The following is a 70,609-nucleotide window of genomic DNA, read 5'->3' as shown; positions in this document are numbered from 1 at the left end:
AATTAATTAACATTATTAATAATAATTTGCAATGGCGTGTCATACTTAACAAGCAATTTTAAAGGAAAGGAGGAAACATAGATAAGAATCAAATCAAACGTTATCAAGTTGTACAAAATTATTCAAAGTAATCAAAACAAATTTATTCATAAATCGCTTTTGCCAGCAACACACCCATTATTTATGTGCTTTATTAGAACACAACTTCGCTGTTCTTCAAATCAAATTTCTCAAAGTTACTTTAAATTTTTTCGAATAATTAAATAAATCAACGAGAATAAGTATCCAAAAAGCACTTTCCATGATCCAAAAACTTAAAAGTGGTGCCAACGGATAGAATGCCTGTGGAATTAATTAATTAATAAAATTTAAAAGATTAATTACAACCGAATTCTTATAGCTATCTACTTAATCAAATTGAGGTGCTGAAATTGAAACATCTGGAGAACAATTAATAAGTGAATAAAAAAATTAACTATTAATTTAATATTCAAAAAATTTAATCGTTATTCGTTAATAAAAAAATTTAAAAACTATTATCAACAAAATAATTTTTAAATAATTTAAAAATATAATAAAAATAATTAATAATAATTATTTTTTTTAAAATGACAAAAAAATATATTTAACAAATAATTTATCTATTTAATCTGAATTTTGTAATAATATTTGAATAAATATTTAAAAAATACACACTAAAATTCAGAATGCAATTTAATCTCTAAAATTTATTTTATTTTTTAAAAATCGTGATAATTCACAATAAAAAACTTTTAAAAAAATTCACTTAACATAAAATTATTAATTTTTAAAGATATATTTTTTTAAATAATAATTGATCCGACCGTTACTAGGTCGATGTCATAACTCGGTATAAAGCGTTACATTTCAACTCAATGAACTGCCTTCTAAAAGTGAAACGTCCAACCTAACATTACCACCCACTAAATTCTAATAACTGCTCTTTAATACTGACGACCAACCAAACTATAACCGACCTACTTTGCTTCACTTACAAAGGTACGCCCAAGGATATAGATTGAATTATGAATACTAACTTAAGTTTCGGAGTGTCTTTGTAGGTACACTCCTCCCTTTTTGTTCATACTCTGCACGATTGGACATCTTTCTAGATGAAAAGCTCGGACTGTCCCAAAGTTTATAGATCAGCATTGAAGATAACAACTCGGGGCCGATCCCTCCAAGTATCCATACAAAAACAATAATTATAAAAATTTGCATCAAATTCTTATTTTTAAAATATATTTTTAATCTCATTTTTTTTTGTTACGTTTCTAAATCTTTCACGATAGTTTTTTTATTGTTAACATCTCCGATCCTGAAGGGATGTAAACTTTTCTGGCACTATTCTATTAGTTTAGTAGTGAACAAAAAAATATGTCAAGTTTGTAAGCAGTTGTTGATGAGAATAAAGTTAACTGCTAAACTTTTGAATAAAGTTAACTGTTAAACTTTGCCTACGATCCTACAGCTTCAACATATGAGTAAATTATCAAATTCACCCTTAAAAGATCACGCAAATTTCAAATTAGTTCTCGAAAGATAGATCTAGAGGTAGCAAACGATCTAAAGCTGGGCAGAGGTGGCTAGCAAGCTTGATGCGGTGCTGATTGGCCAATGTGGGATTCAATCACGGATTCGAGGAGGACTAAAGAGGCGACGCAGGACTGACCTCAGTAAGCGAGAGAACTGGTGTTTTCCTTGCCATCATAGAATGCATTTTCAGCAAAACGCTTGGCATCCTCTAGTGTGACTCCAGCGACTTCAACAACAACAACATCACTCGAACTCCTGCACATTCTTACACACATAATCATACATACAATTACCACATACAAGCCAAAGAAGAGATAGAGCATCGAAGATTTTGCTGCTAATGTGAAGAGACTTGAGCATTAGACTGAAGGCAAAATCCATCACCTGAAAACAGAACACAATGAAGTTAGTGGTTATGAAGTTTCAGGTTGGATTTTTGGGGTGGGTGGAACTCGGTAGGTCGAGTTTAAATATTTGTTGGGCTAGTTCATGAAAAAAATGGTATTGTTTTATATGTTAGAAATGTAATTTCACATCTATTAACATCGTCAATAAAAAAATTAACAGAAAAATTAATGTGATTAACTAAAATTTTTTTAGGACAGATTTAATTAAAAAATATTTTAAAAAATTAGTTTAAAAATTGTATAATTTTTTATAAACAAATTTGACTATTTACTATTCAACATACCTTTCACAAATGGGCAAAGGATTTCAGTTATTAATGAGAAACTATGCCAGGCTATGCTAACGGTAAAAGATCTGAACATCATTTAAGAGTTTGTCGCTGGCCAATGGGTTGCTGCATGTATAAGGCGAGATTCAAACCCCTAACACTTACTTAAGCGAATGAGTGAACTGACCACTCGACCAACCCAAATTGATTAATTAGAATCTACTTTTAGTCATGTTTATTTTGCTAATTACAGTCTCACAGACACTTCCTTTTTTCACTATTTTCTTTTGGGATTGGAAATATATCTAAATTTTGTTTGTTTTATTTCATTTTTTTTAAGCAAAGATATTATTGTTTTCCTCCTTCCATTGATTAAGATAATCAATGTTTTTTCCATAAAAACTGAGACACACACATTACCAAACGCTTTTATTATTTTAAAACAAACATCCAACTGCACTATGGCACCTACTAATAATAATAATAATAATAATAATAATAATAATAATAATAATTCCGAATTTTGACATAACACATTTACTATTTAAAAAAAAAAAGAGAAAAATAGTTCAATTATTGAAGGTATTGAGCAAGATGTGTAAGTAATCCAACATTATTATATATATTACTATTCATATTCTTACTGTAAAATATTGTTCATATAAACCCTGCATCTTTAACTTCTTGGTGTAGAGCTTATGACCAATGCTATATTCACCATGCATGATACTGGAGGAGTGGAGGGTAAAGATAAAGGAGCTTTCTCTGCGTTTGAGTAATTTATTTATGATCACACAAACTATCAAATAAGTATTTTAACAGAATCAATAAGCAATTTTTCTTTTTAAAAATTATAAGCAATATCTGAGTGATGTCATTGTAGTTGGTTATACCTTTGTTTTCATGATTAAATGTGCATTGTGCCGCTATCATCATTAGATACACTATTTGAATTTGAATAATAAAAAACAAAAAAACTCATACTAGTGTCTTGCATTAACAAGTTGCAATTAATTCAAGCAATAAGCAATAAACTAGAACAACCGTTGAATGATCCAGGGAGCTAGGGACACAGGGAGCCAAATAGAAATTAGAATTGCTACTTGCTCCTTCGATCGTCCACTCTTCCCTATTTTTCATATCTTCGAAGGATTTTATTTAAATACACTATTGCAATTAAGACTAATATTTCCAATCTATTATTTAATGTTTTAATTGGTAATAATATACTTTAATCTTTGCGTTGTCAACACATATTAATTAAACCGAAACCCTATTTACAAACCAAGTTTATTTCAGACAGGTGATAGATGACCTAGCTTTAATTAATTAATTACTGTAAACAAGAAAAATTCCAAGTCATAATTTTGAATTGATTTGATTAATCACATGAATGAATGATTACCAATTGGTTTGTCCTTATCCTTTAGGGTGTGTTTGGATTTACGCTGGAGAAGAGAAAAGCTCGTTTGAGCTCCTTGAACGTTTCATCTTCATGTTTGGCAATGATTTTATTCTGTAAATATAGAAGTGATTTTTGTCTTCAACCCACGTTTACCAAAAGCTAAAAATTCTAACTTTTCCGTTCAGCTTTTCACGTTGGATTAAACTTTATGTTCTATGTACCAATTATACCCTTTATTATTCATATATTTATTATTTTCTTTTTTATAATATATCTTTTTAATACTTTCTTATGCATATTATTTTTTATAAAACTTCTTTTTTTTATATGAATTCTTTTACTGTTATTGTTATTTCTTTTTTGTATAGAATATTTTTTTTACTTTGTATTATGATTCTATTAATTCTATTAGAGTACTAAAAAATACTGAGAATACTAAAAAAATATTAAAATTTATTTAAATATTTAAAATAAAATTATAAGATAACATAAAATAATTATTTAAACTCATGTCTTTTTTTATAATTTTCTATCTAAAAGTGATTTTGAATAATGTAATCCAAACAATATTTAGTTTACTATAATCCATTTTAAATAAAAATTACCAAACATAAACCACGTTAATACTAACTCACTTTTGATCAAAATCACTTTTACAAAATCAATTTTATACAAACTTCCGTTTGCAAACGGTAATCCAAACACACACTTAGTAGTAGGGCAAGAGCTAAGGACGATGAACAGATGTTCATAATATGGAAGGAAAGCAGAATAAAAATAAGAATGATGTGGGCTTATTGTGAAGTAGTAACGCTGTGCACGCAACTTGCTTAACGTCCCTAGCCAGCCAACAGCCCAACCTGCCGCATTGTAAAAAAGGTTGGTTTATGGTGGTCATTGGTCAAATCCTTAGTAAATTACTAAAAATATTTTTTTTTAAAAAGACAAAAAAATAAAAAATTGGACAAAAAGAATAACTCATTGTTAAATATATTTTTTGTTGTCAGAAAATAGTAATATAAAAAATGTAAATGATTAAATATTTGTACGATGCTAAAATTATTTGATAATTAGTATTTTTATATTTTTATAATTTTAAATACTTTTAATATTTTATTTTATTTATATATATTTTTTTAAATTTACTTCTCAAATAATTTTTTCACATTATTCCTAATTTAATAAATCAAAAATTATGTTATTGGCAAGGTTAATTATTCATTAATGATGAATATTCATCAAGAATATAATGTGATAAGTTTAGCCTACTTTATCGGAAGAGTGATCAAAGGTCATAAAAATAATAACTCAAGAGATTAGGACTTAGGAGGACTTGTTTGGAGTCATTTTAAAAAAAAGATATTTTTAAATGATATTTTTTAAAAGATTTTTTACAAAAATAAAAGTAATTTTATATTTAGATATATTATGTAAAAATATATTTTTATATATGAATTATATTTAGATAAAATAAAATAAAAGTATTTTATTTATTTATTTATTATGTAAAAAATACATTTAAAAAAATCTTTAAAAAAATGTAAATTGTAATTTTTTAAACAAGATATTTTTTTAGTGTTTTTAGTTTTAGTATTAAAAATTTATCATACATATTAAAAAATAAAAAATATCTTTTTTCATTAAAAAAAATATTTTTTTATCGATTTAATGACGTCCAAACAAGCACTAAAACATGAAATTAAAGTCAGAAAATTGATATACGATAGCATCTCTAAACTTTATAAAGAAAAAAGACAACACCAAAAAGATACATATACTATTAATTATTACTTGAGAAGTTTTACTCATTTAGATATTGAAGTATCTTGCAAGTTATTTTTTAAATTTGATTTCAATGTGATTTGGATTGAGATCCTATCAACTCTTAATTCGGAACCACTGCTATTAGTCTGAAATTATTTGTTGTGGATCAAAATTTCATTTAAGAGTTTATTATTTACTAATAAATTATTATATGCACAAAATAATATTCAAATTCAATACTTATTTAACTGAACATTTGAACTAATAACCAATCAATTCAAATTAATTTATTCATCAAATAAATTATTCAAAAATACTATTTACATATCAAAATTAACTATTAAAATTAATTATTATATATTTATATATAAATATTAAATATATGTATAATTTATTTTATTTTTAATATATATTTTATATTTTAATTTATATTTTATATTAATAATTAATTTTAATATACACATGATATAATAGTATAATTGTAACTTATAAACTAATAAGATCATATTTTGTATTTATTTTTTTAGGTAATGATAAAATTTTAATGTAATATTTAATTATTAAAATTTTTAATATATTTTAAAATTTTGGAGACGAAATATTATTTCTACGTATTGACAATACGTTTTTTTATGTATTATATATTTTAAACTCTCAAATTTTAAAAAAATCATAAAATTTAATAATTAAATGTTATACCAAAATTTGTTCCGTATAAAATAAATAAGCCCATATTTTGTCCAAATAATTTTAGTGACACAAATCTAAAAAGTGAAAGTGAAAGTGAAAGAAAGAGTGAAAGTGCACATTCTTGGGATACAGAGCCCAAGCGGCCAACCCCAATCTCGAAATGCCTTGGCGGAACAGGCTGTCATGGGATCCCAATGTTGACATTATCGTTACATAATGCAAATGAAACACCAAAAAACAGACCCTAGCCGGCAACAAGAGACGACATTATTATATTTCAGGAAAAAAAGAAGTGTTTATCGGTGCCTGTCTCTCTGTCAAAACAAAACAAAAAGGAGGCCTTTCTTGTCTTTTCGTAGGTTGGATGGCTACCTGGTCCCACAGACTTCATTCATAAATCATACTTATTGGTTATTCCTTCTCTTTCTTCTTCTTCTTCTTCTTCCAAGCAAGCCAAACCTGCTGGCTCCTTCTTCTTCGCTGTCTCAACTGAATTTCAATGGATAATATTATTTGAAAATTTTTAAATTTATTAGTATATCGCTATTTTAATAAATTTTAACCGTTAATTTTAATTATATATTTTTATAATTAAAATTAACTATTAAAAATTATTAAAAAATTAATATATGAATACACTTAAAATTTTTTTAATATTATTATAAAGAAAAATTTTGGAAGTCAGTAATTTTTTAAAAAATTAGACGGTATTTAATTATAAAAAATTTGAATAATTCTACATCATTAAATTTAATTTTATATTATTAAAAATATTATTAATGGCCAATTAATAATTACAAAACACAAATATTACTGACCCTAACATTCCTCTAATTACACACTTCCTCTACTATTTGTTTTTCTTATTTTAGGTGAAACGACTATGAAAATAACATTTTCTATTTTTTAATCCACGCACTGAGGTTACGTGCCAGGGACTAAATATTTCTAGAGTGCTTTCAATTTTCAAACAAGCTATTTCATGTTGGACTTTATAAGCGTCCAATTGGTCACGCCTAGTTGTATTGTTTTAGTAGAACCATAAATAGATGGGCAATGCTACTGTGCTGAAGAGGAAATCTTTCAACAGGTAAAGAAATGCGTTGGTAATTGTAGTTGGTGGACACGTGTTGATGTTGGCACTGCACGCGCTGATCGTATATGATGTTTTGCAGTGATTACAGACAGTACTCCACCAAATAATGTTTGTGTAATTCCATATTAACAATGATTATTGGGGTTATAGATTTTTAATTATTATAACAACTGGGTTGATTTTATTGTTGGAATTGGGCTTTTTTATATGTAGATGGATTGGGCTGATTGGAAGTCATTGGATTGAAATTATCCAATAATAATACAATAAAATTTCTCTTTTTTTTCCTAATTTTGTTTTTTTTTTCTTTATGGACTGATGTCCCTATAGAGTACCAAAAATAAAATAAAAACTTTATCAAAAATAATAACAATAATAACAATTTTTTGTTTTTTTTTCCTTCTTGTTTTTATTTTTTAATTAAATAATAATAAAAACAAATCTTTAGAACATGAAGTACCTTTTTAAACATAAAATTACACTCGCATAAAAATTTAGTATAAATATATTATGTTGTCTCCTTCATTTCAAAAACATACGATCATGATTCGAATTGTGTCGCTGTAATAAATTAATTTTTTATAGTCAAATTGCATGTCTCAGAGTACTTTAACATTATGTTTGGTTTAAAAGAAAATAAAAAATTAAAAAAATGAGTGAAAATTTTTATTTTTTTTGTTTGAATACTAAAGAAAATAAGAAAAAATTGATATGAGTCTCACTAATTTTTTTTATTACAAGCAAAAAAACAAGAAAAATAATATTATCTTATATGTATTTACAATATTATTCATAATTCTATTATTATTAATAATTATCAATATAAATTTAGTTTTAATAGTTTTAATATATTATTATAATAGAGTTCATATTTAAACATTATATATGTATTAGATAAATAATTTAAATTAAATATATAAAATTATAATATTTTATAATATTCATAGAATGCAATAAAACATAAATAAATAAAAATACTTATATTTTATTTTATTATAAGAGTATTAACGTAATTTTATCTTATGTGTATATAATATTTTATACTATGACAACATTTGTGTCAACCTACAATGGCAGCATTTTGTGTTTGCAGTTCTCCATGCGAGTCAGAAGAACAAAGCCATGCGTTACTGCTTGGTATACACACTTCACCATTTATATGTATGGATGTTTTCTCAATCCACACCATAGAATTTTTTTTTTAAATACACATCACAAAATATCTGCGTTTATTAGGTTTTGTTTGGATATAGGAAAGAAAATAAAAGAAAAATAAGAGAAGAAAAAATAAAAAAAATAAAAAAAATTATAATAATATAAAATTATATCAATACTTTTATAATAAAATAAAATATAAATATTTTTATTTATTGATATTTTATTGCATTCTATAAATATTATAAAATATTATAATTTTATATATTTAATTTAAATTATTTATCTAATACATATATAATGTTTAAATATGAACTCTATTATAATAATATATTAAAACTATTAAAACTAAATTTATATTGATAATTATTAATAATAATAGAATTATGAATAATATTGTAAATACATATAAGATAATATTATTTTTCTTGTTTTTTTGCTTGTAATAAAAAAAATTAGTGAGACTCATATCAATTTTTTCTTATTTTCTTTAGTATTCAAACAAAAAAAATAAAAATTTTCACTCATTTTTTTAATTTTTTATTTTCTTTTAAACCAAACATAATGTTAAAGTACTCTGAGACATGCAATTTGACTATAAAAAATTAATTTATTACAGCGACACAATTCGAATCATGATCGTATGTTTTTGAAATGAAGGAGACAACATAATATATTTATACTAAATTTTTATGCGAGTGTAATTTTATGTTTAAAAAGGTACTTCATGTTCTAAAGATTTGTTTTTATTATTATTTAATTAAAAAAATAAAAACAAGAAGGAAAAAAAATAAAAAGTTGTTATTATTGTTATTATTTTTTATAAAATTTTTATTTTATTTTTTGGTACTTTATAGGGACATCAGTGTATAAAGAAAAAAGAAACAAAATTAGGAAAAAGAAGAAGTTTTATTGTCAAATTAATTGATTATTTTTGAATAATTTCAATCCAATGACTTCCAATCAGCCCAATCTTTTTACCTATAAAAAAGCCCAATTCCAACAATAAAATCAACTCAGTTGTTATAATAATTAAAAATTTATAATCCAAATAATCATTGTTAATATGGGATTACGGATTACACAAACATTATTAGGTGGAGCACTGTTTGCAACCACTGCAAAACATCATATACAGTCAGTGCGTACAGTGTCAACACTAACACGCGTTCACCAACTATAATCGCCAACGCATTTCTTTACCTACTGAAAGATTTCTTCTTCAGCACAGTAGCATTGCCCTAAATAGATATGGAATTAATTAGTCATGTTAAAGAGTGATTCAATAAAATAAAACAGCATTCGATGTTCATTGTCTTTATTTATTGCTAGGCTGCTTCTCTCTTGTTTTATATGCCCCGAATGTTTCTTCCTTTCTTAACTTGATTCTTAAATTTCTTGATTGAATTACTGTGACAGTTGGTGTACCTGCTTTTCCCCATGGTTTGACTCGTGTGCAACTGGCTTCAAATTGTTTTTGGAATTTACAATTTTATTCTGAAGAGTGTAAATTTCTTTTTTTGTTAAATTGAAGAGTGTAAATTTAATTCTTACCCTCAACGTGATAGAAACCGATTTTTTTTTTCAATATTGGTCCCGTGTTGGTGTCTCTTCTAGAAATAGCCCAATTGCTGCGTAATCTATGGGAAAAAAATTCTGAAGGCGAAATGGTCGGATTCAGTCAATAAGCCCAAATGATATGGGGGTGAATTGGTAGTTTGCACAAAAAATAGTGCAACATTGGAATTGGAAGGAGAAATTAAGATAATGGAAATTTTCGTCTAGCGTGGCAATGGATAGGATAGGGTAGGGTTTGGATCCAACTCTAATCCTATCTACGTGTTGAGATTTTTATATAAACTCAAATCTACCTTACTTGTGAATCTCAACCCTAATCCTACTCATTCTTAACTTGCGAGTACTCAATCCTACCTGCATGTTACAAAAAAGATTTTTATATAACTTGATGGACTTTTATGTAAAAAAAAAAACGTATTAAATTATCAATTAATGATCTTTTCTTAGTGACTATGGAACGTTTTCATTTAGTAAGAGATTTTTACTTCAACATCTACTTGAAACATATATATATATATATATATATATATATATATATATATATATATATATATATATAGGGTGAGAGTTGGTCAGGTAGGGTTGAGTCTCAACCAGCACCCTACCCAATCCGCACGAGAATCCTATCCATACCCTATCCTACTCTACCCGTTGCGGATCGGATTGGCAACTTTATCCGATCGGGTTGGCTCGAGTTGTATACCTGTGAGTATGGTGCATGTTGCCACCCCTATTTTCGTTCAATCATGAACAAAGCGCTGGGAATGCATTGACATGCGCACAGGGTGAATTGTGGGGTGCATACCATGTGTTGAACATGTAACTGTGAGTATGACATATTCTTCGAAGAGGACTTCCATGTTTACATAACAAACGTGCTCTTTGGGGTTGGGGAGGGAGAGCTCGTAATGCTCCTCTGTAGTGCCCCCACCATAGATTGTGCCGGCATCACGAAGCTCCTGTAAATCTTCCTCCACAAGACGCGAAAGGGTCCCCACTACATTAGTATTGCACTAGAAATACGTTTGGGAAATTCCTCCAACCGAAAAAATAAGCTCCCATTGAGGTTCGGCTCTCTTCCATACCATACTTACAAATTGGGGGCAGCACCACCAATGTAAGCCTACGAGCTACAGAAAAAGGTCAAAATACAAGAAAAACTCAAGAAAAAGCTATCCTAGGCCCTAAACAAAGAGGCTGTGGCACTCCCTCTAAAACCTCTTAAAACCACCTTCATGGTGGAGCAACATAATCCACTGCATCGCCATAATAGTAAACAAAAATACAAAAAATGAAGATGGGGAAGAATCTTAGTTGATTGGGCAATAACTAAAAAATGAATAACAAAGTGCAGGAAAATGCCTCCAAACAAGAACAATCCCAGAAGCAGTTAAAGCAACTCCTCCAGTGGAAAATCAGAGGAAAAAGGGCAAAGAGGAAGCTCGCACGGAAGTGATGGGAAGGAAGTTAGAAATTAAAGTTACAAATGTAACTGAAGCAGTTTTCAAATAAAGGCATTTCAAAAAGCGCGATTACAAAAAGTCAGGAGGGTAAAAAAGTAAAATCAAAGTGCAGCAGCAATTAGTGATCCCCTTCACATCAATTGATGTGATGCCTCGAGAACCGCACGCACGGTCTCTAAGATCAAAGACTCTCCAGAGACCGTTTAATTCCAACCGACTTGCCAGGAGTCAACTCTAACCCGAGTCCATGAAAACGTGGCATCCCAGCCAGGGTTTGACACGCCACGTTTAGGGACACTATTGCAGACTCGGGTTTCAGCCTTAGCTGCCCAACAACGAATACCGCTGTCAAACCCAATTCGGCCTCCTCGGCCCAAGAATCTAGAAACTTCCAAATCACCTCAACTCGTTCGTCGTGATTCATGCTTAGATATGAATCTAATCTTTCCCAATTTAGAAGATTTCTAGGATCGGAAAAGCGCCCATATAAGGGGAGTCACGGATTCCCCCTAGGTATGACACATAAACCCTAAAACCCCACCTCTTATATCTATTATGACTTGAGTGTCGGAGTGTCTTTGCATGTCTTCCTCTTCCTTACACACCACCGAACTGGACATCGTGAAGCTCATCACCCTGTTGGATCGTGGATTCCATTATTCAAGGTAACTTGCGAACATACTTCAAAATAACAATCATGCAAATAATAAAAAAATACTTCAATTATGTTCGTCTAACAATTTTAAATACTAAAATTATTCCCAAAACAACAAATATGCCACATTCGATCGAGTTGAACTCAGATAATTAATCTACTAAAATACTACAATCAAAAGTCGTCTAATAATATCTACTTAAATAGAAACAAACGACATACTCTTTCACATAGAACAAACAATGGGGGGCTGCCACATTTTCATCCCTACCCTCTTGGTCGTGATCATCATCAACCAATTGACTATTTATGGCCACCTTGTATGGGTCCATGGCGGAAAAGTCCATAATTGGTGCAATAAACCTTGCTGCTCCAAAGTTCTATCAAACCCAGAGATAAACATCTCCAATTTTTGGTTATCCTTGCCAGTCTCCAAATTCTTCTTCTCTATACCCAACTCCATCACCCTTGTCTACAAATCGACTTTATCTTCCAGCTTTTTCTCTATTTCCTCTAATAGTAACACCTTCTCCTTCAAACCTTTTATTTCCTCATCTTTTAACATTATCTGCTCCAAATCAACCCAAAATTTCTTTTCTTTCTTTAAATTCTTACGCATAAGTTGTTCCATACTCTCGTTGTCAAAAGCATCTCTTGCATATCTCAATTTTTGAGTTTGACCAATAGACAACAATCGAGCTCCCATAACCTACAAAGAAAAATCAACTACTTTTACAGTCTCATTATAACATAATAAACAACTCAATACATTCCGCCTCTTCCTCTACCTTCATATTCCTGGCAAATCCTTTTCTTTCTTTCACAACAAAGCAAAACTCATACCGACTTATGAATAAACTTATCTACTATCACACATCAAACAATACACCAAACTGAATACCTATTTAATAGATCCATACGTCTAATACGAACAATTGCAATTCCGAGATATTTACAACTGATCTATTTTATTCTAACACATATCAAAAGTCGAAACTTCAAATGCATTTTTTCAATTTATTTCGGAAAGAATCAACTGATTATTCAATACGAACATAACAATCAAACATACCCATCCAAACAACCAAATCATGCGAACCTACTTAACTTATGTTCATTCAAATACTTTGCGAATTGAAATTGTTCCCAACACACGAAGACCTCATACTTGACTGAGTTGTACTCAGGTTATCAATTACCAAACTCTTACAATTAAAGTTATCAAAACAACTCCTGTCCAAATAAAAACAAAAGGCAATTTTTCTTAAATAAAAAGCAGGTGTCATAGTGCAACTTGTAAGAATCTGATTTTTTGTAAACAGACTTTTATGACTATTTTAAAATTTATTTTACAAAATTTTGAACCACGGCTCAATAAGAAATAGTGAGACTGGCCCAATGGTAAAAAAAGAAAAAAAATAAAAAAAGAAAAAAGAAAAAGACCATTAATATGGTGAAAATTGACTTTATGAGGGTAATTAATCCCCTAAGTCAAGTTTGACTAGTAAATAATAAATATTAGCTTATCATTGGTTTATTTTCCTCACTAAAGACTTTTTGAGCCAGAATTCAGTTTTACTGACGGTTTTGCATGCGTCGAGAAAAACTCTAGTAACCGAAAATTTCGGAATCAGTGGTCAAAATAATTTCTACCCAACTAAATGTGCCTCAAGATTTATATTAGCCATCAATTCATGATTTACTCTTTTAAGAATACATATTAGCCATTAATTATTTTACCGCACGGTAAAAGTTATTCGAACTAAATTTTCGACTAGTATTCCGCAAACGACTCCTAGTGACCCCAAATCTTCTTATTTGGAATCCAAGTAACTTGTATTTCCTTCTTAGCCTTTGGATGAGACTATCTCAGCCTTTAACCCTTTTCTACTCTGTTTTTGATCTCGAGGAACTAACTGCGGTTAACTGTGGATAAGCTCGACACGCAAGTGTTGACCAAGCTTCCTCATTTTCATGCCCCTTCTTCATTAAATCCCAGCCCTTGACCACAAAAATTCCAGCCCCTTTTACCTTCATAAATTCAGCAAGACTTTTATTTTTATTTAAAGAAGTATTTGCCACAAAACTCACAAAACACATTACACATTTTTACACTCTTTTGACCGAATTCTCGAGAGATAAAGAGAGATAATTCTTGCACTTGTTATCTGCGTCCCAGCCCATATTTCAACTCTTCTTCCATTTTTTCATGTGTTCTTCAAGGACTCAAACCATACAAGCACAAACTATTTCCCGTTTTCGCTAATCCTTGCGTTTATATCAAAATTTCGGCTAGGTAAACTCTTGTTCTTTCTCCTTTTCTTTTTTTTTTAAAAACAGTAGCATGATGAATTCTTACTTTTCTCTATATATAGAGAACTCTTCTTGAAGCACTCATGGATCACGCCAAAGGAGTTAGAGAGATTTGAGTTTAAAGCGGTTGAATTTTGACGTTTTTGCGATACTTTAGGCCAAAAACAAAACTCATCACCACCAGCTATATTTCTGCCCTTGTGTGCACATTTTCTAGTGTGTGAAAGGTTTGCTAATTGAATTACATAAGAGGTAAAGTTTAGGATTAGTTAGAGTATGGTTGTGCTTGTTTTCGGTGCTTATATGAGCCACTTTGTGGTGAATTTGTGCTTATTTTGAATTTCTAAAAATTTTGTGATGTTAGCATTGTTTTGGATTGCTAAATATGTGTAATATACTGTTATATTGTCTATGAATTTTGTGTGAAAGCAGCCAGAAATATGAAAGCACTTGGGGTTTAAGTTTCAAGTTTTAAACGTCACAAAAAGTATAGAAAAATATAAAATTGTACCTCTGAAATTTTCAGTCACTAAGAGCACAAAAATTATGATAGAAAGGAGTTAAAAAGTATTTATAAAAATAGTTTTAATTCTATGGAACAAAGTGGAAAAGTAAAAAGGGTGTTATGGTCATTTTTAGGTAAAAAGAGGGTTAAAGATGTAATTTAAACAAAAAATAAGTAAAATTCTGAATTTAGTGTCATTAAGAGTAAAATAGTAATTATATAAATTAATTCGGTCATAATTATAATTACAATAAAGTGTTAGGCCGAAATAAAATTTTTAGTAAAAATTAGAAGTAAAACAGCAAAAAGCAATAACAAGAAAAGTAAATAAATTAATAAAGGATAAAATGATCTTTTAGGTCCTTAAAGGTAAAATTGGCATTAACTAAAAATATAATGGATAATTAGTCATAAAAAATATTAGGATTAACCTGGTAACATTTTGATGAATAAATCAGGTTAAACGGTAAAATTAGAGTACTCACGGACATATTAGTAATTTCAGGCATAAAGTCAAATTAAAAATGAATAATTAACTTAATCAAGGAGAAAAAGTATATTAGGAAAAATATGAAGATACAATGGTAAAATAATATCAGGGGTGAAAGCGTCACTAAAAGGCTAAAGAAAACGGTAAAAAGAAAAGTTAAATAAAAGGAGAAAAAATGATAAATTGTGACAATGTTGAGATATTTTAAGAAAAATTCGGGCACAAGTTTTTACAAAGGAAGGGAGGATAAGTCCCTTAGAAATAAATTCTGTTGAGATGTGCCATAAAAGAAGAAACTGTAAACCCCAAGGTGCTAAGAAGAACCTGGCAGAGCGGACTTCCATCCCGCCTGGCCAGAGACTATATGCACGTGGAGACGCCCGCCATATGGACTGTTACTCACCGAGAGCACCTTGTATTTTTGGACCATTGTTTATTAGTGCCGCGATTGTATTTCGGGCACCGATGCGCAACCGACCAAGTGGAGTAGCCATATCCGGACTTGGGCCAGGTAACGTCGGGCTGCAAGTAGCCAACCGACACATGAGCTCATGGTCTGTATAGAACCAGGCATGCATCATACTTGGTTGCTAGATTCTCTATGTTTGTGATTGCTTACTTGTACGTGTGATTTTATTTTGTTTCTGCTTCTTGTATTCCGTGCTTGGTTACTATTTTGCTATATTTTTGTTCTTGTACTTCTTTTTGTGAGTTACCGACCTAACTGTGTAAAGTCTTAGACTTAGGCTACGGAACCCCTTAGGATTTCTGTGCAGTACCTTGCTGGGAACCTTAGGTTCTCACCCCTTACTTTCCTATTCCGCAGATGCAAACTGGCGAGATCTTCTTTAAGTTTTCAATCTTGGGACTAGCAAGCAGCAGTAGCATTACCAGAGGATCAGAGCAACTTTTCTTACTTCCACACATTACTTCCGTGTTTCTTTAACTGCCAGGGTTTGATTACCAGCAGTAGTTATAATAGTAGCAGTAGTAGTAGTTATTTTTTCCCTCGCTTTGTATAGATTTTTAGAGGGTTAGGTGCTTTTGTAAATACATATATAAACAAGTTAGAATGGGTCCCAAACTAGAGTGACTCTTGTGAGTCGAGGCCTGTTAATATAAATATAGAGTTTGTAAATATTTTCATGAATAAGCAACGGCGTAACCCCATATGAATTATGATGTACCAAATGAGCTTTCGGGCATATATGTATGGGATTGCTATGTTTTCTATGCTTTATGTATATATTATCTATTATTCTATCACCTATTTCGTTATATCTATATATCTGACACGCGATCTCAATTAGCGCTATAGGCTCATATGTATATATATAATATAAGGTCTAGAGTCTCTAGAAAAAGCCATGTAGTAGTGCCTGGTGGCTAGCATTGATCATGACGTGCTAGAAGTTGGGTTATTACACAACGATGTTGTCATCCTCACCCTCTTAATCTGGTTATCATAAAAAAGTTCTCCATTCACAATCACTTTGTAGGGGTCCAGAGCAGAAATATTAATGTCTGGCGCCCTAAACTTGATTTGCTCTACGGTTCTCTCGAACCCAGTAGCAAACTCCCCAGCAATAAGACCAACTTCAAGCAAGCGTCTCACAAAAGTTAAAACATGAACGACTAAGATGAGCAACCATTCCACTTCTTAATAGCTCATTACCATCGATCCTTCCCACTAACATGTCATCTGTTGATCATATTCCTCAAAATCCAACTCTTGATAAATGGTCTTGATGACCTTGGTAAACTAAAAAGTAACCGCAGGTCATAATTATCTTTATCATCTCATTTATTACTTATTTTAAATATTATTTTTTTATTTTATTGAAGGCATTTCACTAGGGGTGAACGCGGATCAGATCGGATATGGCCAAAATTTTGATCTGATCCGCACTAAAATCATCAGATCGGATCGGATCTAATATCCGCAGTTTTAAAATTGTGCGGATCGGATCAAATCAGATATCGGATATATTCGCAAAACACAAAAATAATTTTAAAAGGTTATTTTTATTAAAAAACTATCAATAAAATTCATTTTTTTTATTTTTTAAATATGTTTACTCTTAAAATAATATTAAACATACTTTTTTTAAATAATAAATTAAAATAATACAACATATATGATAATTATTAGTTGAAATAAAACATAAAAAAATATTTACTTATTTATTTCTTTATTTTTGCGAATACACGGATATGCGGATACTTACACAAAATTCGCAATTCGATCCTATTAATGTACGGATTGAATCGGATCGGATCCGACAGCCTTATAGATCAGATCCATATCCGCAATTTTCGGATCGGATCCGAATAAACACCGCAGATATATAAATCGGATCCGATCCATGAACACCCTACACTTCACATTCTTTTTTATTTAATTTATTTTACACAAATTAATTATTCTTTCCTTTACTTCATCAAAATTTTTTCATATACTTCCATCAGGTAAGAAAACGGGAGTTAATCATTATCTCATTATTTAATCATTATTCATAATCACTTTCAATTTTTTTTACTTTATTATTTACCTCAAATTATTCCCAAACATGACTATTATTATTCAAAGTACAATAAATTGAGCTTGGGGCTACTACTATTATTATTACTATCATGATGTATAGGTCTACAAAAAGTCAAAAGCTCAACTTGTTGGATTGAAAAATACCACAAAACAAGTTTGGAAGCTGTGATTCTGGCCCAATTATGCCTAAATCGAAATTCAAATACAATAATAAACGTGACTCATTTTCAGTTAGAGAGAATTTCTTCCTTGACAATCCACTTAGAAACAAACTAAGGTGGTTACCAAAAGATCAGATAAATATCTTAATCTCTTTTAAGAGGTAATACTCTATAAATACAAAACCCTAATTACGTAAAAGGTATGCTATTCACTCTGAATTGCATTATACTCATTTTCTACTTTTATTATCTTGAGTGTTGAAGTGCCTTTCTAAGTGCCTGTTGCCGCCATTCCTCTTAAAGTTGAAGTATACCTTATCGGTCTTTAACAAAGGCAAGCTCAATTTTGAATAGGATAAATTATACACCATCCGAGACTTACCACCCAAAAACACATAGTAGGAAGAATAGCTCAACAACGACAACAACCAAATGCCTGCAAATTACAAGGCGCTACATCTCAACTAAGGATCGAATATCTAATCTCTGTAAGTTCTATTGTGAACTCAGCATATATCCTATAGCTTATAATTTCGTGTATATGATATCTGCTACTTTGTAAGGTTCTATATCTATAGAACTATATATTATATGTTTGTAATACTTACCGACTTGAAATATCTTTTGCAAATATAGTTTCACACTTTCACCTATTTTTTGTGCAACTCCAACTATAGTTAAGGAAGAGTTTTCTACAAATAATACTCCCAACCGAATTATAGTTTGGAGTTACCACCTCCATTTTAACTACGAGTTCTACTAGAAAAGCTTAGACAGTGAAGCACATCCTTAATGAGTTATATGCCAAAAAGATTTCCACCCAAAACAATAATATAGTTTAACAATATTCAAGACGCATCAAACAATAATATTCTCAACTACAATAATTTTTCATTTGTTAATATATATGATCTTCATGAAATTTAATCGAATTGCAATTTGCTTTTACATGTCTATGGTTTGTGCAGCTGAACATACAATTTAATGATGAAGTCTCCTGTAAATCTCACTTGAGCTTCAAGTGTGGGTCTATTCTCACCCTCCTCTTACTAACTTCGGTAAAATTTATAGTTCGTGGCATAGGGGTTTGGTAAACCTTGGTTGCCTGAGTAGCAGAATAAGCATTAATCCTTGCAGAACGACAAAAATATATATGAAGTGGGTTATCCTCGAGAAATTCCTTTGTGATTATAAATGTAGGATTTTGCAAAGCAAATGAAGAGACTGAATCCGATGACACTAAGGGCAGCAAGTAGCCAGTAGAAGTAATCAAGATGCGCCTTATTCAGATTATTAGCAAACCAACTTTCATGTCCATCTCTGCCTGTCACTCCTTCGATAACTGAAATCAGAAAGCCACTTAGAAAGCTTCCCACACCAAAGATGCTCAAGTACAGAGCAAGTCCCATGCTTCGCAGTTCGTTCGGGACCTGATCATAGAAAAATTCCTGCAGACCAACCATGGTGAAGACTTGTGCAGCTCCAAGCAAGAAGTACTGGGGAATCAACCACCACATGCTCATGGGAATGGTTACATCCGGTTCATCAACAAGTCCAAACTCTAGTGCTGTTTGCAGTCTTTTCATCTCAACAAGGGCCGCAATTATGACAGTAAATATCGATATAAAAATCCCAATCCCAATTCTTTGCAGCATTGTGATGCCGGAGGGTCGCCCAGTGATTCCTCTTGCTATTGGCACAAATATGCGGTCATAGATGGGACTGATGACAATAATGGCAAGTGTGATAAGGGTTTGCAGAGAAGCTGCAGGTATGTCAAAGCCTGGAAATATGTTGCGGTCCAGTGTAAATCCTTGCTTCGTGAAGAAGGTAGGGGCTTGAGCAAACACAATAGCAAACGGCAGAGTTGTTGCCCAAATAGGAACCAGCCTTAGTACAGCCTTTGCTTCTTCCACCTCCACGACACTACATGTGATCTCCCCTTCTTTGGTGGAACAGTCTGGTGCTATTAATGCCTTGTTGAGGAAGCTGCCAATGTTAAAAAAGAGTAACAACTTCATCAATGGAATTATAATATTTCATATCCAAAGAAATGAGGCTCTATATGTAGTAAAATAGCAAAGTTGGAAAAACAAAGATTTGTTCAAATAATGTTACTCTATGTACAGTTACACTACGACAGATTCAGGCATCTTCAGATGGCATATTGTCAAAGCTAGAAGCAAATTAATCCTTCGGACATGAGCAAGATGGTCTTAATGCATGTATTTCATGGCAGTAGCAGTAGTGGCTGGTTCAAGAAAACCTATGAGTATTGTAATAAGGACTTAAAAATTGGTATGTTTAAATCCTTACTTGAACTGTTGGGAACTTTTTGGAGGGAGTGTTCCCCCAGTTTCCTCTTGGATGGCTGTTGCTTGGCGATTTCTTGCGGCTGTAATAAAGACACGACCAATTCTGAGAAAGGGGCTCTTGCCATGGCCCTTGATGTTAAACCTGTAGGTCCATGTTCCCAGATAGAAAACAAGCAATGCAATGATCATCACAGCACAAGGGATTCCAAATCCAACGACCCAACTAAGGTTGTCCTGTATATAGTTCAAAATCCAGAGAGTTCCCATGCAACCTGCACACATTGTGAAATACCACCAGTTAAAGAATGTGCTTCTATCCTTGAGCTCCTTCGGATGCTGTTCATCAAATTGGTCTGCTCCGAATGCCTGAACACAGGGCTTATGTCCACCTTGCCCAATGGCCACCAGATAAAGTGAGATGAAGAACAAGATTACTTGAGATTCCGTAGAGCATGATCCCAATTTGCTGCCAACCTGGCACTCCGAATTGATGAGAGAAGGAAGCAACGCTGATAGTGTTAACAATCCTAGCCCCTGTCATTCATATTAGATAATCATGATAATCATTAGCATAAAAACTTGCATGATTAACCCAAAATTGATCCTTCTCTTTCAGGTTTTCTTAAGTCATTTTTCCGGTTCCGACTATGTGAAATTAAACTGTTGCGGGTATATTATTTTTGCCAAAATTACTTTGTATACAAAAAATACTTTATATTTTGGGTAAAAAGCTGAAATGAGCCAAGGAGAGCTCAAATTTACCTAAATCAGCCAAATGAAAAATCAATACATGAATCAACCAGGACGAATTTCTATATAATTCGAATCAATATGATTCGATTTTGATTTGAACGTAATTCGAATTGATATGATTCGAATTACTAGGAACGCCCAAAATCAATGAAGTTCGAAACAACTTGTTTCGAATTACAACTATAGAATTCGAATTAAGTTAATTCGAATTACTAGGAGAAGCCCATGTTAGAGGAGTTCGAATCAATTGGATTCGAATTAGGTGAAAACGGGCTTGCATAGTAATTCGAATCAAGTTGATTCGAATTACTAGGGAATCGGCTATAAAAGGAGTTCGTGCCAAGTTCATTCGAATCACTTTCTCATTCTCCAACCCCACCAAATCCCAGAGAAAAAGACCAACGTTCAGTACGAGCTTGACCAGAGCGGCTGTTTCTGTCGATGGGGGACGATCCGGGAAGGCTTTATCGTCTGGATGGAGTAGCTCATATCGCCGGTGTTATCAACGACGAGGTTAGTGGTTTATGAAAGCGGTTTATGATAATGGTATTTGTTAATGGTTTTTTAGAATGGTTTATGTTACTGTTAGTGGTTTAGCATAGTGGTTTAGGAAAGTAGTGTCGGGTAATGGTTTTTGTGGATGGTTTTTGTCAATGGTTTTTGTTAATGGTTTTGTTTTAGCGGTTTATTGTAAATGGTTTTTGGATAGTGGTTTAGGAAATTAGTGTAGGGTAGTGGTATTTGTTGATGGTTTTTGTTAATGATTTTGTTTTAGCGGTTTATTGTTGATGGTTTTTGTTAATGGTATTTGGTAATGGTTTATTGTTGATGGTTTTTGTTAATGGTTTTTGTGAATGGTTTTGTTTTAGCGGTTTATTGTTAATGGTTTTAGTTGATGGTTTTTGTTAATGGTTTAGATTAATAGTTTTTGTTAATGGTTTATTGTTGATGGTTTTTGTTAATGGTTTTTGTGAATGGTTTTCTTTTAGCGGTTTATTGTTAATGGTTTTTGTTAATGGTTTTTCTTAACGGTTTATTGTTGATGTTCTTTGTTTATTGTTTTGTGTTAATGGTTTTGTTTTAGCGGTTTATTGTTAACGGTTTTTGTTAATGGTTTTTCTTATGTTAGTGGTTTGTGCATCTGTTCTAATTATGCGTTTTATGTAATGGGCAGCCTCGTCGTTGCATATCCAGTGTCAGGCGGCAACAGGGGATGCGTCTTGATGAGAGGTATGTCCCGTACTTGCAGATGGCGGGACTTTACCATCTTGCGAGACTCAACGACAGATGGTTCCGACTAGACGAGCCCCTAGTCAGCGCATTCGTCGAGAGGTGGCGGCCTGAGACGCACACCTTCCACATGCCGTTCGGAGAGTGCACTATCATGCTTCAGGACGTCGCATACCAGCTGGGGTTGCCAGTCGACGGAGATTATGTTAGTGGTTGCCTTACGGACTTCCACATTTACATTGAGGGTGGGAGACCTGCTTGGCAGTGGTTCCACGAGTTGCTCGGTGTTTTACCGCCGGAGAACCAGGTGCAGAAATTCGCAGTCAACTGCACCTGGTTTCAGGAGACATTCGGGGAGTGTCCAGATGGGGCAGATGAGGAGACGGTTAGGCGATTTGCCCGGGCGTACATCATGATGTTACTGGGTACGCAGCTGTTTGCCGACAAGTCCGGCAATCGTATACACATCAGATGGCTACCATATGTTGCTCGGCTTGAGGAGATGGGTCGCTATAGTTGGGCGTCGGCGGCACTAGCATGGCTGTACAGGTGCATGTGCCGAGTCGCCAACAGACATGTGGTTAAGTTAGCTGGCCTGTTACGGTTATTACAGTCGTGGATTTTCTGGCGGTTTCCTACACTTAGACCATCTGGGTATGATGAGATCAGCTGGCCCCTTGCATCGAGGTACCGTTATGTTTTGTAGTAGATATTCTTCTTGTTATTATTTTGTAATTATGCCCTATATTCTTCTGTTTTCTTGTACGCAGATGGTCTGGTTACAACCCTGGGATTAGCAACAAGGGACCTCGGGTACAGATGGCTCGCATGCAGATCGACTTGCTACAGCCTCGGCAGGTACGTAAGCAGAACTTCTGCGTATATAAAGTCAGTGTTTCACTTTATATCACTTAACTGAAAGTATGAATGATTTGATTTTGATTTTTGCAGTTCGTATGGATGCCGTATAGCGGAGTGGACGTCATCCAGGTTGTTCATCCTGAGGTGTTGGAGCCTCGGCATACGATGTTGTGGCGATGCAGGACGGCCCTAATTTATTTTGCGGTTGTCGAGTGGCATCAGGTTGACAGAGTTTTACCTCAGTTTGGCGGCGTTCAGCCCATACCGTCTCCCGCCCTGAACATCGACTTCCTGATGTCGTAAACAGTCACCGTGAAATGCCGGGCTGTTCTCAGGTTGGCCTCGATACACTTTCCTAGGTATTGACTGAATTGTTGTCCAGTACCCATCTGAGCCTCGGCCTCCCTCCCCTTACGGACAAATAGCTCAGCAAGCCTTCCGTATGTGGCCTTCACCAGGGAGCATACAGGGAGGTTTCTAACCCCCTTCAGGATTGAGTTGACACACTCCGAAATATTGGTCGTCATGTGCCCGAATCTCCGACCCTCATCACAGTGCTGTGTCCACAACGAATACTCGATTCGGTTCGCCCAGTCACACATTGCCGGATTCTCAGAGCGCAGAATGTCAAACCAGTAGTCGAACTCCACCTCGGTCTTGGCATATGCGGCGTTAACAAGAAGCCTCCGGGCATCTTTTCCCTTGAACGTCAAGGCAAAATTCGCTGCAACGTGTCGAATGCAGAAAGCCCGGTACGCAGCAGGCGGAAGCCATCCCCCATCCGGAGCCTCGAGGGCTGCCTTTATGCCGTTGTGCCTATCTGAAATAACTAACAGACCCGGCTGAGGTGTCACGTGCTCACGGAGGTGGGAAAGAAAGAAAGACCATGACTCAGCATTCTCACCCTCAACTAGTGCAAATGCCACGGGTAGGATGTTCGAGTTTCCGTCTTGTGCAATGGCGACTAGCAGTGTTCCCCCATACTTCCCATATAAATGGGTGCCATCAATACTCACCAAAGGCTTGCAATGACGGAATGCCTGGATACAAGGGGGGAAAGTCCAGAACAGCCTATGAAAATAAACCTGAGAATCGTCAACCTGTCCCCCAACTCGAACAGGGCAAGTCCTGAGGACGGCTACAGTGCCAGGCATCGTCAGCTGCACTCCTAAAACCCACCTAGGGAGCTCATTGTACGACTCCTCCCAGTCCCCATATATCACGGCAACGGCCTTCTGCTTCGCCATCCATACCCTCCTGTACGTAGGCCTGAACCCAAAGTGTGCGGCGGTGGCATTTTGGAGCACCTTGATGTTCACACCTGCATCAGCCCTAACCATCGGCATAACGAAGGTGGATATGACATGGTAGTCCAGACTCCTATGGTCGCTGGAGATGGAGCTGGCAAGACATGTATGCGGTCCGTTGTATCGCTTCACTTCCCAGATACCCTTCCGCTGTCGGAGACTCAACCGAATTAGCCATGTGCACCCATTCCCAAACTCAGAACACTTTCCCACATACCTGCGATAGTCAGACTCAACGACCTTGTACTGGACCCCTCGACGGATACTGTACGTCTTCACACTCAACAGCGCCTCATCTTTATCTTGAAATTGTTGGCCAACCTGGAACTCGTTCATACCGGCAGACCCCTCGGTATCTCTAGCACCAAATCCTGAGGCCTGCAGATCATTGTCGTCTTGCCGCATGGCATCCAGGTCCAATGAGGAAAAATGGGGTGGATACTGCTGTGTGCCAGAACTAGATCCACCTATAGCCCTTGTCGGAACAGTATCTCCAACATCATCGCCGCTTTCATCACCGATGAAATCCGGCTCCACGTCATCGTCATCTGGATCATCAAACAAACCGTCACCAACACCAGCCGGTGTGGGATAATGTACCTCGGTGGGAATATGTTCCCCATACCGAACCTCATCTCCAACATTGCCGCTCAGATCAACAGCAAACGAAGGGGACGCAACAGGATGCATCGGTGGCTCATACACAGGAGCAGAGGATGAAGCAACAGCAGGTCTCGAGCTCGAGCCGGCAACCGCGGCTATAGTAGTGGCATTCCGGTTCGAACCACCCGAGCTAGATACCACATCAACCAACTTAGCCAACAGCTCCGGTGTCCTTACCTCGGGAAACTGCCTACGAGAAAGAAACATAACCTGCAAGTCCTCGTCACTACCGATTGTGAAACAATCAAACTTCACGGTGTCATGGAGCACCGCTGTAGGAATGCGGTAGAAAAACTTCTTCACCCTTTTAACGCCTTCAAGACCCAGCTTCTCCAGCACAGAGCTAACAAGTGCATCGTAGGTGGTTGTCGGCGTCACGATAATACATAGGGGATCCTTATCAGTGAACTTAACGCCGGACCGAGTTTTTCTCTTAATGGACCCTCTGTAATGTACCAGAGCTAGGAAACTCTCCTCACTAGCCATCTCCCCTCTTTGTTGAGAGCAACATGAGTTCACACCTTATATATATAGCCCTGGCCCGCACTATATATATATAATTCGAATCTATATGTTTCGAATTATCTAATGTCACAACCTAACCTAGTAATTCGAATCAACTTGATTCGAATTACTAAACAATGTGCCTTCATAGTAATTCGAATTAACTTAATTCGAATTCTATAGTTGTAATTCGAAACAAGTTGTTTCGAACTTCATTGATTTTGGGCGTTCCTAGTAATTCGAATCATATCAATTCGAATTACGTTCAAATCAAAATCGAATCATATTGATTCGAATTATATAGAAATTCGTCCTGGTTGATTCATGTATTGATTTTTCATTTGGCTGATTTAGGTAAATTTGAGCTCTCCTTGGCTCATTTCAGTTTTTTACCCTTATATTTTCATATGTATTCTATTTAAATAGTTAAACTTTTTAAATAGTTATAACATAATTGATTTTTTACACATTAACCCTTGATCTGGAAAACATGTTTAAGGGTGTGTGGTCGAAAGAATTATAAATAATTCCAAAGAATTTTAAGATGGAAATATCATATTCCCATGTTTGGTTCAAAGTTTGAAAAGTTATTTTTAAGTAAGTTCGATTCCAGAAAATTTAACATATTAATATTTACATATTTTTAAAAATTTATTTATTCTGTATTCTAAAAACGTATATTAAAATTATAAATTAAAATATAAAAAATTAAATTTTTAATATATTATTTTATATTTATTGAATAAAAAAAATTTAAGATCAAACTTATCACTGTTTGAAGACACATATTAGTTATATCTTATTTTAAAAATAGCTTAATTTAGGGACGAAAGATTTGATATATGGACACCTATATATTTTTTTATTTTATGAACATGAATAAAATTATGTGACTTTGAAAAAAAAAAAAAAAAAGGGACGAAGGGATTGATAAATAAAGATTAATGTATGTAGATAGTCAAATAGAGTATTTAGGTTAGAGGAGGGGAGAAAGGGGGCCAGGTTAGCGATGAGAACTGACCAAAATATAGATGATGGAGGCGAGAATGATAGTGCGGTAACGTCCAAGGTAGGAATCGGCGATGAATGCTCCAAAGAGGGGAAGCAGGGAGGATGCTCCCGACCATATGTTGACATTTTCGGCTGCGGCCGCCGTGCTCTGCTTCAGCGGGCCCGTAAGATACGATATCAGGTTCGCCTCAATTCCATAGAACGCCACCCTCTCTGCCACTTCCACACCTGAAGAACAATTAATTGAACTGAATCGGTAACTTTTAGGAACGAGAATTCAAGAGAGAGGAAGAAGGAGAATACGTAGATACATACCTATGATAAAGCGAGCAGATCTCCACGAGCCAGATTTGGATCTGATGGAAGGTCGTCCCTTGTTGTCAACGGCGCCGTTCACGGTATTATCAGTGTCAGCAACCAGAGGAGCTTCCAATTCTGAGGAAACCTCCCCGGATATGGCCATCGATGGTTTGGAATGGAGGACTGAAGCTGAAGAATTAATTGGTGCCGGTGTGTTGTACTCTCATCATCATGGCATACTAAAAATCGTTGAGTCACAGTTAGAATAAAAGGTTAGGAAAGTCAGACAAAGGCATAGTTGCTGGAGTAATACAGTCAAAGTTTGCTTTCCAATTCTTTTGCAAATCATGTATCATACAGTTCTTTATTTCTTATTTTTAGAAACTGGAAACGACAACTCTAAGACCAAGTAGGAGTAGGGACTAGGGAGTCTAGTCGCTAACGGTTTTATTATTATTATTTTTTATTTAAAAAACCAGTTATCTACAAATTAGAAAACATCACCTTTTTAAAAAGCATATTTATTACGTTTAAATTTGCATTGTAAAAATTAGTAAGTATAAAAGTCCCATATAAAGTATTCTAAAACCTATGCACATTGGGACATAACTTTGTTTTTCCCTTTTATTTTATCCCCTTCCTTTATTATATGGTTGCTTGAAAAGTTGAAATACACCATGATTAATTTTAATGTGAAATACAAAAATATTTTATTATTTTAGTGTTTTATATAGTTATGGTGGTAGCACAAAACGTCATTGACGTTTTGTAGTAAAAAAATTTTTTTAATTATAAAAAAACAAAACGTTACTGACGTTTTGTAATAAAAAATATTATTTTAATTATTAAAACACAAAATGTCACTGACGTTTTGTTAAAAATATATTATTTTAATTGAAGAAACACAAAACGTCACTGACGTTTTGTAAATGGCCATAGTTGTGTTTAACACACAATTTAGTTCATGATAAAGGATTTCACCTCTAATAATACAATATTAAAAAAAAAAAGTTCCCACGTCCACATGATAAGCCTTTCTATGAAATTGTCCCTTTCAACTTTAATAAATATCGGCAATATATGTAGGTCCCATGCCTAATTATTTGGGTTAATTTTGTACTGACGGATGTCCAATGCCATACGCATGTGGAAATTGGATACATGGACAATGAATCCAAATTTAATCTAATTGCAATTTACTTTTACATAAAATGTCTATCGTTTGTGCAGTGAACATACAGTTCAACCATGAAGTCTCCTGTAAATCTCACTCGAGTTTGAAATGTGTTTATTCTCCTCTCCTCTTACTACCTTTGGCAAAAATTATAGTTGGTGGTATAGGGGATTAGGGGTTGGGTAAACCTTAGTCGCTTCAGTAGTAGAAATAATTATTCCTCCTAGCAAAACGAGAAAAAAAGTAAAAAAAAAAAAAAAACAATAAGTGGGTTATCCTCGAGAAATCCGTTTGTGATTATAAACGTAGGATTTTGCAAAGCAAATGAAGAGAGTAAATCCGATGACACTAAGGGCAGCAAGTAGCCAGTAGAAGCAATCAAGATGCACCTTATTCAGATTATCAGCAAACCAACTGTCATGTCCATCTCTGCCTGTCACTCCTTCAATAACCGAAATCAGAAAGCCGCTTAGAAAGTTTCCCACACCAAAGATGCTCAAGTACAGAGCAAGACACATGCTTCGTAGTTCATCGGGAACCTGATCATAGAAAAACTCCTGCAGACCAACCATGGTGAAAACTTCTGCAGCTCCAAGCAAGAGGTACTGGGGAATCAACCACCACATACTCATGGGAATGGTTGCATCCGGTTCATCAACAAGACCAAACTCTTGTGCTGTTTGCAGTCTTTTCATCTCAACAAGAGCCGCAAATATTACAGTAAATATCGATATAAAAATCCCAATCCCAATTCTTTGTAGCATTGTGATGCCGGAGGGTTTGCCTGGTGATGGCTCTAGCTATTGGCACAAATGTCATAGATGGGACTGATGACAACAATGGCAAGTGCAATAAGCGTTTGAAGAGAAGCAGCAGGTATGTCAAAGCCCGGAAATATGGTGCGATCCAACGTAAATCCTTGCTTCGTGAAGAAGGTAGGGGCTTGAGCAAACACAATAGCAAACGGCAGAGTTGTTGCCCAAATAGGAACCAGCCTTAGTACTGCCTTTGCTTCTTCCACCTCCACGACACTACACGTGACGTTCCCTTCTTTGATGGAACAGTCTGGTGCTAAAAATGCTTTGTTGAGGAAGCTGCCAGTGTTGAAAAATTCATCAATGGAGTTATGATATTTCATATCCAAAGAAATGAGGCTATATATGTAGTGAAATATCAGAGTAGGAAAAACAAAGATTTGTTCTAATAATGTTACTCTATGTACACAATTACACTAGGATAGATTCAGGCAGCTTCAGATGGCATGGCATATAGTTAAAACTAGAAGCAAATAAAACATTCGGATATGAGCAAGATGACGGTTCAATAACAATTTAATGCTCCAAGCCTCCAACGCTTAATGTAGAAGCAAAACTCAAGTATTTCATTGTGGTGGTAGACTGGTAGTTGCTGCTTCAAGACTACTTAAAATTTTTAATAAAATAAAGGACTACGAAATTAGCATGCTTTAATCCTTACTTGAACTGTTGGGAAATTTGAGGAGGGAGTGTTCCACTAGTTTCCTCTTGGATGGTTTCTGCTTGCCGATTTCTCGCAGCTGTAACAAAGACACGACCAATTCTGAGAAAAGGGCTCTTGCCATGGCCCTTGCCTGTTGGTCCATGTTCCAAGAATGAAAACAAGCAATGCAATGATCATCAGCGCACAAGGGATTCCAAATCCAACGACCCAACTAAGGTTGTCCTGTATATAGTTCAAAATCCAAGGAGTTCCCATACTACCTGCACACATTGTGAAATACCACCAGTTAAAGAACGAGCTTCTATCCTTGAGCTCCTTTGGATGCTGTTCATCAAATTGATCGGCTCCAAATGCCTGAACACAGGGCTTATGTCCACCTTGTGCAATGGCCACCAGATAAAGTGAGATAAAGAACAATATTACTTGAGTTTCAGTTGCGCATGATCCCAGTTTGCTGCCAACTTGGCACTCCGGATTGTTGAGAGAAGGAAGCATAGCTGATATTGTTAACGATCCTATCCCCTGTCATTTATATTTGATAATTATTATAAAGAAAATCATCCTAAGCGCACTACTGACTGCCCTCCCGGACTGATGTCCACACAGCTCACGTCAGGTCCCCGAAAACTCATCAGCTCGTAACCTTCCATAGGTACGAACACATTTTGAGAAGCAATGAAAATGTATTAGATGACAACAAGTTAACAACACAATAGTGACATGCATGGATAGATTAAAAGCTTGAAGACAGGGGCATACTACAAATTACTAAAGGTGCACTCACAGCATTTGCTAATCGCTTAATTACTTACTAATTGTGATTAGTGTATGTAGATGGAGTATTTTAGGTCAGAGGAGGGGAGAAAGGAGAATAGCGGTGAGACTGACCAAATGTAGACGAGGGAGGCGAGAATGATAGTGCGGTAGCGTCCAAGATAGGAATCGGCGACGATTGCTCCAAAGAGGGGAAGCAGGGAGGATGCTCCCGACCATATGTTTACATTTTCGGCTGCCGTGCTCTGCTGCAGCGGCCCTGTAAGATACGATATCAGGTTCCCCTGAATTCCATAGAATCCCACCCTCTCTGCCACTTCCACACCTGAAGAACAATTAATTGAACTGAATCGTTAACTTGTAGGAACGAGAATTCAAGAGAGAGGAAGAAGGAAAATACGTAGATACATACCTATGATAAAGCGAGCAGATCTCCAAGAGCCAGATTTGGATCTGATGGAAGGTCGTCCCTTGTAGTCAACGGCGCCGTTTACGGTATCATCAGTGTCAGCAAGCAGAGGAGCTTCCAATGCTGAGGAAGCCTCCTCGGATATGGCCATCGATAGTTTGGAATGGAGGACTGAAACGTACTGTTCTCATTCATTATCAAGGCAATTAGTCACGTCGGAATAAAACATAGGAAAGTCAGACATACGCATACTTGCCGGAGTAATACAGTCAAGGTTTGCTTTCCAATTATTTTGCAAATCACGTGCACAACAATCCTCTTAAAAGGATTACTAAACTTATCACTAAGCCAATTCAAGATAGCTAAGTTTTTTATTTAAATAAATAAAAAATTAATTGATTTTCAAAAAAAAAATATCTATGGTCTAAAAGAAGGTCCAAAATGAGCCAATTGCTATTTCAGGCCCTCTTATTACTTTGCATGTTGCGCCTGCAAAATGTCTCAAATCATCGAATTGGTTCATCATGCGTTCTAGTCCACGATGCAATAATGCTGAACATGTTGGAATTAATCCCAAAATTTTTAGATTCAAAACTGGGAGAAAAACGCAAGTCTCAACTTACTCCCAAACCAAAGGTGATGTTATTAATTTAGAGACTAATAATTATATATATTATATAAAGTTTGGCCCAATTTGATAATTTGACTCATGTATATTTTGATAATTAATTTTGTTAGATAAAGATTTAGTCAACAACAAATTAATAAATATTTTTGAATTATATTTTATATTAATTAGTTATTATTAATTAATAATTATTTAAATTTTATTTTTTTAAAATATAAAATTAATAATTATTAATTATAGTTGTTTAAAATTGGCTAGATCACTATTGGTTATCTAACGAAATTGTTAATTAAATTAAAAGAAGAGTGCTAGGAGACCAATAATTTTTGTATTTTATAACCATCAATTGACCATCTATAGTATTTTTAATAGTGTGAGACTATATCCCATAATAAGAGATCATTCACTTTTTTTTTAATGGTTAAGTACTGACCATAAAATATAAAAATTGCTGCCCTGAAACTTCTTCAAATTAAAATAATCATCTTTGAACCACTCTATCATAAATAGTATCAAATGTCTGTTGGCTTGCGGATCCAGGTTTGTCTATTAATAAAGAAGTTTTGCCCCAAGAATAAAAACGAAGGGGTAGGTGGTCATGGAAGGAATTGCAGAAAATGACAACAATATTGCAATTTGCAAGCAGCCATATTTCCAATACATGAAAACAAAACAATACAACTAGTTAGTAGGTAGCGTTTATTTGGCTAATAAATTAAGGTAATAGAGGTTTATAAAGATGCATAATAAGCAGCAAACTCTTTTCAGTACATGCACCTAAGCGGGCAGAGACAAGCGTGAAACGAAGGCGCGTGAGAGATAGTGAGCGAGTAGAAGAGAGAATGCCCCATCCTATCCTTTCCTTCACAAGTTGCAGTGTATAACTTTGCGGCTGTTGGACCCTACATACTGCATCCACCACCGTTCATCATGCAAATATGCCACACATTAGATGGTCCATAAATGGAAATGAAGAACATGAAGAGACCAGGCAAGATTAAAGCGAACAGTGTAGCACTCTAGCGTCCGCTTTTGCGTAACATCACCGAACACAGATTAAACAAAAACCTAGAGTTCCTGTTTGTATTCATTCTAATCTCATTTTTATTGTAATAAAAATTTATGTTGCATGCTTAATGTGTGTGGATTTACCGATTTAGTGTTAAAAAGGGCTAAAATTAGTAGGTGCAGAATATATGTTGAAAACAAAAAGGCCACCACCCTCTTCAATTTCAATTCCGTTACTCCAACCTCAGGGAACACCACCAACAACAACACATCATTAACTTAAAACCTAGAATCCTTCCTTATTCATTAACTTACCAGCAACACAGCAACTCCTGAGGCTAAAGTTGAGGATTGAGGCTCTGACGATGCAGCCCAGTAGTAGTGGCAGTGGCGGTAGCAGCGGTGGTGTTGCCAGGTTCCGTTCAACTCCAGCGAGCTGGTTAGAATCAATTTTTGTCAAGGAAGAAGTGGAAGGAGAAGGAGAAGAAGAAGCTGATCCTCCGGCGTTGAATAGCAGCAGCAGCAGCATCCACCAGCAGGGATTCATTCAGCTTCTTTCCGGTGACACAAGCGGGGTTTTCCGCCACAATAGTTCTCCCGCCGATTTTGTATTCGACTACTCTCAACAATACGTATCCTCCAACTACGACTACGACTACGCCTACGCTTCTCCGGATAACAGCAGCGCGAATAATCCAATCCCGCAGGTTCAAATAAGTTATTACTCTTTCTTTTTATTACTTACTTATTTCATGCTATTAACTTGATGTCTTTTAACTTATCTCAAATATTTTGGTGATGTACTAGGAAATTAAGCAGAGAGGGGTGAAAGTGGAGAAAAAGATTATGAAGGATTCTGTGCCTTGGAAAGTTCGAGCAAAGCGTGGCTGTGCTACTCATCCTAGGAGTATTGCTGAAAGGGTAAGTCCAATCTTGCCATACATGTGCAGTTGCAGCATCACATTTATCAAATTCTCTTTCTAAAGAGGCCTTTACTTAGAATTCACGTTCTTGTTGCTTCTTTTTCGGACTCTCATGGTGCAGGTTCGGAGGACTCGTATCAGTGATCGTATCAGGAAGCTGCAGGAACTTGTGCCAAACATGGATAAGGTTAGTGTACTTTTCATCTTAAACTACTCTTCTTGCTTAGTAATTTACTTCCACCGCTGTTAACTTCAGATTTTATGCTTTTGCGACTGCCATGATTATATTGAGATTAGTCATAGGTGGAGACTAAAACTATTCTTTTGGAATGTCAAACAAAATGCATGACTTCACTTCATTTTCAAGTGAATTCTCGTGTGCAGTTTATTTGGAACAATATTACTTTATGAATTTGTAATCATTTCATTTCAATTATATAATTGGAAGGGAAGATTTTTTCTAGTGGTATTTATTACATCACCATATGTGATTAATAATGTTGCAGAGTATGTTCGAATAGAATTTAGTAAATATTATTGTTTGTACATGGAATAATGAAATGCAGAGAAGATTTCAGTCAAATAAATGTATAAAATAGAATGACAAGTTAGGATTTGAAAAAAAAAATTGCATGTGAACCAACTTTTTACAACAAACAATCTGTTAATATTTTTCGGTACATACAATAATAAATAAAATATTTAACTCTTACTCATTTACTGATTCGATTCAATCTGGTAATTAAAAAAAATTCCAAGCAAAATTGTGCTTTTGGTGTACAAAAAAAGATAAGGATAATGTATGGAATGGGGTACAAAGGATTTTTTATGGATACAAATGGCTCTATATTTATGTGTCAGCCACTTACTTTTTTACATTGTGAAATGGCTTGCGAATTCTGGAACAAAGAAACTTGTTCTATAAAGACTAGAAATTTTGTTAGAGTACTATGCTACTAAATTCTTGAAACATCAGCTCCAACAAATATACATTCCTGTTATAGGTCTCATTGTTGTTTTGTATTTGTTTTTCTTTGCTCTGTTTTTCTTTGGAGTTTCTGTCTATTATTGTCTTTTAACTCCCATTCTGCCGTTTAGTTAATTTTCCTTTATTCAAATATAAACAAGAGTTCACAGGTATATATGTAAATTTATGTTGTAAAATATTATTTAGATTATTTTTCATTAGTAACAATTTTTGACTCAATTGAATTAATTTTATATTAGGACTACATAAGTAGTATATAAGGTGTAACCACTTTAACAAATTATTTTTTGATGATTACATTTTATATACTCCTTATGTACTCATACTACAAAATTAATTGTAATTGAGTCTACATTATTACTAATGAAAAATAATCTAAATAACATTAAAGATAAGTTATATAATATAAATCTTGGACTTTTGGGTTTACTTGTAGATGATATGTGATAATCTTTGGTTATATTAATTTGATGATGGCTTGGTTCTTGTAGCAAACTAATACTGCAGACATGTTAGATGAGGCAGTAGCTTATGTCAAGTCTCTCCAAAAGCAAATTGAGGTACATCTTATTTTATTTTTTATTAAATCTTTTATCCTTGTGAGTAGAGTAGTGATTTTACATTGATGAACTTGTAATATATATTGCAGGAACTATCGGAGCAGCAACGGAGATGTAATTGTGTGGTTCAAAAGAGTAGGGAGATATAATTGTGTGGTTCAAAGGAGTAGATAGATACAAGTAGATTGCTTTGTGTTTGCATTTGCATACAATGAGAATCAACAGATTAGATATAAGATCATGTTGAGTGGTTCTTAATTCTTTTAAGACCTGAAAATACCTTGCAAGTTTTTTACATTTGACTGCCCCAACGAGTTCTTGATGAATTAACTTCAGTAGAGAAGTCCCTTTCGTTGCTCAGTGTAGTTTTGCGTCATTTGCATATTTTCATCCGACCAAAATTGTGACACTTACTTAGCCATCAAAGGCGAATTAATTCTGAAAGCAGCATATAATTTCTCTGTTTACCATTTAATTAATTTCAAACAAATAGATGTAGGAACAGTGAAGAAAGTGCAAACCAAATGGGTCACTTCCGAGTTCCGACCAAGGATTGAAGGTAATGTAACCGTCACTTTATTCAAAGCATGATCGATCCATACTATGAAAACTCATTGATATAACACATTAATTATGAGGAAAAAAAACATTATAACGTACTTCGTAAACATAAACATACTATAAACTATGAACTATGAAAGATATAAATCTACGGATTTACTACACTAGTCATCACAAACATAAAGCACACATTTACAAACATGTATCTTCATAGGAACATTACTGCTAAATTTTTTTAGCTCAACATGGGCCGTGATGAACACGCTGAGCCAAATAGATGAGATGCCAAGTAAGAAACATGAGAGTGAGGATGTTTAAGATGGAGGAGTATGAATTCAACTTCTTCAGCTTCTCGTTAAGCTTGAGAATTTTCGATCTGAATGCATCTTGCTCTGCACCTCGTGTGGGTGTTGCTGCTCCTGAGGCCGTTGCTGCTCCTGAGGCCGAGGCTGGGGTGCCGGTTTCATTAGGATCAGCAGTACTGTGCTGATGTTGATGCTCTTCTGTTCTGCTATGTTCACCAGTCATATCCTCTCTTCCCCTTCCTTCTTCTTTCTCCAGTTTCATCCTTTCGAACATCAGCTAATCATTAAAAAGAAAAATTGAATCAATATCATATCTTAAAAAGCTTCCCTGATATACCATTATAATCTCAACGAGGTAAATCTTGATATGTATATGAAAAATAAGCAGACACATGATTCCACATTCTCTTTTATGATTTACTTTAACACCATATAAACCTTAAATTGTTTGTGTATTTAAAATGTTTTTAACGGCTTTCAATACCAAAAGACGAAGGTGGAAAATATCAATCCTAAAGTGCTCATATGAAATCATTAATTGTCATTGATATTTCCAAGAAAGAGAGTTGGTTTTAAGTGTCAACAGAGAACTAGTCTGTAATCTAAATGAAGGAAGGAAGGAAGTATGGTTATATACCTTAGTAGCGCGAGGTTCCAAGTAAACAGAATTGGCAAAAACAGTGAAAACCGCAGCAAGAAGGTTATAAGCTTGAAATATCTCAGCTTTACGAGAGAGCACCTTGGTCCTATGGCCAAAGACATGGCCCACCAAAGCCATCCCAATACTATAAGCCATAGCTTTAAAATATACAGGGTATATCTTACTTTGTACCACCGCAAATTGTTGTCTCGGCATAACCCTCGACAGCACGTAGCTTGAGAAGAAAGTAACCCAAATACACAGTCCATAAGCAGTTGCAAACCCCATCAAATCTGCCACACCCATCAATGAATCCAAATAGTCCATGGATCCCAAATATTCAGCAGCAACTCGCCTCATGGCTACCCGAACCCCCAAAAGCATATCATTTCCTTCCGTGATGTTCATAACCACATGATCCGTGGCGGTTTGCCCGTGTTCCTTTACCTTTTCCACAGCTTCTTTTGTATACTCCTTCGCATCATGAGCTTTATCGTAAATGGTTTCTTTGGCCTTCTCAACTGCACCACGCGCCGCCTCTTTCTTCCTCGCCAACGACTCTCTCTCTAGGTCGATAACGTCATGGGCTTTGTCCTTGGCTTTCTCCACGGCACTGGCTATCTTATGCTTGCACTTTCCATAGGCATCACAAATGAGGTCCTTGGAAGCGTGGAGGAAGGCGGCATCATGTGCTTGGGAGGATAATCCTTGTCCAACGTTAGGGAGAACGGATGCCGCCTCCTTCATCTTCTCCTTGGCGGTGTTGAGAAGAACACCACTGGGGTCGGAATCTGCGTGCTGCTCCGGTGAGATGGAGATTTTGGTGTTCTGATGACCATCTCCATCGAATTCAACGACGACAATCCGATGGCCTTCTTTGACAATGGTGCTTTCTGCTTGCTTTTGATCTGCGGACGGAGTGGGAGAGAACAGGCCTGCTCCTGCAAGAGAAGTTAGAAACAGACTCAAAGCTAATACGTTCATCATTGTTACTATTGGAAATAAAAAAATGGAGTTTGAAGGTTGAACGATGTGATAGTATTGTTGTATATACGATGGCGTAGATTGGAGATTTGTTTCGGTTTTTGGAATAGGTAGAAGTCGGTGGTTTGCAACACTGCAATGTAACTGACACGTTGTATGCAGGAATGGAATCAAGTGGAAACACGTGTCATAGCTCTACCTGAAGTGGCCACGTAACCCTTAGCGTGTCGAGATCAAAGGAGTCTGTTTGCTGGACGAGTGTGAGTGCACTACCACAACATTCTACTGTTTTCTTAGATGAATCAATCTCTTAGCTCTTATCTTACATTTTTACTAGAGAGTTGAATAATCCATTTTTAAACGTTAAAAATAATAAAAATATATTTAATTAATTTTTTTAAATATATTTTTAATATTTTAAAATATAAAATTATATTTCTATTAAATATATAATTTATTTATTTAATTTTTTATTAAATTAATAATTTTTATATAGTATTAAATATAAAATAAATTATTATTTTAAAATAATTAATTATAGTTATATTGATTTATCACTAAGAGATAATATTAAAAAAATTGAATAATTAATTTATTATTCACTAACGCCTTTAATTCAGTAAATACATATTAAGTATTAAATAAATATGATTGTCCAATCTTGAATTTTTAGAATTAAATTGACCTACTCTTAGTACTATTTATTATACTTGGCTTCTTTAACTGAATTTGAAAGACATAATCTTCTTTTTTTTTTTACCCATATCATGAAATTATTTTTTTTATTAAAATTAATTAATAAAATTTTATTCTTACAAAAAATAGACTATATTAAAAATTTTATTTTTATGTTTTCAAAATGTCTATACAAATTAATTAGAAAATAAAAGATTTGACAACAATATTTAAAAAATGAAGGAGTTGATACGGTTAGAAAACTAAGAAAATAACGGTAAAAAAGAAAAAAAATCAATACATTAAAGGTTAGTTTGTATTAATTTTCGAAGAAGTGTTTATTTTTTTTATTTTATAAAAAAATGTTTAATAAAAAAAATTATTTTTGTTTAGATAGATGTTTTAAAAAAAATTTAAGTATTAAAAATATTTTTTATTTATATTTTTTTAAAAGTAAAATATTGTTAATTTTTAGAAAAAGTAAATTTTTTTTAAAAAAAGTACTTTTTTTAAAGTCATATTTAAATAAATTTTAAATTAAATAAATATATTTTTTTAATATATTTTTTTACTGAAAAAACAATCCAAATTAGCATTAAAACTGATCAAAGATCAAATATATAATACAATTTAAAAATGTAAATACCATCTAAATTATATAAATTAATAAATAAATTTATTTATTCATAAAAGATCCTATTTTTGTGTGCTACAATCATATAGTTATATTGAATTATCAGTATCTACTGAATAAAGTTATTATTTATTTACGGTGTGAATTACATCGTTATCTTTTCTTTTAACGTTGCAAAATGCCATTTGAAATCATAATAAAAAAACAACGAAAGAAAGCACATAAATGGCATAGATAAACATATGCGTATAACAACGAAAACGTGAGTTAGACCGTCACCGAACTTCTCACTCGGATAGTCTCCCACCGCTTGTATTATATTGGTCAAATTCTAAATTTGGCATTTATCCTATATATTACATAGGCTGACTCAACACTATTTAATAAGCTGATTATTTTACTTCTTTATTAATAAGATATTCTTTATGGAGAGATTATGCCTTTATCCCTTCTCTATCTATAAATGGGAGAGTTTAGATTTAATTTAGTAGAGTTGCAAAATACCTTGCAAAATCATAATGAATTAAAAAAAAAAAAAACACACAAAGGAAAGTAGATAAAGTGAACATAAAAATAGGTATAACAACATTCAATGATACTCTAATTTTGGAGCCTCTCATCAAAATGGTCACCCACTTATATTGGTTAAATCTAAAGTTTGATAGATATCATACATAGATAGACTTAATTACTATCTCATAACCTGATTTTATTTCATGCTTCTAAGCGTGCATCTGATTTAATATTTAGAACACCAAAAAATACTCCGTTTTTATTTTTTATTCGATTAATCGATTATTTTTTAATATTTTATTTATATAAATGCTCTTTTTTATTTTTTTATAAAATTTTATTTTATTATATTTTATTTTATTTTGTATTCTGTATTATAATTTTATTAATCCTACTAAAGAGAATGAATTAAATAAAATTAGCATAATAATATTAAAATTATAAATAATAAAAATTATAATTAAAAAGTACTAAAAAATACTAAGAGTACTATAAAAAAATATTTTAATTTATTTAAATATTTAAAATAAAATAATTATTTAAATTTATATTTTTTAAGAATTTTTTATTTAAAATTAATTTTGAATAATATATTTAAACAACCTTTAATTTATTATAATATATTTTAATATAAAAATTGTCAAATATAAATTCTTCCAACACCAATTTGTTTTTAATAAAAATAAAATTTGTAAAATTCATTTTATATAAATTTTCATTTATAAACTTTTAATTCAAACACATATTAAGCTATTTCTTTTAAATTACTAATAAATTTAAAAAAATAAAAGTTTTATGATTAAATGTATTACTCAATCTCATTATTATTTTAAAAATTATATATAGATACAAAATTTAATAATAAAGGTACATATAAAGATGTAGAATAATGATATATTTATATTATCGAACTTGATTTATATTTATTATAAAGAAATTAAATTTATATTTATAATCATAATTTTAGCGGATGATAATCAAAAAATAGGTAAAATAATCCAAATCTATCTATTTCTCTAGAATTACAAATATATATTACTGTAAAAATTATTTATATGATAGATCTATCTATTTTTTTAGACTTGGTTTGTTACATCATATAATAATACAAATTATTACACATTTAAGTATTTTTTTTATCTAAATTCATTTAAGTAGGTTCAACACCAACAAAAATCCACTCTTATTAAAAGAACATGATTACATGCGTATCTTCACGCTCATTTACGGATGGAACTTCTTCTTCTTTTCACACTTATTTACGTACGTAGCATTTTTTTTTCGCGTTTCTCCTCCTATACTTATTCTTTTTTTGCGTTATTGCTACTGTATTTTTTTCTTTTTCTTCTTCTTTTCATGGTGAAGAAGCGAAGGTGAGGAAACGAAGGCAACCAAGAAGAATTTTAAATTGTGCAGAATAGAAATTAATCGAAATTATATTCAGAAATAAACCAAAAATTAAATTTAGGATGTAAACTCGTTTTAAAATAAGTACAGACTAAGTGTACCTTATTTAAATTTAAAATGAACCAAAATTATTTAAATGATTATGACAATCAAACTTAATTCAAAAACAAGAACACAAACAAAAATTGAATCATAAACAAAAAAATAAAAAAAGAAGAAGAAAGAGGAGGAAATGGTGGTGGTGTAAAAAATGAGGAAAAGAAAAAGACCTACAAGATTGAAGAAGAAGTGTGGGGAGAGAAGAAAAATGAAAAAAAAAATGCGTGATTCTAAATTATTTAGATATATATAGATGCTAAAATTGCTTAGAGATGGAGAATAATTTTTTTTTTATCACAATAATTTCTAACACATGTTACAAATTTGGCCTTTTTGGATGTACTGGGCACAGCCTTATTTAATGAAATTCACCCCTTTCAAAAAAAAACATTGAGAGGATAATTTGCGATATCTATCGAACATCCTTATTTTTGTATGAGTAAAGGACAAATCCGTCCTTGACCTTTTTTTCCGCGGACATTTTCGTCCCCGAGGTTTGGAAAATACTTTAATGTCCCTGACCCTCCGAAAAAGTGGACATATTTACCCCTCCGTTAGAGTCGCTCCGTTTGCCCTGACGGAAAACGGTGACGTGGCTCCCGTGGCGCTGACCTGGCTGTTACGGGCTGCCACGTGGGATGGACTTTTGAAAAGAGGACGTATTAGTCCTTTCACACCAAAACGTGTAGCTTTTCAAAACAGGACATATTAGTCCTCTCACCCCAAAATGACGCCGTTTCTCCCCCACCCCCAATCTATGAAATCCTTGAGCCCTAATCCTTCGAGTTCAGTGTGAAGGTGGAGCGGGTGAAGGAAGAAAGGGAGCATTCCGACCCATGACATCCGACGGAGCTCGGCCACAAGTCCGACGGCCAGACCATCGAGTGGCTCCTCTGCCAGGCCGAGCCCTCAATCATCGCCGCCACCGGAACCGGAACCACTCCCGCCAGCTTCTCCTCCGTTTCCGTCTCCGTACGCGGAAGTGCTGGCTCTCTCTTCTCCTTCCTCAACCTCCGCATCGTCTTCGCTCGACCACAAGCCCTTGCTCGCTCCCACTCCCTTCATACTCGGCAAGTGTATACACACTGACGACGACGCTTCCGCCAAGGACGATGACGTCTTTGTGGGTCCCGCCGTGGGGTCCTTAGTGATTTCTATTTCAGATAAAGTTGAGATTTTTTCTATGTGCTACTTCTAAGCTTTTGCCTTTTTGTAAATTGGTATCTCTGTGTTCCAAAGTTAAATTCTTTCCAGTTGATGGTAAAGTTACTGGCTTTGTGGTGAAGTTGCTTTCATAAAGTCAGGGAATTTTGTGTTTGTTGAGGAGGATTTGGATTTTGGGGGGAATGAAATCAAGTTTAGTTGTGAAAGGGAGGGTTTAAGTGAGGTGTGTATTTAGATGAGAAAGGTATTGGATCCTCTCACTGAAAATTGGCGCTCTATCGCCAGCATAGGAACCAATATGGCATCTTATGATGCAGCAGTTCTCAACGGAAAGCTTCTCTTCAACGAAAGCTGGTTATGGCCCTTTTATGTCTCTCCAAGGGGACAAGTCTATGATCCCAGAACAGATAATTGGAAAAACATGGATGTTAGACTTAGAGAAGGCTGGACCGGTTCAAGTGTCGTTGTTTATGGCCACTTGTTTGTTGTCTCTGAGCTCGAAAGAATGAAGCTAAAGGTCTATGACACGAAAACAGACTCCTGGGATGCCATAGATGGCCCCCCTTTGCCTGAGCAAATATGCAAGCCTTTTGCTGTCAATGCTTGCAATTGCCATATTTATGTCGTGGGCCGAAATCTTCATGTTGCTGTTGGTCATATCTCTAGACTGCTTTCAGACGAAAAATGGAGCTTCAGTGTTCGGTGGCATGTAATCGATGCACCGGAGAGTTTATCTGATCTCACTCCTTCAAGCTCTCAGGTGCTGTTTGCATAATTTTTCTTATTCTCTCAGATCCGTTTTCTCCATATGTAATTTTTGGTAAGTTGCTGATTCTATTTGAGAGTGTAGCAATTTTTTCAGAATTATAAGCAGTTCTTACATGTTCTTCATAAATTGCACAATTTGGACTGGTTGAATTGTGAACTGAGCCTGTGAAATTGAATTTGTGCTCTGTTGTTGGTGAATATGTCGCTGAATTACTTGTTGAATCTGAATTTGCTGCTTCTGGATTTGGTGAAGTATTGTTGATTGGAAATGCAGAAGGGGATTAAAGTGTATTTGGAGGGGTGGGGGAGAAACGGCGTCGTTTTGGGGTGAGAGGACTAATATGTCCTATTTTGAAAAGCTACACGTTTTTGTGTGAAAGGACTAATACGTCCTCTTTTCAAAAGTCCATCCCACGTGGCAGCCCGTAACGGCCAGGTCAGCGCCACGGGAGCCACGTCACCGTTTTCCGTCAGGACAAACGGAGCGACTATAACGGAGGGGTAAATATGTCCACTTTTTCGGAGGGTCAGGAACATTAAAGTATTTTTCAAACCTCGAGGACGAAAATGTCCGCGAAAAAAAAGGTCAGGGATGGATTTGTCCTTTACTCTTTTTGTATTAGTTCAACCCGTCTCAGGTTGAAAAACTTGAAATAGACAGATTCTTAGCAAAAGAGGTGAAATGTGAGTAACTTTCTTGGGAGTATATACAGGTGAATACTAACGTAAATTTTTTTAGATATTCATTTGGTATAATACTCAATTATTAAATTTTATAGTGTTTTTTAAAATTTTAGCATAAGACAATATATTTCCTGTATATTCAGGATATGCCTCTCGTATATCATAAAGATATACAATATGTTCGTTATATATTGTAAATTTAAATATTAAAAACATAATATGTCCCCTACGAATTGTTTCGCCTCCAAATTAAAAAATATTTATATAAAATTTCATAATTAAGTATTATACTAAAATTTGACCAATATCTAAAAAATTAGCCGAATTCTAAATGTTACTGTTCCTATCCTGGCTCAATAATAAAGGCCCAAGTCCAAATAAAAGGCCTAGTCCAGAGAATTGAGCCTTACTAAGCACCAACCTTCACACTAAGAAGTCGGTGTCAAACCCGACTTACTCCCAAGAAGTCGAGACGGAGAATAGTTGGCAGATAAGCACTCATTCAAATGAGTAACTGCCCCTAAAATCTCTCTAACTACTTTATCGAGCTATATCTTAACCTCCCTAAGATAATGGGTTAACACCCTAAAAATATGGCACTACTCCAACGGTGGTTATTGGCTCACCACTATAAATACACTGACACCCCTCAGGTATCTCTAAGCCCAATACTCTCTAGACTTGCTCACACCCTTGCTAACTTAGGCATCGGAGTGTCTTTGCAAGTACCACCCCCCATTCATTCACGAGCACAAGTCGGAAGGAGGCTCCAACGTGCAAACTAGCTCAGAAGCCACCATCCGCGGACGATTGGGCCAACCAAAGCCATCCATCTTATTAATCTCCGGTTACCCACCGTAACATTGGCGCCGTTGCCGGGGACCCGAGAGATCATCCAACGATGGCGGATAGATCCCACGAAGAAGGCCATGTGGAGACAGATTCTGAACAAGAGAGAATCTGGACACAGGCAACAACGATGTGGACCTCACCCTCCACCAAGAAATCGATAATCAACACAGGGAAGGCACTTCCGGAATAAAGAACCCGAAGGTAAACTCCTCAGAAGGGCGCGAGTCAGAAAAAGAAGGACCACCCCATGTAACTGAACTCATGGGATTAATCCACAGCCGCCTGGAGCAATTAGAGCAGGAACGAGAGCGGCAAAAGGAAACTGAAAAGAGCCTAAAAGAGGAGAGGGAACGACGAAAAGAGTTAGAAAGAAAGCTCTTACAGTTGGAATCCTCCCTCAAAAGTCGCAACTCCCGCGACGAACAAGAAGAACCACCCTTAGGTGGGGAGGATCCCTTCAGCGAGGACATAATGAAGGCTAAAGTTCCGAGAAACTTCAAAAGCCCTGACATGGACCTCTATGACGGAACCTCGGATCCAAAGCATCACCTGAGCAACTTCAAAAGTCGGATGTATCTAGCTGATGCTTCCGACGCTACGCGATGCAAAGCCTTTCCGACCACTCTATCGAAAGTAGCGATGAAGTGGTTCGATAGCCTCCCCCCGAGGTCGGTTACTAGTTTTGAAGACCTCTCAAGGAAGTTTTTGATGAGGTTCTCAATCCAGAAAGACAAAGTGAAACATGCACCGAGCCTCCTGGGAATAAAACAGGAGGTCGGAGAATCTTTACGAGCCTATATGGAAAGATTCAATAAAGCATGTTTGGAGATTCAAGACCTACCCACCGAGGCAGTAATAATGGGGTTAGTCAATGGGCTTAGAGAAGGTCCCTTCTCGCAGTCCATATCCAAAAGACACCCACCTCTTTGAGTGATATACAGGAAAGAGCTGAAAAGTACATCAACATGGAGGAAAACGCCAAATTAAGAGACCTGAGTTGGCGACCCGGACCCCCTCCCTCAACAAAAGAGAGAGAAAGGGAAACCAAGAAAAAGGAAGAACTCGGTCTCGAAAGGCCAAGAAAATATCACTCCTATACTCCTCTGAAAGTTTCTATAGTGGACGTATATAGAGAGATTTATAACACTGAGAGATTGCCACCCCCTAGACCCATTAAAAATAAAAAAGGGGGAAGCCGCAACGATTACTGCGAGTACCATAAAATATATGGTCACTCCACAAACGACTGTTACGACCTTAAAAATGTGATAGAAAAGCTGGCTAGAGAAGGTCGGCTTGATAGATATCTCATAGAAAGGTCGGACGGTCACAGAAAGAGAAAGCGAGACGACATGGATAGAAGAGACCCACCACCGCAGACACCAGAGAGACATATCCATATGATCTCAGGAGGGTTCGCGGGAGGGGGACTCACCAAATCCTCTCGCAAAAGACATCTCAAAAGAGTTTATCAGGTCGGAGAAGAGTCACCTGACCTCCCTACCATTTCATTCACAAAAGAAGATGGGCAAGGAATAATCCCTGGACATGATGATCCAGTAGTGATAACCATGATCCTAGCAAATGCCCACCTCCACAGAACCCTAGTAGACCAAGGAAGCTCGGCGGACATCCTTTTTAAGCCTGCTTTCGACAAGCTAGGGTTAGATGAGAAAGAATTAAGAGCCTACCCCGACACCCTATACGGATTAGGGGACACGCCAATAAAACCGCTAGGATTTTTGCCCCTTTCACACTACTTTTGGAAAAGGGGAAAAATCAAAGACTCTGAGTATAGACTTCATAGTCATTGATGTGGGGTCATCATATAATGCTTTAATCGGCAGAGCTACCCTCAATCGACTCAGAGCAGTGGTATCTACTCCTCACCTCTGCATGAAATTCCCGACCTCAGCGGGAATAGCAACGGTAAGGGGAGATCAAAAGTTGGCAAGGAAGTGCTACAATGAAAGCCTAAATCTAAGAGGGAAAGGCAGAGAAGTTCACACGATAAAACTCGGGGGCGCAAGGGCCAAAGAAGAGCTGCGACCACAACCGGGAGGAAAAACCGAGGAGATACAGGTCGGTAAGGAGGAAGGGAAAAATACTCATATAGGAGCCAATCTAGGGGAAACCCTAAAACAAGGATTGGCTAAGCTCCTAAGAGATAACTCCGACCTCTTTGCCTGGAAGGCCTCGGACATGCCTGGAATAGATCCCGAGCTCATGTCCCACAAACTCTCGGTTTATCCGGGATCCCGACCTGTACAGCAAAGAAGACAGAAGCTCGGCCCAGAACGAACCCTAATAGTAGAAGAACAAGTACAGGCACTCCTGGAAGCTGGCTTCATTAGAGAAGTCAAGTACCCAACATGGCTAGCCAATACAGTGCTAGTCAAAAAACAGAATGGCAAATGGAGAATGTGTGTCGACTACACCGACTTAAATAAGGCATGTCCTAAAGACCCTTATCCCCTACCAAGTATTGATACCCTAGTGGATTCCAGCTCGGGGTACCAATACTTATCGTTCATGGACGCCTACTCAGGATATAATCAAATCCCGATGTATGAGCCCGACCAGGAGAAAACATCATTCATCACGCCCAGAGCTAATTTCTGCTACGTGGTCATGCCATTTAGATTAAAGAATGCGGGGGCCATATATCAAAGGTTGATGAATAAAGTGTTTTCCCCTCATCTGGGGAGTCTAATGGAAGTATACGTCGACGATATGCTGGTAAAGACCAAGAAGGAAGTCGACCTCTTGTCAGACCTCTCTCAAGTCTTTGACACCATAAGGCTGCACGGGATGAGACTAAATCCCGCAAAGTGCGCCTTCGCAGTGGAAGCAGGGAAATTTCTAGGGTTTATGCTAACACAAAGAGGGATCGAAGCTAATCCCGACAAGTGTAGAGCCATCCTAGAAATGAAAAGTCCGACTTGTTTGAGAGAAGTCCAGCAGCTAAACGGCCGATTTGCAGCCCTCTCCAGATTCTTGGCAGGATCGGCACTGAAATCCCTTCCACTATTCTCCTTATTAAGAAAGGGATGCCAGTTCGAATGGACTCCTGAATGCGAGGAGGCATTCCAGGAGTTCAAAAAGTTTTTAAGCCAACCTCCTATTCTAACCCGACCAGTACCTGGGAAAGACCTCGTCCTGTACTTATCCGTAGCAAACAGGGCTGTCTCATCAGCCCTGATAAAAGAAGACGAGGTCGGACAACATCCAGTCTACTTCATCAGTAGAGTTCTACAAGGCCCTGAACTAAGGTACCACAAACTAGAAAAGTTTGCCTACTCCTTAGTAATAGCCTCACGAAGGCTACGACCCTACTTTCAGGCCCATACAATAAGAGTCCGTACGAACCAACCCATGAAGCAAATCCTCCAAAAGACGGATGTTGCAGGGAGAATGGTCCAATGGGCAATAGAGCTTTCCGAGTTCGACTTAAAATATGAAACTCGGACAGCGATCAAAGCTCAATGCCTCGCCGACTTCGTTGCAGAATACGCAGGGGATCAGGAGGAAAAACCAACTACATGGGAACTCTATGTAGATGGATCCTCCAACAAAACGGGAAGCGGCGCAGGCATAATATTGGTAGATGAAAGAGGAACCCAGATAGAGGTTTCCTTAAAATTTGAATTTCCGGCTTCAAATAATCAGGCAGAATATGAAACCTTGATTGCTGGACTAAAATTAGCAGAAGAAGTCGGTGCTACAAAGGTGATGATATACAGCGACTCACAAGTGGTAACCTCCCAAATAAGTGGAGAATATCAGGCAAATGATCCAAATATGAGGAAGTACTTGGAAAAAACTTTGGAATACCTTGGGCGCTTCGCAGAAACCGAAGTCAAACACATAACTCGGGATCTAAACAGCAGAGCAGACGCCCTATCTAAGTTAGCAAGTACCAAACCAGGAGGGAACAACAGAAGCCTGATCCAAGAAACCCTTCAGGAACCCTCAGTAATAAAAGACAAGCAAGAAGTACTTGAGGTAGTCGGTTTAGACCTCGGATGGATGAACCCCTTAGTTGAATACATGAAATTCGACATCCTCCCTAAAGAGGAGAGAGAAGCTAAAAAGATCCGAAGGGAAGCACAACACTACACTTTTGGTGAGAAATATCCTCTACAGAAGGGGGATATCAACACCACTGTTAAAGTGCGTACCGACCTCAAAAACTGATGAGGTGTTGGAGGAAGTACATAGTGGAATCTGCAGAAACCATCTTGGAGCAAGGTCACTAGCCAGGAAAGTAATCCGAGCTGGATTCTATTGGCCGACCTTGCAGAAAGATGCCACAGAATTTGTGAAAAAAATGTCAACCATGTCAGATGCATGCAAATTTCCACGTGGCTCCACCAGAAGAGCTCATCAGTATCACTTCTCCATGGCCTTTTGCAAAATGGGGAATGGATTTGTTAGGTCCTTTTCCCCAAGCGCCAGGACAAGTCAAATGCCTTATCGTGGGAATAGACTATTTCACGAAGTGGATAGAAGCAGAACCATTGGCCACCATCACCGCTCAAAGAAGTCGGAGGTTCCTCTACAAAAATATCATCACAAGATATGGGATACCTTATTCCATCACTACGGATAATGGAACCCAATTCACCGATGCTACCTTCAGAAGCTTAGTAGCCAGTATGAAAATCAAATATCAGTTCACCTCGGTGGAGCACCCACAAGCCAATGGGCAAGCCGAGGCAGCCAACAAAGTCATACTGGCAGGACTAAGGAAAAGATTGCAAGAAGCAAAAGGAGCTTGGGCCGAAGAGCTCCCCCAAGTATTATGGGCTTACAGGACAACGCCTCAATCCGCCACCGGAGAAACGCTCTTCCGACTAGTCTATGGCGTAGAAGCAATGATACCAATAGAAATCAATGAGCAAAGCCCAAGGGTAATTCTCCATAATGAGATCGAAAACATACAGGGGCACAAAGAGGAGCTCGACTTGCTCCCCGAAGTCCGAGAAGACGCCCAGATAAGAGAAGCAGCGTTGAAGCAAAGGATGATCACAAGGTACAACAAGAAAGTCATTCGAAGAACGTTTGCTCCAGATGACTTGGTCTTAATCAGAAACGACATCGGAGCCAACAAATCAGGAGAAGGGAAGCTCGCCGCAAATTGGAAGGGACCATACAAAGTCAATGAAGTTTTAGGAAAAGGTTATTATAAAATAACCGACCTGAACGGCACTGAGCTCCCGAGGTCGTGGCATGCTTGTAACATGAGAAGGTACTACAGTTAAAAGTGAACTTTACTCCCTGATGTACTCTTTTCCCAACTTCATGATTTTTTCCCAAAATGATTTTTTCTGGAGAAGGGTTTTTAACGAGGCATCATAGTAGAGGCTAAGGGAAATAGGCTATTAAAACCCTTAGTAGCAAAAAGGTGCCTCCCCAATTAATAAAGATCTTTTTCATCTACGATATCTCTTATAAAATCCTTTTTATTTTCTAAAGTCTTTCTACGAAACGCGCCGACTTAAGCTCGACAAAATGTGAAAATCCCATGAACCGACCTATATGGTCGTCAGGATAAAACGACGAGGTACAAGTTGGTGTAAAGAGGTTATATGAGTCGATCGTAAAAACTCGGGAACAAATCCGACTCATAAGTTGAAACAAGAGCCCGAGTAGAAAAGCTCGGAAATACTTCGACCCGTAAATCGGAGTGAAGGACCGAGTAGAAGAAAAACGCATCGCAAAAATAACCTAAGTCATAAGAACTCGCTAAAACAAAGTTGAGTATAAGGGATAACGAAAAGAGATTGTAAAACCTAGGAAGAAGTTTAAAGGATGCCCCAAAAGTCCTTAAACAAAAAGCTCAGAAAAATAAACAAGCCAAAAAGAAAGGTTTTCAAGAAAAGGTCAAGGGGAATTCAGAAAATCAAAAAAGCATACACGCATAAGGTAACTTAAACCCTTATCCAAAAAAGGGTATTTATTTTGTTAAGTTAAAACCCTTATTAAAAAAGGGTACTCAAAATATTTTGTTTACGGCCTCAAAAGGCCAAAGAAAATTGTTCAACGCCACCAACCAGAAATAAATAAAGAGTTTAAAAACGGGGGCCCACAGGCCGGACCCCAAATAGCCAAAAATCATTTTTTAGAAGGATCACCACCACCGGAGTCAGGAGGAGCGCCACCAGAAGCATCCATGGGAGATGAAGAGATAGGAGGAACTACTGAAGAACTCGGAGCGTCTTTAGAACGAGGAGGGGACTCAATAATCCTCTGCCCCCGAGTCTTCAATTCTGACTCGGAAACGATTACGGGGGCAGGAGGATCCACGATGGCACCATCAATAACAACTTTGTCAGGATGTAAAGGAGAAAGATCCAAGTCGGGAGCAATCACCCTGACTTGCTCCAAGAAAATCCTCCAAGACTCCTCGGCGCCATCAGCAATTGAGTCCTCCAACTCATCATATGCCTTCCGAGAATTCAGCAGATCATTCTTCACAGACACAAGATCTTTGAATAAACTCTGATAGCTGGCCTGCGCTGTTTTTCTCAACTCCATCTCCATGTTGCACTGGGCTTGCAAAACCTTCCCTTTCTCCCGGAAGGTATCTCTTTCCTCCCTCAGCTTGGCGATCTCCTTCTTCAACTCTCCCTCATGCTCTTGATATGAGCGAAGCCTTTCCTCCAGCTCCTCGACCTTCGAGGTCGTCCCTAAAGAGCTGAGGGGAGCCTTCTCAAAGATATCCAAGAGTTTGCCACAAACCCCCGCCGCTTTGAGACTCTCCTCGACCATAGTGGTAAGGTGGCTCCGAACAGACATATCATCCATGCCTATACGAACATGGGGATAGATATTCTTTCGGACAAACTCAATAGCATCCGCCTTAACCTCACCAGAAGCACCAAACTCTAAAGTCTTGCGCTTCTTTGGATCAGGGAAAGGTCGGACGACGGGGAGCGGCTGAGGGGGAGCTGAAGAAGAAATTACAATGGGTTTGGAAAGAGTCCCAATGTTCCGAGGAGGAGGAGGAGGAGAGATAACCCTGGCACCACCAGCCCGAGCGCGAGACTTGGCTTTGGCCTCCTGGACTCTCTGGAAAGATTCTTGAGTATTTGTCTTAGCCATTTCTGAAAAAGAAAAATAATAGCTAAGGAATCAAACAAGTCGGAATGATCAGTTGATAAGTCGAAAATTTAAAACAAGAAAAAGCTACCTAGCTGCGCTTGGATAAAGGTCGGAGACCCTTGGAGAAACTTTTTAGTATCCAAATATGGGGCCCTCCCCCATACTTCTCGGAGGAACCCCACAATGGCAGCCTCTACTTCATCCAGGTCATCCAGACCATATTTCTCACAAGAGGAGGCCTCCAGCCAGTATAAGGGAAAGCAAGGAGAAGAGTTATCATCCAGAAAAAAGGGGTGGTGACCCTCTACAGCTTGCACTTTGAAAAAATAATTTTTGAAGTCATGGAAGGATTCGTCAAAAAGGGTGAAAATTCTCCGACCTTGTATGGCTTGGAAGGACACCCATTGCTGTTTATTGTTTAGCGCACTAAAGGGCTTAGTCATGTGGAAAAGAAAAAAAAATCCTTAAAGAAGTCGGGAAGTCCAAAGCTTGACTAATAAATTGATAAATTTTCAGAAAACCCCAAGAATTGGGGTGAAGTTGGGTAGGGGCAACTCGACAGTGGTGCAAAACAGACATCTCAAAATCCGAAAAAGGAAGAAAGACACCCAGACGGGTGATCATACATTCATACATAAAGAAAAAATGAGAAGATGCCTCATTGGCCCTCCCAAAGCAAACCTGGTCTTCTGGACCTGGGACTACCAACTCATACTTCGGCTCGTCATCCTCAGAAACACAAATCCTGTGGTGAGTACGAAGATGAGTAATAAACTCCGCATCGACCAAAGGTTCCTCTCCTAGGACTGTGACATCAACCCATTGAGAAAGAGCCTCTACAGAAGACATTTTTCTAAAAATACGATGAAAACCTACAAAGAAAAAAGGAAAAAGAATAAAAAACGAGAGTCCCTAAGGGGATACGAAGGCCTACAACGTCACTTCTCCCTCTCCAAAGAAAATAAAAGCATGCAATCACAAAGCATGTCATAAAAGTAAAACACTAACCTTTATCCAAAAGCGAAAGTTGGAAGAAGCAGAGGTCTCCGAATGCAAGAATGAAGCACGAACAAAGCAAGAAGAAATTCGAAAAATTGCAGAAACTAAAAAATTAAAGAGAGGGAAAGTATTTATAAACATGCTAAGGGGCATAATGGTAAAAGCGGGGCAGTCATTAATGAGAATGCACCGTTACCAAAGTCTACGCACATCCCTAACGGACACGACGCTTGATTAGACGTAACTGCCAGAACCGAAGAGACACGGAAAGTCACGTCGGTTTCAGAAAATCACGTCGGTCCTCCAACAAGTCGACTACGACCCCGAGTAAAATACTCGAACCCAAGTCTTATAAAGATCTTGGGCTCAAGTAGGGGCACTGTTCCTACCCTGGCCCAATAATAAAGGCCCAGGTCCAAATAAAAGGCCTAGTCCAGAGGATTGAGCCTTACTAAGCACCAACCTTCACACTAAGAAGTCGGTGTCAAACCCGACTTACTCCCAAGAAGTCGGAACGGAGAATAGTTGGCAGATAAGCACTCATTCAAATGAGTAACTGCCCCTAAAATCTCTCTAACTACTTTATCGAACCATATCTTAACCTCCCTAAGATAATGGGACGGTTAACACCCTAAAAATATGGCACTACTCCAACGGTGGTTATTGGCTCACCACTATAAATACATTGACACGCCTCAGGTATCTCTAAGCCCAATACTCTCTAGACCTGCTCACACCCTTGCTAACTTAGGCATCGGAGTGTCTTTGCAGGTACCACCCCCCATTCATTCACGAGCACAAGTCGGAAGGAGGCTCCAACGTGCAAACTAGCTCAGAAGCCACCATCCGCGGACGATTGGGCCAACCAAAGCCATCCATCTTATTAATCTCCGATTACCCACCGTAACAGTTACTAACATATATAATTAATTTCTTTTTATTTAACAATTAGTCAACAATGAGAAAGAGGGAGAAGTGTAGGAAAATATAATATAAACTGTTGCTGGAAAAGAGAAACAATAATTTGCAAAAAAGAAGATATTAGCTAGTTATTGAAAAAAGAGAATTTCACAATTTCACACACACACACACATATATATATATATATATATATATATATATATATATATATATATATATATATATATATATATATATATATATATATATATATAGTATAAAATTCGCACGCGGGCCAAATGATTGTTCTAATATAAAAATTAGTAAATATATTAGGTATATATCCATTGATATTAATAGTGATTACTCTTACTTTATAAATTTTTTTATATAAAAATTTATTGTAGAGAGTAATATAATGTTTCATCTTCTATTTTTGATAGCCTAAAAAAACTTTTTTTAAGTCTATATTAGTAAATTTTATTTATATGTGAAAAAATTATTATGCAACACTTTGTTATTGTTATACAACAAAAAATATTAAATAATTTATACAAGTAATTTTTATTATAATTACACAGACAATAATTATTAAACATATGATATTCAATTATATATTTAAATTCGAATCTAACTAATTCGATTTATAATAAATATACTATTAAATAATCAAATAATAAATATAAAAAATTGCATTGATGTGTATCATTTAATACCCTCGAACCAACCTGAAGTGTGCATTAACAGATTTTAACATGCTCTAACCCTTAATTACATTCTTAAAGGCACACAGTTTTGCTGTCAATTTTTCAAGAGCATTCAATAAGACATTATATTCCATAGTTTTTCTTCACTTCCCATATAAGTTTGTTAGTTTTTCTATTTTTCCTCACTCCTTTTATTTCCTTCTGTACAACTGAAAAAAAAAATTTGTTTCCTCAAATTTATAACCCAATAAGAATTATTCAAACACTTCAAACAAATTCTAACTATTAATTACATAAACTAAATTTATTCTCAGAAAATTAGACACATTTCCTATATAACTTCATTAGCATAATTATTCCAATAAAAAAAATAGTTGAGATGTTCAGTTACTTAACACAATAGTTGATACAACAACATAATCAACATTTTTCTTCTACTTAAGCATATATAATTGGCTAATCTATTAAAGTAACACAAATCAACATTTAAGCACATGCTAACATCCTTACACATACAAAAAGTAGAATAAAATGTAGTGCCTTAAAGCACAAATCAGTGGCTACTACAGTGGTCAATGGCTCATACCTAATGAAACAACTATTTTCTTTTAGTTCTTCGAATCAATAATGGTGTTGCTTTTTTTTTTTCTGTAGCTTTTATAAACTGGTAGCATATTTGGAATCTTCTAAAAAAAACTCCTTCATCCTCTACTAGTTCATGAGCCATTTAGGGGAACTATATGTGATATTACATGTGCAACACAAGTTAAGACCAATGGTTTTTCCTTGTCAATAGTAATTTAAATGAGTTTTTTTTTTTTTTGTCAGTGGATTGGACAACTCCCAATTCTCGGTACACAATATACACTCACACACTTCTCACATACTTACCAATTTTTTCTTCTCGGTTGCAGCTGGTAGGACTCGAACCCAAGACCTTTGGGATAGGAAAGGGGCGGAATGCTGTGTGAATTATGGCTCATTGGCAAATATGAGTTTGTTTAATCCAAGAGCTTCTGAACTTTTAAAAACTTTTGGGCTATAATACTTTTTAGTAGTACCTATAAATATTAAGAAATAATCACATGTTAAGAAGGCAAATGGGTGCACCAAAAAGAAAAAAGAATTACTCATATGAGGTTTTTGTATTGCTAACCCAACAAATTAGACTCTTGCCATAATTTCACAGCCAAAGCTTCTTAACAAAAAAGAGTATATGAGAAATTAAGGAAGCTTTTTAACCCCGAAAAAAAGGGAGGAAAAAGCAAAAAGAGAGGTGAGCACCAAAGTTTCTGGCTCATCAATTCCAATCTTCGCTTCAAAAACTTTTTGCTTCTTTTGCTTTGAGTATTCAACAGAAGATATAGCAAGCAAAAGAATACTATTACATATATTAAAATACTTTAACTATACTTTATAATATTATTATTTTATTAATATGTTCAACATAGCACCCATGACATTATTACATACACAAATATATAGCAAGCAATTAATTAACACCATAGGCTTAAATACTCTCCAAACTCTCAACGACTAAGACACGTATCCAATAGTGCATAGTGAACAATTGACAAATAAAAATACATATAAATATGTACCAAAAGCTTATCAATGAATAATAAACTAAAACGGAAGGAGATGGTGAATGCTATCAAGTCATCCAAGTCACTATAAGAAAAATATTATTCGTATTTGTATATATATATATATATATATATATATATATAGTACTTGACAGGGATATAAAATATTAAGCTACTGATTAATTTGAGGCACTAAAAAGATTGACAATAAAAAAGGAAAAAAATCCAATAAATGTCATGAACTACAATTTTCCACCAATGTAAATTAAGATGACTCAAAAATCAAATTACACAGCCTGTGGCCAATGAATTATAGTTCAAATGGCATAATCTCTCCATACTCATTTAAGAGGTCATGTGTTCAAGTTTTTCTATCTTTAGTAAAAAATAAAAAAATAAAAAATTACACAGCCTATGACCCAACGACAAATTAAAACTAGGCAGCTAGAAACTAACTTTAGTTACTAATTACTAATAATAATAAGAAAAAATAAAATAACACAATGCAAGGAACATACCTTTAATCCACGCAATTTTCATGTTTACAAAAATGGTTTAGTATTTAATTTTCATACCTTTAATGCACGTAATGCACCAAATTTTTGAATTGTGATGAGATAATTTTGATAATCTTATCTTATATTACACTAAATTGTCAAAACAAAAGTAACTGCATCCTAGATAATATGCACTAAAGCTATATACACTAGACTACTCAAACATTCCCACCGAGAATTACAATACACTACTATGAAAGCATTTCCTGTGTATTAATTACTTTTACCCTGCAATTTTATGTGATAACAGGAAACTTCCGTACCTGTTGGTGCCTCCTTTGAGCACTGCAATCATGGCTAAGCAAAGCTGTAACATTTCCATATTGATCAGAATGAGAAAAGTTTAAAAAAAGTATACAACAACAATCTAAAGACATATATATAGGAAAGCCATAAAAATAAGCTAAAATATTCAATTTATTCAAATTCTAAAAACAAAGATAAAAGGAAAGGATATATGGTATAGTTAAAACACCATGTTGAATTAACTGTTACATTTGATGGGATTCAACTATTATTTTTAATCCTACAGGGGTCAAGCAAAAGAAATTAGAATTCTAAAAGCTGCATTTTCCAAAACATGTTTCTCATCTGTTCTTAGTAAAGAACCCAAATGAAAATCTTTAGTTTAGAAAGGATGATTTTTTTTGAAGCAGCAGTGTTATTATGAACTCATGTACTCATTCTTCTTCACACAAACAAAAGCATACTGCATCAGTGCATATGAAAGAATCTATCTCCGTCGCACCTTGAGTACTTACTGTTAAAAGTTCATATATACACACACTAAATCAATGCTTTTCCATCATATACATAAACAGATAAATACTATTGGAATAAGTTATTTTTAAAATTTACTAAAAACTTAAATACAATAATAAAAGAAGTAAGGAAATACCTAACATTATAAAACCTCTTTCCTCAAGAATTTTTCAGTCCTTTTCAAAACTGACAACCTTCCTGACCTTAGCTTTAGTTGTCAAAGCAGCAGTATTCTTATTCTCCTCTAAGAACATCATAACAATCCTTGCCAAGCTTCAGGAGATGCTTTTGGTGCTGGAACACTCTCTCCTCCACTTATACTCCCTGCCAAAATTAATTATCAGATCAACTATGCTATTTGGATTAAATCAAGATCATTCTCTTTCTCAATTTCATTTTCTTTTCCACTATAAAAAAAAATACAAACTTCTTTCAAAAGTTATTATCTTTTTTAACTATAGTTGCCAACTAATATTTTTCAGTGATCTATAGTTGAGAAAGCCAAAAAGGTATGCCACTAAAACAAAAAAGCACTGATCTTTTAGTAGAAATTTGGATGCTAACCAATGAAATACTTCTTCGTAATTGACGGATTCATCAATTGAAATGTTCGAAAAAAATTTCCCCCTCTTACCTGCTAATTCTTGAAGGCACATTCATTTGTAACAAATCACCACTGATATGTTTCTAAGAGATGAAGATTCCTGCAAAAATCAGAAGAAAAAAAAAAGAAAAAGAGAAGCAAATTAAATATAAATACATAATTTTTAAAAAATAATTCAACTTTGGAGATCTATTGAAAGGAAATAAATTTTTACTCCTCTCTAGATGTTCTGCCCATATACCATCAAAAGTGTTAGATATTTTTTATTCTTATAACATCTCCAGTAGATATAGCAAATTATGTAGTTATGAAATTTTTTTCACCTCAATAATAAGCTTCATAGTTCATAATAAGGAGAAATCAAGGGCTTTCCGATTTGATCAATTAATGACATCAAAAGTGATTAAAAGCAAGAATATGTCTAAAACTAACCAAACGCTATACCACAAAGCAAAAATCAATATTCGAAGTGGAACAACTGCATATGTGACTTGATTCTTGAATTGGAGAAAGTTCATATCAAAAGTGTACCAATAGCATGCTTTAAGATAAGAGATCAATTTGATTCACAATAAATCATTGAAAATATTGTTCCTAATGCTAGCAATATGTGTTCCGTAGACTTCTATATATTCTGGATTTATGTTCATACTTGGTTGATTGATAACTCTTCACAGCACTTAATTTATCAGTTACTGAGGGTGGAAACTGGAAACCAATTTTTTAGTGCTTCTCTAATTCCATTCTTATATTCTGGATTTATGTCGTTCATTCGTGGGGTTTTCCTCTATACTATAATGGTAGTTACTTTAAGCTCGTTCTCTATGTTTTAAGAGTTGAAGTTCCTGAAACTAAGTTGTAGGAGATTATTCAAATTACTTAAAGCACTAATTTGAAACAGCAAGAGTTATAGCTGTGTTCATATAAGAGGTACCTGATAAAATTCAAAATGTTATTATCAAATAATTGTTTGTCTCACAAAAATTCACAGAAAACAAAAATACCTGATCAAATTCAAAAGGTTATTATGCAGTTATTATTATGATACTTATGAATTGATGATAAGTTGCATTTATATTATTTCATCTAAAGGCCAATCACAGATGAGTAAAAATAAGCTAATCAAGCATACCAAATAATGAGTAGTCTAAGATGAGTGCAAATCAAAGTAATATAACATCAATTTTTGACGTAAATGAAGGCACTAACCTTGGTCTCATACTCAACGCTTGCCTCGGAGAGTAAATCAGCTCTAGTTTCTCCATCCTTGGCTTAGCATTCATTCTCTCAACCTCCCCTTTCAGCTATGCTCCCTTAGAGACACTGATTTTGTGCCCTTCAACTCTGCTCAATTTGCCACCTTCAACCATTCCGCTCAATTTGCCCACTCTGCATTTGCCTACGTTAATATGCGAAACCCTAAGGCTCGTGCCTTAATCTTAGTTTGTAGAATTAAACTTCAAAACCATCAAAACCACTTAATTCACATATGCAGTTTAAAGCTTACAATAAGAGATTTTAAAGCCCCTAAATACTAAATAGATATCCTTTTATTCTGCAAAGCCTCTTAAGAAATTCAAACATATACACATTAAAACCAAATAAAGTAACACCTCATTTGAATCCCTAAAGAAGCCGCCTTAAATTATTTAAAATTCTCGTTAGTTATTTCTTTAATTCTAAAGCCACTTCATTCGTTTAAAAGAAAAAAGAAATTATGATAGATTAACCAATATTTTAGAATTCCAGACAAATTCTGACCAAATGAAGAGCCAATTCAAAATATTGAAAACTGATCAGCTATACTAATTTTAAATTTCTTGTAATTCAACAAACTGCTGGAGTTAAACCATAAATAACAAAGACTTCAACTAACCATTTCTTAGCTCAGAGAATTGCCTCTCCAGATTGCATTTCTCATTCAACATCTGCAGCTCTTGCATCCAAATAAATTCATTTAATTTCATGGAGTTAAAAAAATTTAGATACATCTTTCATACCTGTGTATATTCCATACCTTCATACAGGCAACAGCAACCTGTTCCCAAAGGGAGAAGATCTCTCCCCGCAAAAAGAAAGTTAAGTATAGTAAAGTATTGTGTAGCATCTGCTAGCAAACTTTTAAAACCGAGTATCATAGAAAAAAAACATATATATATATATATATATATATATATATATATATATATATATATATATATATATATATATATATATATATCACATTTCATTACCATAATGTCAAGATCCTGCACATTATTGAGTGCATCATTGCTTTGGAATTTCTGTGAGTCTAGAATACTGTTTCAAAATTGTGCCTATAATGCATGCACCAAAAAACTTATAAAAAGCTCAAACATTCAATTCATTCAAGACACAAAATAAAAAGCTTTGCCAATTTAAGTTATAAGTGAGTTAAAAACTAACACAGTTGAAAAGACTTATTTTTTCAATTCATTAAGTGAAAATTTCATAAAAAGCAATAATACACACGAAAAGACTCGGGAAGCACAGAACAATATGAAAAAAATCTCAAAAAGATTCCAACAAACTTATAAATATCAAACTACCCATTTTCATTTTTTTTGAACCCCTCCCAAAAAATGGAGCATATCATACATCTTGTGTATTCCCAATTTCTATTACTCTCTAACAAAATCATCTTAAACCTGTTAAATTTAGCTCTTGTATTTGTCCCAGCATGGATAGGCTTAGTTGAATTACTTTAGGAAAGTAACACGATGAAATAATGTAAATATAAATGTTAATTATCTGCAACTACATCCTGCTTTTCTGAAAAATAAATTTAATAATTGTTCCACATTAATAAGCCAAACAATTTATAGTTTCTACACATGATTTATGCACATAAAGATAACAAGTAAACAATCCAACAGATGCAAGCAAATAACTAACCTTCAATTCTATCTATAACGTCTGAAAAGTTATCAAGTATTGAACACCTTCCAAATCAAAAGCACAATTGAAAAAGAAATTAACTGTCTCAGTTTTTCCCTTGAAGGGTAAGAGTCAGGTTTCTATCTTCAACAACCTTGAAAAAATAATAGAGAAGGTTACTACTTACTACCAACCTGAACAAAACATCAGCATTGAACATTAAATTAAAATTAACAGATAAAATGAAACAAATCAGTTTAAATAAATGAAAATCTGATTTTAGGGAAAAAGAAAAACCTTAACCACCGTCCATCTCTTTCTCAACCTTGGCCTGCATTTCGCAGAAGGCGCTAGCTTTCTTCTTCTCTGCTTCGATGGGAGCATTGGTTAGTAAAGCTAGGTAATTTTTACCAAAATCAAAACTCTTTTACTCTGATTCATTCACAATTTCAAGGAATACGTCATGTTTCACTATATATATGCCAGTTCAGAGCCTTACAATAGAGTGTATTTGGTAGATGTAAACGATTATATAAGATCTTAAAAGAAAAATAGTGAAAATAAATTCACAAAAACTCACCTGAATGTACCTTCTTTGGCATGATGAACACCGTTCGAAATAGAGAAGATAGATATGATGAAGAAGTGCGAACTGTGCAATAAAAAAGTTTTTGTTTAGAAAAAAACTTTATGTATATATTGGTCATAAAAAGAAATCGGGTCAAAGAAAAAAGTTATTTTTGTTTAGAAAAAACTTTATGTATATATTGGTCTTATTCTCTTCAACATCAATGGGGACCGAAGTTATCAATCATCAAAAGAAATCAGAGATCGGGTCATACCTGGAGTTTACAGTGATGAATCTGCAAAATCATTTGAACCGGACGCCTTTTGCGGCGAACCTGATCTTCAGCAATAATACATGAGAGCTTATTAATTAATGAAGATTGAAGAATTATAAATCATGGACCTTCCTTGCATATATATAAATTTGGAGGGAAGGAGTGAACAATATATTCAATAGTAAGTTCTATAATTCTGTACATGACTTTTATTCTCATGTAGAAACAGTGTATTTAGTAGCATTGAAAACACTGTACAGTTGAAAATAATATGAATATTTTTAATCATGCAAATACTGATAATTTGTAACTTGTTACAAGGATCTGTAACTTTCTTTTCGTTCTTTTTTCTTCTTTTTTTTTTTTTGGGTGGGGTCCCGGCGGAAAAGGGGGGAGGTTTGGAGCCTCGGAGGAAATAAAAAATAAATGAGTCCCATTAGAGAGATAATAAAATATTTATACAATATGTACAACGGATTGTTTATTTGAAAAAATATGTATTAATAATGTAAATTAAACATCATTATTCCTAATTTTTAGTTGTTTTTTGTGATATCTACTCTCAATTTACCCCAAATTCTTTCACATTAACCCTTCATCACCCACCATTACCTACCCTCCAAAAAATCTCATTGTTTCTTATGCAGAAAAATCCCCTTTTTCCGCCGCCCCACCATGTGCGCAGCAATTGCGTCCTACCGCTTTGTTTCTACGCGACGTGTAGCTTCCGTTCCTGTCGACTGGAACTGTCGCGCTTCGCCTCCTCGCGCCAACGTCTTGCCGAAAGAACTTCCGTCACTCCTCACGCAGCCGAACATCCGTGACCTGCAACTGTCAGCGTCATCGACGTGAGTTGCAGCCTTGACCCTGCGCTTGCATCATCCCAGCGCTGCTACCTGGGTCTTGTTGAATTACTCGAAGAATAAACATCAACAAAATTTGAAAAAATGAACATCCAAAATCATACAAATACAAACATCCAATGTGAACGTGTATAAATCATAACCACCAATCATTGTCTACAACTAATCACCCAATAATAACCATCTACGTTCATAGAGAAAGTGAATATCCGGCGACAGAAAGAAGACACAAACCGACTGCGATTGAGGCGTTGGACGTCCGGATTGCTGCGGTGCTGCGAGCTCGACTCACACAATATGCGCGTCCTCCCTACGTACGGTGGCCTATGCGGACGACGGCGACTGGTAACTATGGCGTCACTGTACCGGCTTTTGCTTCGAGGAGAGAATAAGAGAAGAGTTTACACCGTATAGAGAGAGGGAGATAATCCTAATTTAATTCTGACGAAAATCATGATTTGGTTTAAATTTTAAACTAGAAACTACTCAAAATTAATTAATTGCCATAACTATTCAAAATTAATTAATTACCATAACTAACAATCATGATTTAATTCAAATTTTAAATTAAAAACTATCTAAAATTAATTAATTACCTCTAATTTAATTCTAATTTTATTTTAATCCCATTATACACATTATATAAAACATACATTGGGACTACTTGAATCTAATAGAAGATTAAATAATAATAATAATGATGTTGATGATGAAATGATACAAGGATACATTACATAACATCTACTTTGTCTATATATTTGTCAACTTGGTGATATTTTAAAAGATTGAGAATTAATTTAATAATTTTTTAGTCGAAGATTATTTTGTTTAAATTTAAAAAAGTATTATAAAAAATTTTACATATCATTTTAAAATGATTAATCACATGAAAATATTTTATTCAAATATAATAATTAAAATATTAACATATATTTGGTAAAATTTATTATATTATTTATTATTTTTCAATTATTTTATACTAGCGGCTTAACAGGCACTGTTCAGTCACTTTTTCTATGGAATTTAAAGTTGATTATTTTAATGATTTTTAAAATTTTAAATTTGAATAACTTAAAAATAATAATATAGAATAGCTTATGATAATATAAAAATATTTAAATTAAAATAATCATATATTACCTATTTATATACAATAACAATATGAAAATGATTTAATTAAAATGAACACATACGTCACTTATCTACAAATAACATAATTCATAAAATAGTAATTATTATAATCTATTATCTTCTTCTATCTAATTCAAAGCCATAAAAATAAATATAAAAATATGATTATTTATAAAAGATGAGCCATATTCAAAAGTTATATTTTTTTCTTTGTTTAGGAACCTTTTTTTAAGTGGTAAGGCAAAATACGGATCTGTATTTAAAGAATCTTTCATGTGCCTGCAAAAAGTATAAAGATCAGAAGAAAAATAATTATGTCTTTTTTTTTGGAATTATAGATCAAACTATAAGTAAAAACGTTAAGATAAACCTAATGTAATTTCTGAATTTGTACCGAGTAAAAATCTTTAACAATTCCTCATACATCTCCTTATCAATAAATTCTTGAGCCTTAAAGAACTACAAAATTTAGAAATCAATAAAATATACCATATGCCAATACAAATTTCATTATATTTAAACGACAATTTTACAATAAAAAATAAAACCTGTAAAATTAAAATTTCTTGTTTGAGATTGGATTTTCTACACATGCACAACAAAAGAAGCCATCAATTCCTCTGTAGAGCAGTCAAATTTATAATTCTCCGATATTACCTCTATTTTGTGCGGTTTCTTAAACTAATGATAGGTACCTGCAATGTTGTTCTTTACTAACATCAGTTGGTTCCGTTCATGCGAGTTTGTTGTTGGAAAAAGAAAAATGTTTAATTTATTATCATCGGTTTAAAATTATTTTTTGTAACTTTATTCGACATAGAAAACATAAATCTCCGTTACAATCTCAGAGTAACCTTTTAATATTTTAGGCATATATTTTTTCCTTTATTTAATAGAAAAAGAAGAATATAGAAGGTGATAGATAATAGGCATATCAATAACATTCTGATTACGATGATTGCATTACCTTGTATGTTATTGGAGCAGTATTTTCTTTTTTATCATCTTCCAGAATTGGGTCTTGTCTGTTTTAATCGTTCCTCCCCAACCAATAGAATAAATTTGAAGGGAATGAACCTATTAGATAACATATGATTATGATTACTAACATAGAAATAGAAGTATGTATATTTAATGCAATTTTGACGGTAATTAATTTAAAAAATTACTTTATTGTCTATTGGTTTGATTGATGCAATTGCTTGCTCATCTTTCCATGCACTCCAGAGACTTTGGAATCCTTCTTCTTGTAATTGATATTTGTTAATGTATTTCTAGTATATCTAGTATGTCTTAGTTAATGATAATTAGTACGTACCTGTTGTGTAAAATAGATGTTCAAATTCGTTGTCTTTATCTCCTAACATATATTGATGAGCTCCTTTGAAATCAAATTGTCTATTAAAAAAAATATAAGTCGTTAGTCGTCAATAAATTGAAGTATGTTTAAAAAAATATCTATATCAATGAAAAATATTTAAAGATTAAAATTATATGTAGACTGAATTGTACTAAGAAATAACTACACCATACTTACTAAGAATATAAATTACCTGCGGTGAAGGTAACAATATTTTTTTGAAAACTACATTTCTGGTAAATTCTCCACATGTTCCATCTATTTTTTTTCTTTGACTAAAATTTTTGTTGTTGACTAAGAAATACTTCGAGACAGAGCAACATATAATTGGCCATGGCTAAACACATGTTTAGGGAGATAGATCCCTACTTTAGGAATGGTATGTCCTTGCGATTTATTTATTATTATTGCAAAACTCAACTTTTACAAGAAATTACTTCCGAATAAGTATAAAAGGCAATCCTGAATTCTCTGTGGTTTTGTGTTTTATCCGAGGTAAGAAAGTTCTTCTTCCACAGTGATGGCCGGTTAAAATTTATACATCCAACATATTTTAAAAAGTTCTACGACATAGTAATCTTGTACCATTGCATAAGCCGGCCTTAGGGTCTATGTTTATCTGAGTTAAGATATTCTTGTTGATATAAATTATTAGCATCTCCTTCTACCTCATCAAACGAGACTAAATTTCGTTCTTCTCTTGGAAACTGGTTGATAATTATATCATTAAGCTGTTGCACATCATGATATTTTGGCGTCAATATTGCCCTTTCTACCATGTAAGAAGTGTCCCACCCGAGATTGTAAGTTTGAAAATATTTCTTCTATTAACTTATGTAACGATGTTTCACCCTCCCACAGAATTGCCATATTTTTTTGTATTCGTACAAAGTCTTCATGTATGGTGGGCTCAATTCTATCACTAATGCGCATAAGATACTCAGAAAAAACATGATCATTAGAAGATCGCATATTTTGTCGCAAATGGAGAATTTTAGTGGAAGCCCATAAATGAGACTTAACTATAGAAGCTGAAATCATTTGTGACTTACTACCTTTCGGTACAACAGGCAGTACTTGACAAAAATCTCCTTCCATCACCATTACTTTTCCTCCAAATGATATATCGTTTACTAATATATCTCTTAGAGTGCGGTCTAATGATTGAGAATTAATTTAATAATTTTTTAGTCAAAGACTATTTTGTTTAAATTTAAAAAAGTATTATAGAAATTTTTACATATCATTTTAAAATAATTAATCACATGAAAATATTTTATTCAAATATAATAATTAGAATATTAACATATATTTGGTAAAATTTATTATATTATTTATTATTTTTCAATTATTTTATATAAATACATATTGTTATGTGAATAATCCTATTAAGTATATACTAAAATTAATTATTATCAATATAAAATATATACTAAAATATAATATATATTTTTTATTTGTCCAAAGTATCTTTTAATCTGTCAAGACAAAAAGTGATTATATACATTTAAATTATTTTATGAATTAAATTTAACTAAATTAAATAATAAAATTTAAAATAATATTAATCATAATTGATTTTTATTATATTAGATCAATATTAATTAGATTTAATTAATAAAAAATTTTAAATATATAATATTATTCAAAGACTAATTTATCATAAATTTAAGTTTTATTTAAAAATTTATTATTAACTAATACTATTGACAAAATGAAATTCAAAACAAAAAGCCACTAGAGATCATTTCTACTCCTATTATCTTACGTTCTTACTAGCTTACTATAGGGTTGACTACTCAATTTTTAATTTTACTTAGATCCTGTATGGGAAGTAGCAAAAGTTACGTTTTTTTACTTTTGGATTATGAAATGTCACAATCTGTGTGTTTGGCACTGTTTTAAAGAAAGCTTTTAACTTCTCAAAAAGTTAATTTGCAGTTTTTTGAAGAAGTAGAAATATATTACTTCTCTGCTTCTCGATAAGTCATTCTACCACTTACTTAAACAAAATTTAATTTCAAAACAAAAAAAATCTACTTTTCTTCTTGACTCTGTGAAAAATACTGATCTTTCACCACAATTTTCATGCAAGGTCTGTTAGAAACACTGGCTTTCCACCATCATTTCACCGTCATTCTCACGCAATGTTCCAAACTTCACAATTTTCACGTAATGATTCATCTGATAGAAGTATTGATCCTCCACCACCATTTTCAGACAATATTACATTTGAACAACGCATATTTTTCTTCTAAGTATTTTTTTATCATTTTATCATTTTATTTTTTATTATTAAATTTGTATTTAACTATGGTATGAAATTTTAGTTTTAATTTTATTTTTTTCATATGTGATTTTATAGCTTGCTATTATATTCATAGTTAATTATAGCAAGTCCTTGACCTCAATAAAGGAGAAGAGAGTTTTAATAGGAGTAAAAAATAAATAAAAAACAGCAATAAAATATACATCAACACACATTTTATATTTATTTTTTATTTTCACCTACCATATCATACACAATATTAGTAATTAGGTTATGTAAAATCAATATTCAATATTGGAAAGTATTTGTTATCATCGTTATTTTAATATTCATTCTCTTCTGTAAAAAAAAAATTTATTTTTTGAGTTATTTATCCAAATGCTATAACTTTAAAATAAGTAATTTTCTAACTAAAAAATAAAAATCCAAATACAAAATAACTTATTTATAAGCTACTATTAATAAAAGTTCTTATGTTTTAAACTCTTTTTTCAAAAGAACTTATTTAAGTTATTTATCCAAACTGGGTGTTAATACCTCACATAAAATAAATCTAAAAAGTTGACCAGCCCATTTTTAATTTTATTTTGTTCCTCGCATAAAACAAATCTTTAGAGGATGTCGTGTTATTTTTATTCTCTTATAAAATAATTGTAGTTTCTTTTTTAATATGTAAATAAATTGATACATTAATAAGTTATTTAATCATAATTTTTATATCTTTTGAATTTAAATTAACTTAATTGTTAAAAGTTTATGTAAAAACTATCCCATTTGACTCGATATGTAATTAAAGTTATATATTAATAATATCATTATAAAAGTTAAAATATATAATTATATAAATTTAAATAATATTTTACTCTGATGTATAGATGTATATAATTTATTAAAGAAGCGTCATGATGAATCAATTTTAGCAGAAAAGCCCCTTTTGTTGGTTTTAGTGTAGTTTTGCATTATTTGTATAGTTATTCACCTAATTAATGCATAAAATTTTCTTGCCATCTTATTAGCGATAAAATAAATAGATTTAGATCCTCTAAAGTTTGAATTATACTTTATAAAATAAAATATAAACTTATACTCTTGAATAGTTTTTTTTTATATTTATTTTTAATCCCACTTATAAAATTAATAGTAAAAGATCATTTTTTTCTCTAAAATAAAATTCAAAATTTAAAATATTCAAATTCCAAATAAATATACGAAGTAGACACTTTCGGCCGAAGTAGACACTTTCGAGTAAAATAGAGTGGTAGTGACTAGGTCACGGTGAGCGATAAAATAAATACTTTCAGCGAAAGTAGGGAGTGGTAGTGACCAAGTCGTAAGACTATGTATAGAGACTGGCGCGCGCCTACCCAGTGCCAAAAGGTTAAAGAAATTGGTAACCTCATGACAAGAGAGAAAATCTGATAAGAGAGAAAATAAAAAATGATTGGAAGTAAAAATGTGGAAATATCTGCAATACTAGATTATCCTTTCACGTTCTTGTCACGGCGAGATATTTTTTTAGAAAGTATTTATTTGTTAAAATAAAACAACTATAGATTTCGTAATTGAAAACAAATTGAAGGTAATGTAACCATCACTTTATTTAAAGCATGATCATATTGTGAAAGATAGTTGATTTATCATATAACACATTAATTATGCGGGAAAAAAAACTCTAATGTGAGTACTTCACAAACATATGCGTCGACTACGTGCCTATGAAAGATCTAAATCTAGAGATTAACTATACTAGTCATCACAAACATAAAACACACATTTACAAACATGTACCATCATAGAAAATAACTACTGCTAAGTATTTTTTAACTTAACATGGGCCGTCATGAACACGCTGAGCCAAATAGACCAGATGCCAAGTAAGAAACATGAGAGTGAGGATGTTTAAGATGGAGGAGTATGAATTCAACTTCTTCAGCTTCTCATTAAGTTTGAGAATCTTCGATCTGAATGCGTCCTGCTCTGCACCTAGTGTGGTTGTTGCTGCTCCTGAGGCCGAGGCTGGGGTGGTGGCACCATTTGTACCGATTTCATTAGGATCAGTAGTACTGTGATGTTGATGCTCTTCTGTAATGGGACGCTCACCTGTCATATCCTCTCTTCCCCTTCCTTCTTCTTTCTCCAGTTTCATCCTTTCAAACATCAGCTGATCATTAAAAAAAAAAATGAACCAATGTCATATCTTAAAAAGCTTCTCTAATACAATTATCATCTCAATAAGGTAAATTTTGATATGTGTATGAAAAATATGCAGACACTTGATTCCACCTTCTTTTTTATGATTGTTTCAACACTATATAAACCTTAAATTGTTTGTGTATTAAAAATGTTTTTAACCGCTTTTAATACCAAACGAGGAAGGTGAAAAACATCAATGATGAAGTACTCATATGAAATCATTAATTGTAATTAATCTTTTCCAAAAAAAAAAGAGTTGGCTTTAACTGTCAATAGAATGAAGAACTAGTATGTGATCTAAATGAAGGAAGGAAGTAGCTGGTATATACCTTAGTAGCACGAGGTTCCAAGTAAACAGAATTGGCAAAAACAGTGAAAAGTGCGGCAAGAAGGTTATAAGCTTGAAATATGCCAGCTTTATGGGAAAGCACCTTGGTGGTATGGCCAAAGACATGGCCCACCAAAGCCATCCCAATACTATAAGCCATAGCTTTGAAGTATACAGGGTATATCTTACTTTGTACCACCGCAAATTGCTGTCTCGGCATAATCATCGATAGTACGTAGCTTGAGAAGAAAGTAACCCAAACACACAGTCCATAAGCAGTTGTAAATCCCATCAAATTAGCCACACTCATCAATGAATCCAAATTGTCCATGGATCCCAAATATACAGCAGCTACTCGCCTCATTGCTACCCGAACCCCCAAAAGCATATCATTTCCTTCCGTGACGTTCATAACCACATCATTCTTGAGGGTTTCCCCATGTTCCTTTACGTTCTCCACAGCTTCTTTTGCATACTCCTTAGCATCATGAGCTTTATCGTAAACGGTTTCTTTGGCCTTCTCAACTGCACCACGCGTCATCTCTTTCTTCTTTGCCAGCGACTCTCTCTCGAAGTCGATAACGTCGTGGGCCTTTTCCTTGGCTTTCTCTACGGCGCTGGCTATCTTATACTTGCACTTTCCATAGGCGTCACAGATGAGGTCCTTGGAAGCATGGAGGAAGGCAGCATCGTGTGCTTGGGAGGATAATCCTTGCCCCACGTTAGGGAGAACAGATGCCGCCTCCTTCATCTTCTCCTTGGCGGTGTTGAGAACATCACCGGTGTCAGAATCTGCATGCTGCTCCGGTGAGATGGAGATTTTGGTGTTCTGATAACCATCTCCATCGAATTCAACGACGACAACCCGATGGCCTTCTTTGACAATGGTGCTTTCTGCTTGCTTCTGATCTGCGGACGGAGTAAGAGAGAACATACCTGCAAGAGAAATGAGAAACAAACTCATCGCTAACACGTTCATCATTTTTGCCATTGAAAATTAAAAACGGAGTTTGAAGGTTAAATGATGTGATGGTATTGCTGTATATACCACCGCTCAGACTGGAGATTTGTTTCGATTTTTTGGAGTATGCTGAAGTCGGTGGTTTGCAACAATGCAATATAACTGCCACGTTGCATACAGAAGCAAAATCAGGTGGCGACACCTATCATATTTCTACCTGAAGTGGCCGCATAACCCTCGTCGTGTCGAGATCAAAGGGCTCCATTTGTTGGACGAGTGCAGAGTACACTACGACAACATTCTACAATCAATAGTA

At 34.5% G+C, this 70,609-nt stretch overlaps 4 protein-coding genes, 1 long non-coding RNA gene and 1 pseudogene across 19 annotated transcripts; 2 read left to right on the top strand and 4 right to left on the bottom strand.

The window, feature by feature from the left end:
• Positions 1 to 18,913: 18,913 nt before the first annotated feature.
• On the bottom strand, positions 18,914 to 31,098 carry LOC130968855 (uncharacterized; annotated as a pseudogene).
• Positions 31,099 to 32,237: 1,139 nt separating this feature from the next.
• On the top strand, positions 32,238 to 35,900 carry LOC130970086 (transcription factor bHLH80-like). The gene is made up of 6 exons (XM_057896062.1): positions 32,238 to 33,176; positions 33,277 to 33,390; positions 33,514 to 33,579; positions 34,872 to 34,940; positions 35,030 to 35,499; positions 35,716 to 35,900. The coding sequence occupies exons 1-5, from the start codon at positions 32,835 to 32,837 to the stop codon at positions 35,087 to 35,089; spliced, it is 651 nt and encodes a 216-aa protein (XP_057752045.1). The 5' UTR covers positions 32,238 to 32,834; the 3' UTR covers positions 35,090 to 35,499; positions 35,716 to 35,900.
• Positions 35,607 to 37,465, bottom strand: LOC130970085 (uncharacterized). The gene is made up of 2 exons (XM_057896061.1): positions 36,444 to 37,465; positions 35,607 to 36,083 (listed from the first exon to the last, which is right to left on the bottom strand). Exons 1-2 carry the CDS (start codon positions 37,431 to 37,433, stop codon positions 35,742 to 35,744), a joined length of 1,332 nt encoding a protein of 443 aa, XP_057752044.1. The 5' UTR covers positions 37,434 to 37,465; the 3' UTR covers positions 35,607 to 35,741.
• Positions 37,466 to 42,220: 4,755 nt separating this feature from the next.
• LOC130965554 (F-box/kelch-repeat protein At1g30090-like) lies at positions 42,221 to 42,975 on the top strand. The gene is made up of 2 exons (XM_057890320.1): positions 42,221 to 42,682; positions 42,853 to 42,975. Exons 1-2 carry the CDS (start codon positions 42,221 to 42,223, stop codon positions 42,973 to 42,975), a joined length of 585 nt encoding a protein of 194 aa, XP_057746303.1.
• Positions 42,976 to 53,935: 10,960 nt separating this feature from the next.
• On the bottom strand, positions 53,936 to 61,387 carry LOC130967480 (uncharacterized). Of its 15 annotated transcripts, none has more exons than XR_009081344.1 (12): positions 61,189 to 61,387; positions 60,927 to 60,998; positions 60,644 to 60,712; positions 60,365 to 60,500; positions 59,683 to 59,766; positions 59,325 to 59,507; positions 58,658 to 58,837; positions 57,479 to 57,548; positions 56,981 to 57,168; positions 56,346 to 56,389; positions 54,831 to 55,000; positions 53,936 to 54,148 (listed from the first exon to the last, which is right to left on the bottom strand). It is a non-coding gene; the product is annotated as an uncharacterized LOC130967480 (long non-coding RNA). The 15 variants fall into 15 exon arrangements; XR_009081355.1 differs by lacking the exon at positions 53,936 to 54,148 and having other exon boundaries at positions 54,573 to 55,000; positions 58,658 to 58,867; positions 59,325 to 59,384; positions 59,449 to 59,507; XR_009081348.1 differs by lacking the exon at positions 53,936 to 54,148 and having other exon boundaries at positions 54,573 to 55,000; positions 59,325 to 59,384; positions 59,449 to 59,507.
• A 7,249-nt stretch (positions 61,388 to 68,636) lies between these two features.
• On the bottom strand, positions 68,637 to 70,314 carry LOC130965553 (uncharacterized). The gene is made up of 5 exons (XM_057890319.1): positions 70,269 to 70,314; positions 70,108 to 70,229; positions 69,334 to 69,996; positions 68,906 to 68,972; positions 68,637 to 68,812 (listed from the first exon to the last, which is right to left on the bottom strand). The coding sequence occupies exons 1-5, from the start codon at positions 70,312 to 70,314 to the stop codon at positions 68,637 to 68,639; spliced, it is 1,074 nt and encodes a 357-aa protein (XP_057746302.1).
• Positions 70,315 to 70,609: the final 295 nt, after the last annotated feature.

This window comes from Arachis stenosperma, chromosome 3, assembly GCF_014773155.1.
Source record: "Arachis stenosperma cultivar V10309 chromosome 3, arast.V10309.gnm1.PFL2, whole genome shotgun sequence".
In the NCBI taxonomy this organism is placed as follows: domain Eukaryota; kingdom Viridiplantae; phylum Streptophyta; class Magnoliopsida; order Fabales; family Fabaceae; genus Arachis; species Arachis stenosperma.
This window is presented reverse-complemented; position numbering and strand designations above follow the sequence as displayed.

What these genes read in the sequence shown, in the direction of transcription:
- LOC130970085 (XM_057896061.1), bottom strand. Translation starts at nt 37,433, where the DNA reads ATGATGAACGTATTAGCTTTGAGTCTGTTTCTAACTTCTCTTGCAGGA. An exon ending in TGGAACCTCGCGCTACTAAG is followed by an intron (nt 36,084 to 36,443) that starts GTATATAACCAT and finishes TTTAATGATTAG; the next exon opens with CTGATGTTCGAAAGGATGAA.
- LOC130965553 (XM_057890319.1), bottom strand. Translation starts at nt 70,314, where the DNA reads ATGATGAACGTGTTAGCGATGAGTTTGTTTCTCATTTCTCTTGCAG. An exon ending in GTTTCTCATTTCTCTTGCAG is followed by an intron (nt 70,230 to 70,268) that starts GTATGTTCTCTC and finishes ATCAGAAGCAAG; the next exon opens with CAGAAAGCACCATTGTCAAA. An exon ending in AGAGGATATGACAGGTGAGC is followed by an intron (nt 68,813 to 68,905) that starts GTCCCATTACAG and finishes CGGCCTCAGGAG; the next exon opens with CAGCAACAACCACACTAGGT.
- LOC130965554 (XM_057890320.1), top strand. Translation starts at nt 42,221, where the DNA reads ATGGCATCTTATGATGCAGCAGTTCTCAACGGAAAGCTTCTCTTCAAC. An exon ending in TCACTCCTTCAAGCTCTCAG is followed by an intron (nt 42,683 to 42,852) that starts GTGCTGTTTGCA and finishes TTGTGAACTGAG; the next exon opens with CCTGTGAAATTGAATTTGTG.
- LOC130970086 (XM_057896062.1), top strand. Translation starts at nt 32,835, where the DNA reads ATGCAGCCCAGTAGTAGTGGCAGTGGCGGTAGCAGCGGTGGTGTTGCC. An exon ending in CGAATAATCCAATCCCGCAG is followed by an intron (nt 33,177 to 33,276) that starts GTTCAAATAAGT and finishes GTGATGTACTAG; the next exon opens with GAAATTAAGCAGAGAGGGGT. An exon ending in CTCTCCAAAAGCAAATTGAG is followed by an intron (nt 34,941 to 35,029) that starts GTACATCTTATT and finishes TATATATTGCAG; the next exon opens with GAACTATCGGAGCAGCAACG.